The sequence below is a fragment of the Chenopodium quinoa genome, unplaced genomic scaffold (genome assembly GCF_001683475.1).
Source record: "Chenopodium quinoa cultivar QQ74 unplaced genomic scaffold, ASM168347v1, whole genome shotgun sequence".
In the NCBI taxonomy this organism is placed as follows: Eukaryota; Viridiplantae; Streptophyta; class Magnoliopsida; order Caryophyllales; family Amaranthaceae; genus Chenopodium; species Chenopodium quinoa.
This window is the reverse complement of record NW_018745324.1, coordinates 4,705,095-4,777,183: the sequence shown is the minus strand read 5'-3', so window position 1 is coordinate 4,777,183 and position 72,089 is coordinate 4,705,095. Positions and strand designations below refer to the sequence as shown.

The 72,089-nt window shown below is 34.6% G+C and overlaps 1 protein-coding gene across 2 annotated transcripts; it reads right to left on the bottom strand.

Moving 5' to 3' along the window:
* Positions 1–25,405: 25,405 nt before the first annotated feature.
* LOC110712631 (ATP-dependent DNA helicase homolog RECG, chloroplastic-like) lies at positions 25,406–52,509 on the bottom strand. 2 transcript variants are annotated; one of them, XM_021891102.1, is made up of 17 exons: positions 52,224–52,509; positions 52,015–52,144; positions 50,331–50,870; positions 50,076–50,188; positions 49,405–49,636; positions 45,746–45,909; positions 38,780–38,861; positions 37,562–37,651; positions 36,706–36,939; positions 34,499–34,570; positions 33,941–34,090; positions 33,722–33,865; positions 30,860–31,003; positions 29,115–29,198; positions 27,552–27,581; positions 26,019–26,591; positions 25,406–25,757 (listed from the first exon to the last, which is right to left on the bottom strand). In XM_021891102.1, exons 1-17 carry the CDS (start codon positions 52,319–52,321, stop codon positions 25,665–25,667), a joined length of 2,973 nt encoding a protein of 990 aa, XP_021746794.1. In that variant the 5' UTR covers positions 52,322–52,509; the 3' UTR covers positions 25,406–25,664. The 2 variants fall into 2 exon arrangements, with proteins under 2 accessions (XP_021746794.1, XP_021746795.1); XM_021891103.1 differs by lacking the exon at positions 27,552–27,581.
* Positions 52,510–72,089: the final 19,580 nt, after the last annotated feature.

Sequence of the window (72,089 nt, the reverse complement as noted above, 5' to 3'; positions counted from 1 at the left end):
GCTCAAACTCAAAAGGTAAAGTATGTGATACATGTTCCTTCCTCATTCCTAAGAGTTCACCCTTTGGATACTCACTTGAAAGGTTTTGAATACCTGTGTCACTAAGGTATTAGTTCAAACCTTATGGATACTAGTGCTTACGTATCCAACCTTTCATTTTGCTGTTTAAATGTCATGATCTCAAGTCCGTTTGCATTAGTGGGGAATTGTTGGACTTATGACAATACTAATACAAATTGAAAGAAGTTATTATCGGGCTACCTACAAAGCTATCACTCTCTTGGTAACATCAAACGAAAATTAGGCGGATGAGCTATAGCTCGCAGGTGAGAGAGCAATAAATCGGTTGCACACAAAAATTGCGGCAAGACCGAAGCTCTCAGGCAAGTGAGCTATAGCTCGAGTGCATGTGTGTGTGCGGCAAGGCCCATGCTATCCTTCGAGCAATAGCTCGGCTGCTTGTGTGCGCTTGGAGTATGAGACAAGATATTTTTTTTATTTCCTTTTCTTATTTACTCATATATATACCCTCTTTAACCCCCAAATTGAGATATACAATTTTTATTATCTATGAAACCCTAAACACATAAACAAATTTAATAAACCCTTTGAGATCTAAACATTTCTTAAGTAATACCACTATTTTGGTTCAGGTACACGAAGTATTATGAGGTGACATTGGGGGTGTGCTTCATCAGAAAAACTGTACCAATGGTGGCGTATTTCGCTTCTAATGCAACATATTTTGTTCTGCGGCACAACTGTATTATTGAGATCTATCAATAATTTTTTTCCTTTTCATCTTCTTTATTTTGCTATTGGAATCAAAAGGGATTTTTTTTTTACCAACATACACCATTGAAGTTTACAGCATGATGAAAATAATCATGCCTATCTAGGCTCACCTTATTAGTTCATGTTCCAACAGCTACAGATTACACCGCTATACTATTTTCGCTGATTTAAGTCATCAAACATGATCTACCTTTTTTTTATAACTGTTACATTTTTGTTGAAGGAAAAAAGGACTTTGATTTTTATATAACTAGGTTAGGTCCCCTGCCACGCACGGTAATTTATAGTATTATGATCAATTTAGCAATTCTACACTATTTTAGTTATTATAAAAACAAATTAGTGTAAATAAATTGTCTAATAATATTGTGAAATAAACTACCAAAATATTTATTTTACAAAGATCCAATTAGCTTTTATGAATTTGATCGTATAATTATATTTATGTATTTCAGTGTCGTGCCGTTATTTTCTTCTTAATTAATTTTTTTTTAAAAGTTATATATCTATCTCGCGAAATACTTCAATTCCCTTTGAATTCACTATTATTTTATCTCAAATCAAGCCATTTACAATATTAATCCATATTTTCCAAATAATGTACTATTTATTTATTCAACCTTTTCTTGTTATAAACTCTAATTGAATATCGATTTTTTTTTTTTGAAAAACGATTATCGAATATCTTATACAAATATTGAAAAGAATTATTTGCAATCAATCAATATACTGATTAATGTTTATTACTCGTATGTAGTTATTGATTATAAGGGAATTAGCTTGGCAAAATTATTTACAATAATCTTTTATTATTATTATTATTATTATTATTATTATTATTATTATTATTATTATTATTATTATTATATCTCAAAAACAAAAAACATACAACCTACAATAAATTAGTGGGAAGCCGAGATACAATCTGGGCCCCTACTCCTCTAGCTATAGCCAAGCCTACCCTATTAATGATATAATCTACGATGTTTTTCCTAGTGTTGTGATTGATTTTTTAATTCTTTCTAAAACTAGAGATTTAGACAATAATTAATTTTTAACAATTAAGGCAATTAACCTATTAGTCAGTTTTTTTTTTACCTCGGTAAAACTTTACTTAATTAGTGTTAAAAAAAAACCCTTAAAGACATAACCGAAGACGACACTTATCATTGTTGGTGTGTCTTTTAGTATAGAGTTATTGATTGATTATTGATTAATGCTTGAATGACTTTCTTTTAAGAGACTATCTTTTTTAGGAGACTATCTTTTTTAGAGACTATCTTTTTTTCATATATATATAAGGAATTACTCGTATATATGATATGTCCAATTTATATAGTGTTTTACTGATGTGTCCATTTTATATAGTGTTTTACCCCCGTCCCTTGGTCGTTATTAGTAGTGTTTTTGGCTCCTTCATGCCACTTTTATTACTAATTTGTGTGTTCTAGTGTTTTCGTAGTTTTAGTTGTATTTTACAGGAAATTGCACTCTTGGAGCATTTTCCCGGGCTTTATTGGATCGACTACGGAAGCTAGAAGGACACGACCACTTTTAAAGCCCAGGATCGGTGTGAGCCGGTGATTAAGGGCTCGGTAATTGGGATCACGAGGCATTTGGACCATGTATTCGAGACCCGGGAGGAAATATGGATTGGGCCGAGAAATCAAGCCCAATCAAAGTCCAAGCCTCGAAGAAGAAGACCGGGCCCGATCGGGTGAGCGTAGGCTCGATCGGGCGCGGCACATTAGTATAGGCGTTGTGAAAAAGGCGGGCCCGATCGGCCGGCCCTTCGCCCGATCTGGCGCGTGTTTTCTTAGTAGATGATTAACATAGTTTTAATTTGTTTTAGCGTAGGATTTTTGTACGAAATATAAATACTCCTCCGTAATACGTTTTTTATCATTTCTCTTCTTCCCTTATCTCCTCTCTCTTAGACTTTCTCTCTCTACTTAGTTTTCTCTCTCTTAAACTCTCTCTAAACCTTTGTTCTTAATTCTTTCTTTTAATTCCAGATTTATTTTGGTAACGATTTCTCTTTCCTTAATCTTAGTTATTTATTTTATTCCTTTGATCATGAGTTATTTTATTATTTTGATTAGTTTAGTTTTTAATATGTGTGAGTAGTTTAATTTCTAGGGTTTATGGGGATCTAATAAATAATATGAAGGGGTAAATTATTTATATTGATTATCAATGCTAGATTAATTTCCTATTGATTGATTTAATGCTCTGTGACTAGATTAGGCCGATCTTTTATGCATGAGTTTGACAATATTGATTCAAGAATCGAGAGATGAGGATTAATGTTTAGGTCTAGTTTCAATAGGTAAGTTAATTTACAAATGGTTAAGTCAAGATTCGAGAGATGAGATTTAATACCGATAAATTAATTGTGTGATTGTAATAAGTAGCGAGAGCCCTTTACAATCTGGTTAACTGATGCATTGATGATTGACTGTTATTGATTATTTGTATTGCATGATAATTTCTTATTGGATTGTTTTAATGTTTTACAATTGCGGCTTGTAAAAGTATAGAAATATTAAATTGATGAATCGAGCAGATGTTAATTTGATATTAAAGGCTATTTTCAATGAGGACTTAGATCTAGTAAATTGAGAGAGCCTGTTAGATCTATGTTGATTAATAAATTGCGAGAGCCTGTTAATCATGTTATTTATGCAATGTCAATGATTGATTACTATGTTTTACCCTGGAGTATTATTTATTGGTGAACCTATACCCTAGATCCCTTTATATATTGTTTTCTCCCTACTCTTATTCTTTGTAGTTTAGTGTCATACTTAATTATAAATATTGGTTACTTAAATAATTTAGATTATACTAATTAATTGGAAGTAAAAAGACTTGTTTCCCTGTGGAGATCGACCCTACTTTCCTATCTACCTTAGTTAGTGATTTAGGTATTTATTTTTGATTAGGGGATACGACTTTACCCTGTCATTTACCCCGTCCCGTGGTCATAATTAGTAGTGTTTTTGGCTCTTCGGGGCCGCTTTTATTACTAATTTGTGTTTTCTAGTGTTTTCGTAGTTTTAGTTGAGTTTTACAAGAAATTGCACTTTTGGAGAATTTTCCCGGGTTTTCATGGATCAACTACGGAAGCTAGAAGGACACGACCACTCTTGAAGCCCAGGATCGGTGAGAGCCGGTGATTAAGGGCTCGGTATGTGATACCGGGGCTATTTGATAAATTAATCAAGACCAGATGAGGAAATCCAAATTGGGCCGAGAAATCGAGCCCAATCGAAATCCAAGCCTCGAAGAAGAAGTCGGGCCCTATCGGGCAAGCTTACGCCCAATCGGGCGGTTGCGCACAGTAGCAGCCTCAAGGAGGAAGCGCGCCCAATCGGGTGAGCGTAAGCTTGATTGGGCGCGGCGTGCCAAGCAAGGGGCATAGAAAAAGGCGGGCCCGATCGGGCGGTGCCTCGCCCGATCGGGCGCGTGTAATTATTAGGGGTTAATTTCTTCGTTTAAGTTTGTTTTAGTTTAGGATTCATACGGAGTATAAATACTTCTCCGTAAAACGATTTTAGTATCTTTTTTACTCTCTTCTTTACTCTCTTAATTACCTTCTCTTTTAGGTTTTCTCTCTCTACTTAGTTTTTAGATTAATTCTCTCTCTTATACTTTTATTCTTAATCTATTCTTAATTCCAGATTTATTTGGTAACTATTTCTCTTCTCTTAATCTTAGTTGTTTACTTTATTCCTTTGATCATGTCTTGTTTTATTGCTTTGATTAGTTTAGTTTTTATTATGTGTGAGTAGTTCTATTTCTAGGGTTTGTAGGGATCCATAAATAATATGAATGGGTAATTTATTGTTGTTAATTAATTGTCAATGCTAGATTAATTTCCTATTGATTGATTTAATGCTCCGTGACTAGATTAGGCCTGATCTTTTATGCATGAGTTTGACAATATTGATTCGAGATTCGACAGATGAGAATTGATATTTAGGTCTAGTTTCAATAGGCAGGTTAATTTATAAATGGTTAAGTCGAGAATCGAGAGATGAGATTTAATACCGGTAAATTAATTGTGTGATTGTAATACGTAGTGAAAGCCCTTTATGATCTGATTAATGTATGCATTGATGAATGATTATTATATTCTACCCTGGAATATTACTTATTGGTGAACCTATGCCCTAGATCCTTTTATATATTGTTTTCTCCCTATTCTTAATCTTCGTAGTTTAGTTTCATATTCAAATATTTATATTGGTTACTTCATAATCTAGATTATATTAGTTAATTAGGAATAGAAAGACTCGTTTCTCTGTGGATTCCACCCTACTTCCCTATCTACATTAGTTAGAGGATTTAGGTATTACTTTTGATTTGGGGATACGACTTTATCCTGTCAATATATTTAAACTGACATTTTAGGAGACTATGTTTTTTAATCAAGGATCTATATAAAGCTGTAATTTTGGGTAAACGGGTCCGGTTTGGGTCGGGTAAGTGTGGGTCGGGTCAACTCGGATCGAGTTAATTCGGGTTAATATCATAAACTATGCGGGTCGGGTTTGGGTTGGATCATGCTTGAGTCGGGTCATGTCGGATCATACATCTTATCGGGTTTGGGTCGAATTTGGGTCGGGTTAATAACATGTCGTGTTACATTCAGGTCGGTAAATATTATGTCGGGTTAAAATGGGCCGGGTTAGGGTCATTCTAGGGTTTGAGTTGGATTCGGTTCAAGTCAATAATTTGTGAGTTATAATCAAGTCGGGTCATTCTCGAGTTTAAATCGGGTTCGGTTCAAGTTAATAATTTGCGGGTTATATTTTGGTCGGGTCATTCTTGGGTTCAAATTAGGTTCGATTCAAGTCAATAATTTGCGATTTCGGTTCAAGTAAAGACAAAATACTTTCAATATTAACATAGAGTAGTTTTAGCCTTACATAGTTATGAGTTTATGACTTTACAAGTAGATTACTATGTATATAGCATATATCTTTATTTAGCTAGTCAATATCTCCAATAATAAAGATGTATAATATAATAAGTCAAGTTGATTTCGAATCAGGTCAATAACAGAGTGTTAATTTCAGGTCGGGTTTGTAACAGATCGGGTTGAATTTCGAGTCAGGTCACTAACAAGCCGGGTTAAATTCGGGTCGGGTTAGGAACAGGTCGTGTTGAATTTAGGTTGGGTTAAATTCGGGTTTTGGCAGGTTAAAAACGAGTTTGGGTCGATTTCTATTTAGGTCGGTTCGGTTCAGGTCAATAATTTACGAGTTATATTCGAGTCGGGTCATCTCCAGGTGGGTTCATGTTCGGGTCTCAAATACTTGGGTTAACTCGGGTTTAGGGTTGGTTTCAGATCAAGTCAGATCGATTTCGGGTCACCATTTTTTCAGGTTCAAACAGAGCGGTTAATAATCGGGTTCAGGTCGATATCTCGGATCGGGTTAGTTTTTGTCAGCTCTAGATGCATTGAGTATTGTAAAATATAGTATCAATTAATTAATTCATATTAAGGGGAATAGTTTTTGAATCCGGCGGGGGTGTTCGCATAATTGTCTTGGAATCTTTGATCATTTTGGGATTAACATGGGTAATGAAGCCTTCAATAGAGTAACTAAGGAACTTTAGTAAAATAAACAAGTCTATGATTCGTCGCAAAAAGACGCATATAGACCCCCCAAAAAAACTCCTTGGGCCCTTCAAAAGTTCTCTCTCAATTTGTCTCATGCAAATCTCATTACAATTTATTTTGCCCCTTTCCACACTATTATTTTATTTGACTACTCGTATTAAACTACTACTCAATTATTCTCGGTAACAACCTTAAACTTTTGGCAGTGTCATGGGACTTTCACATTAATTTTCCAATCCTATAAAAGGTACTTCAACAAGTTACTTAGTGCAACTAGCAATAATTTATTTCAAACCAAAACTGTTTTACCGCCTAAAATCAACCGTTCCAAATGAGAACCAAACCGATTAAAAGCCAATTTTTTTAAATCGAAAATCGATCCGTATCGTATTTTAGTGAACCCATCGATCCGAATAATATTAAATTGTATAAGAACCACACCTGTTAACGAACTGAATTAGTTCGACACCAAACTGATATAAAACCAAACCGAAAAAGAATCAATCCATTTCTAATCCGAAACCGTTTCCAATCCAAAACTGTTTGAACCGGGTTTAAAATCGTTAACAAACTGCAACCCGTTTGTACCGAATCGTTTATAAACCAAACCACTTACAAATCGAATCGTTTATGAACCGAGTCGTTTACAAACCGCTTACTACAAAGGGAAGGTTAAAATTACGTTAAAAGTAATTTAAATAATGAATTCAAATTAAGCATACATGTTTATTGATGGAGTACATTATTGTTTTCTCTAACTTTTTTTTATGTAATTATGGATTAAGCAAAAATTATATTTGTCTTCTCTTTAAATGACATCATCAAAGTGATTCATATTTTTTTTCCAGAATTATATTGTACCAAAGTTGGCCTAGTCAAATTCTTATGATGTATTATTTTAATTCTCCAAAATTTTTGAAATGACATTGCATACTTTGATCTAGGGATGGCAGTGGGTCGGGTTAAATGGGAGACCCGCCCCATCCCCGCCCAAGTGGAGCGGGAATGGAGGGAGGTTTGGCGGGTGATGGGGCGGGGATGGGTATAAAATGTGTACCCGCCATGGGTGATGGGGCGGGTATGGATTTTAGAGTAGACCCGCCACATATCCGCCCCGCCCCGTACCCACCTTATACCCGCACCATATTTCTTATAGAAGATTTGAGAATTTATGAAACTTGATACCCCCTAAAACCTAATAAACTTGAATAGTGAAAGTCCAATTTTCTTAACCTAATTAATTTAATATAATTGCCATTAATGTGATACAGTAGAGCATCATGGCAAAGGGTTTGGGACTATTTTAGGGCGGGTATGAGGTGGGTATGAATATCCTAGTGAGTGATGGGGCGGGGATGGATCCTATCTTGTACCCGGTGGGGCGGCTATGGATGTGGATATTGTACCTGCCACAGGTGGTGGGACGGGGATGGGTATAAGATTTTTAGGCGGGTATGGGTATAGAGGTACCATCATCTGCATCCGACCCGCCCCAATGTCATCCCTGCTTTGATCTCTCAAAAACAAATTAAAGTCAATACAAAAACTATTAATAAAAAAATATTATTGATCAAATTATCAATTGAAAAAGAAACTCTAAAATTCTAGCTTGAACAAGAAAATATTTGTGTACGTTGTCTTTAACCTCCACAAGTCATTAAATAAGTTCAACCCTAACACTCCTTTGCCAGCTCAATCCGGGTTCAAGGCTATCCTAAGGATGACACAAGGTGTTTGACCGTCATCTTGGATCTCCTATTGACTTTGTGGGGAAGAAAAAGGATTGTTTCCAGTTTCTAATCGATAAAATAGTGGCCCGTATTACGACGCTCAATGCTGCCCGTCTTTCTCAGTCTCAAAAGTTAATTTTCATTAACTCCATCCTAGTGGCTATGGCTTCTCATCTTCTTTATTGCTTTGAGATACCGGCTTCAGTAGCAGGGAAAATTGACTCCATGTTGTTAAAATTCTTCTGGTCTCATTCTGGAAGTCAGGGTATGCACTGGGTTGGTAAACAGGAGATGCATCTTCCCAGGGGTATGGGGAGACTGGGTATTCGCTGTATCTCGACTTTAAATAAATCTATTCTTATGAAGCAAGTTTGGAGAATAGTTCACAACCCCCAGCTGCTCATATCCAGAGTCTTTACAGCCCGTGCTCATTTCCTTTCTCGTACTTCTCCTCCTACTCGACGTTATTCTAGTCGAAGCTCTTACGGCCTTCGTGGTCTTCTTCGAGCGGATGCAATGCTCTCCAAAGGGTGCAGCTGGAAATTTAGTGATGGCCACTCCATACTTGCAGGTCAAGCTAACTGGGTCAATGGCACTATTCCGGAATTCAAACCTGGTATCCTTCTGGTTATGGCGACAGATTGGACGGTCAATTACTTCATTCACCCGCAGACTTTATCCTGGGATGTTGATAAGGTTCAACAGTGTTTCACACCCTTTGATGCTTCTACAATTCTTTCTATGGAAGCGCCTCAGGTAAATGAAGCTGACTTCCAGTACTGGGAGCGCACAATCTCTGGGAATTATTCGGTCAAGACGGGTTACGCATTCCTCATACAACAGGATGCTCCTCAACTTGTTAATCCTTTTTGGAAAACCCTTTGGTCCCTTCATTTACAACCGAAGTGGAAACTCTTCTTATGGAAGTTACTCCACGGCGGGTTGGCGGTGAAAAGCGAGCTCCACCACCGGGGAGTCCCAATTCAGGATGTGACATGTGACCTCTACAGCACACACATTGAGGATTTTAATCATTTGTTTAGGGATTGCAAAATTGCAAGGGCAACATGGAGGGGTGGAAGTTGGACATCCACTCACAACTACATGGACACCTTTCTCTCTCAGATTGGATCCATGATTATATCTGACTTTTCATTAGTCAGGATGGAATTTCGAGTTCTAACATCAGCACCTTTGTTGGCACTCTTTGGGGGCTTTGGTTATTTAGGAATAACAGGGTGTTCAATCCTAATACGCCTATATCGCAACCTGTTGAATTGCACATCTTGAATATCCTACAATCTCACACTATTTTTATGGATACAGATGATGTTGTGCAAGTTTCCCCCTCTTCTTCTATTCAAGGGGGTTTGCCCCCGCCAGGATTTCATGTCGCCCATCTGGGGAGATCTCGTACAGGCTCTAACTTGGTTCAGATCCAGATTAATGGAGCTTGGTACACTGATACAAGACACGCAGGAATGGGGTGGTGCCTTGATAATGTTGATCCTCTTGATGATAGGATTATTGGAGGGAGCAATTTCGGACTTTGTAGTTCACCTCTCCATTCGGAAGCCTTAGCTTGTTTCTATGCCCTACATTGGGCTTCGAAACATCACGTCCAGTCGCCTCTGCTTTTTACAGATTCTTACAATCTTGTCTCTCTTCTGCGAGGCGATGGTAAGGGGGACATATCCTATCTATGGCTTGTACAACGGATACAACGTCTCGGATCCACCTTTCATAATTGTGGTATTTACAAGGCAGACAGACATCGAGTTCACAGGGCACACCAAATTGCAGGAGAGGCTGCAGTTCTTTTTATCTGCTTTAGTAGTAATATGTATTAGGTTTCTTTTCTTTCTTTTATCCCTTGTCAAAAAAAAACAAAAAAAAAAAAAACAAATTGGGACCGAACTGATTCAAAACTGAAAACCAACCTGAATCGTATTTTAGTAAACCCGAAACCGAATCGATCCAAATAAATATTAAACCGTATAAAAACCAAACTCGTTAATGAACCGAACCATTTATTAACCAATGTAAAATAAAACCAAACCAAAAAAATTTGAACCATTGTTAACCCGACCCGTTTCTAACCAAAAACTATTTGAACCTAGTTAAAAACCGTTTACACCGAACCATTTACAAATCGCAACCTATTTCCACCGAAACCGTTTACAAACTGAACCAAATTGAAACCGACCAAAAATATACTGAAACCGAACCAAACCGATTATAATTTTAACCAATCTGAAACAAACTCGTCGGCCAATTAAACTGATTTCAAACTAACCCGTTTTTTTACCCTAACAAATTTCTAACCGAACTAAAAAGGCGAACTGTCAAACCGTTTTGACAGTGGTAACTGCAAGGTTTTAACTTTTATGCATAATCAGCATAATTATTATTAGGGTCTGTTTTGTTCACCTTGTTTTCCCTTATTTCAGCCTATTTTCAAGAGTAATAAGTTTAGATAAGTTCAGTTTAGTAACAATAAGTTATTATAATAAGGGTTACTCAAATACAAATTATAACTAAAATAATTTCAATAAGGTCTAATAAGTTCATATAAGTTAAGGTAAGATTAGAAAAGTTCAGATAATAATAAGTTTAGTAAATTAAAAATCAGGTGAATAAAACACACACTTACTTCAGAAGTCAATGTCTTTAGTATATGAAATTATGCATACATTGAAACAAGTTTAATAGAGTATTACTATAATTTTTTTTTTTAATTTTTAATTTTTTTGGCTTATGATTTTAGACACTACTCCATCCGTTTTTAAATATTTGCTCTACTTTTCATTTATGACCGTTTTTAAATACTTGCTCCATTTTCTTATTTGGAAAGTTTATACAATATTTAATACATTTTTCTCCACTAGTAGACCCAACATAAATCATATTTTATTAATTTCTTATTCTCTTTTTTTCAATTCTCTCAACTACTTTTGTTTTTTAAAAAATTTTATTCTTCCACCTGCTCCACTAACTCTATAGTTTATTACTTTATCAAATTTCTCCTAAAACTTTGCACATAGAGAAATGGAGCAAGTACTAAAAAACAGAGGGTGTAAATTTTAACTAACTTTAAATTTTATTAGGTAGTACTTCCTTTGATCTTTTAAGTTTTCTTTGTCATGTTTATGGATGTATATTTTAAATCATTAACTTCTCTCATTATATTCCAAATGTATTCATCAAAACGACACTTGAATACATTTTTTCATATATATTGGAAAAAAACTAAAAGATTCTTGAATGATGGTGTTAAGATTTCAAATGAAAACATAATTTAAAAAAGAAGGGAATAATTTATAGTGAGATATCTTATAAAATATAATTAATGAGAAAGTTGTCAATATACTTTTGATGAGGTTCGTAATGGGTTTTAAAACTGATGTGGTAGAAAGTATTCTGTAAAGTGATATCAAATTAATTAAAAGAATATTAAAGAAATTATGGTTATATCTCTTTAGTTAAAAGTGTTGCAACTTGCAAATGATTCAAGATAGATGGAATTTTAGTCTTGTATGATCAGAGTTGAAGTATAAATAAAACAATAAGTCAGAACAAGTGCTATATAAGTTTGGTATACCGGATTTGATGGTGAAAACTATTTTATGAATTGTGTTAAAACGGTGTCCTTTTCTACCATCATAAACTAGATTAGCCCCGTGCGATGCATAATTTTGACAAATAAAATTATACTCCGTAGTGTTGAACTCGCATATACTCTACAAATAATCTTCTCGAGTGAGGCGACGTTAGATAACTAATTAATATATTACTTAAAATAGTACTTCGTATTAAGTTTGTAATGCATGACAAAATTAAATCACATATCAATCGGATAATTAATGTTAATTTTACTCTTACATTTCCACATTTTTGCCATAGATAAAATCATAAGCCTATGTTGTTAAGTAATATATTACTAATAATACAATCAACTCTTTCAACATAATTGACCTGTAGTGGCCAACTTAGAAATAAATGAAACAACACCCAAATTATCAAATACAGAAAAATACTACAAAGTTCAATCTATCAATCTTTGAAAGGAAAAAAAAAAATATTATCAACAACATGTTCAATAGTATGTCAAAATATTAAGGTGGATGATTTCTAAAAAAACACTCACACACACAAAAACAAAATTTTGTATTAAGAAAATATTCTGATTCGAAAAGGAAAAAAAAATCAAAATTCTTGTATTAGGAAGCAACTCCAGCAATATGATTAATCAACAACTATCCGTTTATATCCCTAGCTTTTAGGAAAATATTAGTCAATTTATTTTATTACTTGTAATTTAAATTATTGATTTATGTAAAATTTATACTAATTTGGGATTAATACAATAACAACTATACTAATTCATAATTTCAAATCCCATTATTTTAGGAAATAATAGTTTACTGCTGTAACTTTAAATGATAATTTTTTTTAAATTATTTTTTTCTAAAATAAGTCATACAATTGGGCGGGAAAATTTTTCATAATAAGTCGACACGTGTACAGGTTTGGGGGAAAAATGACATCAGCGGTTCCTACTTTAGTTTATTTATAGACTAGGTTACTCTCGTGCAATGCACGATTTAATATTTTTTTTCCTTATTTATTTGTATGTAAGACATATTTTTAAGAAAAACACTAATGAATCGTGTGTCTTCTTATTAGATGAAATTGAGCTATAACAAAATGATGTTAAATATAGAGTATTATAATCACATATTATATTATATGCTTCGTAATTTAAATAAAGTTTAAAACTTATTTATAAGATGTTAGCATGAATTCGCTGTTTTATCTTTCATTAATTTTTTTAAGAACTAATAAGGAATGGAAACACCAAAAACAACACTATAAATGTATAAAGTAGGAGGAGATAAAATGTTTCTAGAAAAATGAAATATTCCAGCCACTAACTTTTAATTTTAATACATGAAAAAATTGTGTAGTTAGTCAATTTTAGCATAAAATATTTTAGGAAATGTGCAATTAATATACTAATTCCAAACATTTTTTTAATTTTGAAAAAAAAAAGATCATGTTACCAAAATTTTGGAGGTAAAATTTTGTATGAGAAGTTGACACTTGTAAATGATGATATCAGCAGTTATTTCTTTAGTTATACTAGTTTTGGTCCCATGCAATGCACGGATTTATATAGTATAATTTATTAATAATAATAGTCAATCGATATAGAGATAATTAACTTAAATAACTTATGTAACTATTTTTTAAAAATTTATTAATGTATATCCTTTAAATTCTTCTGTGTTACAAATATATATAAATAAAATTTATTAAAAAATTTTAATATTTTTTAATAGAATTTTTTGTAAAAAAAAAGAATTTTGAAGGGAAATTTTTTTCTTAAAATTATGCCAAGTATCCCATTCAGTGATTACTTTAGTATATAGTATAGATTTATAGATGGTTCCCCTCAGGAAAAATTCTCACCAAAATATGGCCTTCGACAAGGTAACCCCCTTTCCCCGTACCTTTTTATTTTATGCATGGAAAGTCTCTCGGAGCTCATTAGAGAAGAAGAATACAAAGGTGATATAGTTGGGATTAATGTGGCTCATCGAGCTCCTAAAATAAGTCACCTATTTTTTGCTGATGACTCGGCTTTCTTCTTACAAGGGAAAGAAAGTAATGTGGTTACCTTAAAAAAAGGTACTTGACATATACTGTAGGGCTTCTGGACGGGTGATAAGCACAGAGAAGTCAGTATTATTGGCGAGTCTTAATTCCAGTGAGGAGGAGATAAATAAGCATAGTGATGTTCTAGGCATCTCAAGAAGCAGAAATTTTGGGACTTATTTGGGTATACCTGTGGATTTTGGATCCTCAAAGCAGCAAATTTTTGGCAAATTGGTGGATAAGATGAAGGAAAGATTAACAGCATGGAACTCATTTTTTTTTATCTCATGCTGGCAGATTAACACTAATAAAGTAAGTGCTTTCTAATTTGGGGACTTATGTGCTTTCAGTCTTTAAGTGCCCTGTAACAATCTTAAAACGTATTAAAGCATTGTCGCAAGGTTCTAGTGGCTAGGAAACAAGAGTGGCAAGGGTGTGTACTGGAAAGGTTGGTCACATCTCACTAGATTAAGGAGAATGGGGGTTTAGGCATCCTTGATGCTCGGTTTTCCAGCCAAGATCTCCTTGCCTAGCAAGGATGGCGCATAATCCATGAAAGGGATTCCTTAATTAGCCAAGTTTTTAGAGCTAAATATGGAATTGACAGGCTCTCCCTTTTTGAAGAATCTTGGAGTAGGAAAAGCTTAGGCTCGTGGGGCTGGAATGGTATTAAATGGGGTCTGCTAGTGCTAAAACAAGGAGGTGCTTGGTCCATAGGTGATGGGTGCTATGCAAAAATTCACCATCCCTGGGTCTATGGTGCACCTCCGGAACGGAAGTTTTAAGGCTGCTCCAACAACAGTAGTGTTGCCAAGCTTCGAAAGGAAAATGGGGACTGGGATTAGGAAGCTTGCGGAGAATGGTTTACTGATGATTCAGTTAGGAAAATCTCCACAATCAGACCTATGGATGCAGGATACGAGGACTTGATCATATGGAAAGGTGATAAAAGTGGGAATATTTGGTTAGGAGTGGTTATAGAGCCCTCTATGAAGGAAAACATCTTCATGACATGAACTCAAACAAGAATGCATGTGAGGCACAACATAAATTGGAAACAATATTGGAATGACAAAGGAAGTCCAAAACAAAAGATTTTTTTGTGGAAAATTTTGCAGGGTGCGCTTTCTATGGGCAGTGAGAGGAAAAGAAGAGGATTGGGAGTGAACCACCATTGTAGTTTATGCTCTAGTGAAGATTCCCCAAGCAGCTGCCACCTAGAAACTTTGGAACATTTATTCAGGGACTGCACCTTTGCCAGCCATATATGGAAGGGCTGTAGGTTGGGAATTAATGTCAGCCAACAAGGAAATATTCCTCTAGCTGAGTGGATCTATAATTGGATGAGAATATTAAGTGACAAGGATAGAGAGATGAGTGAGGGCTATCAACTCTTCTTAGAAGCTCTTGATTGCATTTTGGAAGCTAGAAACAACAAAATTTTTATAACATAAACCCGAACCCAGGGACAACAATCACTATTATGGAAAGAAGAGTGATCACTTCTAACAGCAAGAAAGAGGAGTCAAAACTTGAAGTTATGACAAGCTCCGCTAGCACTTAGTCTGGCCCTCCTGGTTTTGGTAAAGAGTAGGACTTAAGCCTTAGTGAGAGTGAACAACAAGTTGATAGCATTCAATTGGTTACAGGGACTAGCATTTGCAAACCAGTGAGCTTAGGAATATTTCATAACAAAAAGAGAGGGAAGAAAGGTAGATGGCATTGGTTATTGAAGTCTGCATGCAGGTGTTACTTTGAAGCAAGGGGAGGATCAGCAGCATCAACAGAATTGTGAAGCTGATATTCTGAATTTGGTACTCTAAGGACTACAAGAGGCACATAGATTACATCTATGGCATTTGAAGATTGAGGCTACAGATAAGAGAATTTTCAAGTGGATGCAAAGTGACTACACTAGCATACAAGGAGATAGGATGCTAAAGAACAAGATTAATGACCTTTTACCTTATTTTCACTGTGTTTCTGTTAATTTTACAAAGTTTAGGGAATAGCTTCCCTTTTCTTTTGCTGTCAAAAAAAAAAAAAAAAAAAAGAGTATTGTATAAGTGTAGGTAATATTTCAAGCATCCCACACTTGAGCCCCACTGTGATTATACAATTTAGCATGGTGGCGTCCAAAGGGAAGAAAGCTACAGTAAAAGAGTCGCCAACATGTTTTAGGAACTTGTAAACCATTCACATGGTGAAGGTTACACCCCTTAACGATCTAGGAGATCGTTAACTCCAAAAAGTTTGGAACCATGACTGGAATTTCAGGGATGAAGGTACAAATCCAACCTAAAAGAGATTGAACTTGCCTTAAAAATAGGCCTCTACTTCTCGGATTCATGTGCGCTTTCTGACTAACATACAATCAATATATTAACCCTAAACTTGTTTAATCTATGTTGGTTGAATATTAACGCACAAATAAATATATTATTGGCGATCACTTGAATTATAATCATATTAACCTAACAAGATTATTAATTATCTTATTAAACATGATTACAAGTACAAATTCCATTTAAACATGCATAAAAGATGTGATCAAGCAATAAAAATAATAATATCAAACAACATAATAATAAATAATCATCATCATGTTAATAATAAAACATAATATTAACAGTAAGATCCTAGGCATGATACTAACAAGATTTATAACAAACCCTATCATGTCACTAAACATTAAAGATCAATTAGCCCTAACATGATAGTAACATGATGTTAAGAAATAGGAAGCATCATAATAATATCATAAATATTAGTTAATACCCTAAACATGATACTAGGAAGATCATATCAAAACATCCTAACATGACACTATGAATCAACAAAATAATCCAAGCATGATTTCTACATCAAAATATCAATAAAGCAATTAAATTACTTACTTCGATGTCTTGTACCACTTTCTAATAACAAAATACACGCGTTAGTAACTTCAAGGAAAATATAAAATCAAACAATTAAAATAATTGAAATAGAGATTTGGGACCAAACCCTAAGAAATATTAAACTTTTCACGTCTAGGGTGAAGGGAACTTCGAACTTGGCTAGGTGTGACTAGAACTAATGTATGTGGAATTTTATAAAAGGGAAGGTTTAGAAAAAGAATAGAGACACAGAAAGCTTAAAGATTTTAGAGAGAGAATAGAGATATGATCGTTGTAAATGATTAAAAAGGGGGAAATACGACCCCTATTTATAGAAAAATAGTCCGGAAACGGTAGAAAAGAGTTCGAGTCCCATTTGGAATAAAAGACCTCCTGTCGTTGGAAAAATAGTCCGGAAACGATAGAAAAGAGTTCGAGTCCCATTCGAAATAAAAGACCTCCTGTCGCCAACGACAGGAGTAAGCGCCAGAAGACAGGAGCAGCACCAAGCGATAGGTATTAGCGCCAGGCGACAGGCCTGTCGTTTGGCGCTGGGACAGTTTTTTGCGGATTTTGTTTTTATCATATCTTTTGATCTATAAGTCCAAATAAGTCATATAATTTTGTCGTTGGAAAGCTATTGAAGTATAATTTCCATCCCAATTAGAATTAGATTAGAATATTTTGTAGATAAAAAGATATGGCCTAAATAGTTGAAGGGTGTCAGATTTGGATAGAGTTTCGTATTCCTTTCATATCTTTTCTGTTATAGCTCGGAATTAATATTAAAATATATCATTGGAAAGATAATTTCAAGATCTATCCAACCATATAATATTTAGATAAATATTATGAGGCACAAAAATAATATCTGAGTGTCTTTGAACATCTTCAAATTCGAATAAAATTAGGACTTGAAAAAAGGAAAGTTTTGTTCAATTTCAAATTCTTTAACTTTACTTTTCAAAAAGGATAATTAAGATCTTTTAGAAACTCATAGAAGCTTCTAATTAATCCTAATTAGTTTAGGAATAGGATTAAACCTTTGGACCATCGACATGATCATTGGGTCATAGGTAAAATCCGATTTGGGCTCAGTTTAGTATTTTGGCCATAACTACTTTCTCATCATTCATCGGAATTGGACTTATAATATATCGTTGGAAAGATCTTTTCAAGCCCCGTCCAACTATACCATTATTGGACCCTTATCATGGACCAAGCTAAATTGGAGTGACTATTTTCATAAATAGAGTGAAAGAAGAAAATTTTCAAAAACAGAAAGAAAGATATTTTAATAAAAACATCCACATTACTAGACTTTTCACACTTTCACTTCATTCGATAATCAAATGACATGAAAAATATTCATCATTGGGTTTGATTTTGGGGAGACACATTTGGGTGTCTACAATAAGGCAGACTTGCGTTACACAATTGGGTGTCTACAATAAGGCAGACTTGCGTTAATTTTATTATAAGATGATCAATTTAAAGATAACTATCCCCCTTAATCAGATAAGTATTGAATTTGATTGATTTTAATATGTAATTTCTAATGAATACATGCAAATAAAGCTAATATGATTACTCTAATACACTATAAGTGTGTTTTAGGGGTAAAATTTATGTTAGAACAATGGTAACTTTTAACCCATCTTACAATGATGTAATGAAAGTCTACCTTATTAGAATTTGTGTAAACGGAATGAAAAACAATATATTGCAATAATAGCTTAAAGAATAAAGTATGTCTAATTTAAAATTCGGTTCCAATTTTTAAGCTTGTATGTATATAATTTGAATTTTCTAAGACAATTAAATTATACAGATTACATAGTAACCTATGAATGCAAAAGAGGCACCTACGTTGGTTTTTTTTTTTTTTTTTTTTTTTTGGTAGGTTGGAACCCGAAAGTATACATTGGTCAATTCGATCCAAGTTAGCAAACGAGATTCTCTTAAAAATAGGGGAAACTATTAGAAAATACTCATTTCAAAGTAACAGGCGCCCAGAGTATCATTTGGAAGTACACATTGGTTCATTTGATCCAAATTAGCAAACGAGATTATCTTAAAATAGGGGAAACAATTAGGAAATTCTCATTTCAAAGTGCCAGGTGACCCGAGTATAATTCGATTCTACAACCTTGCTGCGTTATGCACAACTTTAGGTATACTCTGTATTTGTTTTTTTTTTTTTTTTTTTTAAACCATACTCCGTATTTGTTTATACACAAGAAGAGAGATGATGCACAAATTTTGAATGAACACTTCAATTGTACAACTGAGCAAAAACTCTAGCAATATCAAATTTCATTAATGTTCTATGGAAAAAAATATATTAAAATAAACAACCCTATTTCTATGTATAAAATAAAACATAACAGAGTAAAATTAAAATAAATAAATAAAAAATGAAGACGAAATAAAATACCAATACAAAATAGCAACACCTAATTTTCATATCAATCATATGAGCAAACTTTCAATTGGTCTTGTATGGACCCGGTCTACAATAACCCAAAATTTGACACTTTCAAATAATATAATCGCATTCTGGATGATATAATCACTTTTTTAGATGATATAATTATTTTTTTGTGAGTCATATTTTGATCTCATATTAAACTATTTAATGAGATTATATAATTATCTGTAGGATGATAAAATTTAAAAATCATCTTTTGAATGATGTAATTTACTATTTGATACTTTTTATAATGATAAATTCACTTTTTGAGTGATACATTTACATAATAGTTTCAAGATGATATAATCACTTTTGTAATTTTATAATCAAATTTCGTATGATATAATCACATTCGTATGGTATACTAGAAGGTTGGGTCTACAATAAGTTATTGTAGATCGGGTCTATTCTATTCTTAATAGCAAACTTTATATGACCTTATCATATAACATCAAAAAGAGTAACATAGTGAAGATATTATCTAGTACCTATCCACTAAATATAAAAACAGGGGATTAAACAAAAATAACAACAAAAACAACAATTAACGCCAGAAGAATCTGAACCGTTGATCTTTGAACCGCAGTTAAAGCCATAGATGAAGATGCTGAGTATTGATCGGACGGTCGGTGTGCACCGTTCCTATAATAGTACGGAAAGTAAGGGAGTATAGCATCAGGAGGTGGAGGCATGGTCAAGCTACCACCACCATCACTACCACTAGGAGGGTAGTTTGGGTAATTCCCATATGGTGGAGGGTAGTTTGGTAAATTGCCTGATGGGGGTGGGAGGGTGTATGTTGGTGGTGTTTGTGTGGTTGGGGTTGGTGGTGTTATAGTCCCAGCTATCGGCGGCGGGTTACATGGATAAGGGCATGTATCTTCCGCCATGACAAATACTCGGGATGATAAGTATAGTGCTACCAAAGATAATACTAATAACAAGTGAATGGTATTAGCGGCCATGATTAGGAAGGAAACAAAGAGTGAGGGAAAATGAGTGAAAGAAACAAGTATGTATGTGTAATGAGGTGGGTTTTGGTTTGGATTATTCTTGAAGACAATGACTTAAAAAGAAGGGTCAATGACTATGTAAGAAGAAGAATTGAATGTCTAGGTCATACTTTTTTGTCTACATACACTAATTGTTGGTTAATATAAGTATTTTTCAACAACCCAAGAATCATTCAACATTGTCGTGAGGTTGCTTCCTCACCGGCAAGAGGACTCTATCATTGTTTGTTTTGAGTACCATATGGTATAAATACGAATTAATAGACATTACCTCATAATTATGTACGTACGTAGTACCTTTGTTCTTTAAAATTACAATTTTTCTTGTTGGAATGTTCATAAAAGATTGTCTTATTAGCATTTTTAAAACAAAATTCTCATAATTTCTCTTATTTTATCAAAAATGGTCTCTATTTTTTTTTATTATTTATTTATTTATTTATTTAAAAAACGGATGTATAACGAAATTAGTTTACAATTTAGTTTTTTTAAGGGAAATTATCCATGTAGGCTCACCATGCGAAAATAGTGAGATTTAGGGATAGCTCAAGTGGTTAGAGCTCTCCTCCAGTTTCAGGTGATCGCGGGATCAATTCTCATCACTCGCCCTTGTGGCTCTCTAAACACCAAAATAAAAAATGCGAAAATCGTAAGATTGTAAAGGCTTTCTAAGTACATAACATGAAATTAAGGATAAAAAATTTAATTGAGGGATAAAGAGTAAGTGAAGGATTTTGGCTCGTTTGTTTCCTTTTTTTTTCCCCTTTCGGTTAGTGGTTATCAACATTTTCGTAGTCAAATCATGATGATTCGAATAAATTTGACTTATTTTTGAGTTCTTGAATGAAATCAATCACAAGTTTCCAAAAACAAATAAATCAAATAACTGAAAACCACAATGATATCAAACGAGCCTTAAAGTATTTCATTTAATGTCGTTTGGTTGGTTTGGGGGTATTCATCAAAGGGAATGAGAATCAACTGCGGCCCTTACTCTTGTTGTTGTTGTTGTTGTTGTTGTTGTTGTTTGTGAGGTATTTTTTTCCGTTCGCTTTACCAATCCTTTCAATAAGTTGATTCCCACCTCCCTAGGTTTTCCATTCCCGTTCCTTAGCAACCACTACACCACTATACCACCTCCCTCATGCCTATCCTCACCACCGAAAAACCCACCCACCGCACCACTGCCCCTTCCCCTCCCCAAAAAATCCCTATTCTCCCACGAAACCCTTCTCCCATCCCCGGAACCCTAGGACCTACAGTTTTAGGGATTGTGCGTGGGAGTGCTGGCCAACTGTTTAATAGGTAGGTGTGGGTTTTTTAGGTATTTTTGGAGGTGGGGAAAGGGTTTAGAGGGAGGGGTTTACCGACAATGGGTGGAGACGGTGCTGTGAGGGCTGGAAAGTGGTGGCTAGCTAGGTGGTGGGGTTACTGGAGAAGGTGGGAAAGTGATGAATTGAAATAGGTGGTGCTGGTGTAGCCAAAGAAGTTGCTTGTTTCCCTTTGTGTTTTAAAAACAAGTAACATAATAGATTTAGTAGAAGGTATTGAGTACGGCAAGCCGCACCAAACAATTCATGCGTCAAGTATATATATGATATGTAGTATTTGATCAAGATATGTATTATTTGATAGAGGATATGTACAACTTGTTGGAGAATATGTGTTATTTAATAGAGAATACGTACAATTTTGTTGTATGATATGTATGTTTGTTATATTATATGTGGTATTTGATAGAGGATATGTACAATTTATCTTTGACACAGGATACTATTGTTTATTAGAGGATATCATCATACAACCAATAGAGAATATCGTCCATCCTATAAATGATATCATAGACACAATTATAAATTATATGATATAGCCAATAGAAGATATCGTTCAGCATATAGAGGACATCATATACACAATTGTAAATGATATCATATAGCTAATAGAGGATATCATCCATCCAATAAGGATATAATAGTACAATTATAAATGACATTATATGCCAATAGAGGATATCATCCAGCCAATAGAGATATCAAAAACACGATTATAAACAATATCATGTAGCCAATAGAGGATATCATCCAGTCTATAGATGATACCATATACATAATAGATGATATCATCTAGCTTATATCATGGAACCAATAGAGGATATAATTCAACTTGTAGCAGATATCATAAAAACAATATTGGATATCATCGAACTCAAAGAAGATACTCGTTGTTTACACAAATTTCGAGTCTAAATAAATAAAGACGGGAAATAAAGTAACAAGTGAATTTATATATATTAATATATGAATTTTGGGTACAATCTCTGTATAACACTTTATAAAAAAATAAACTAAGTCCTCTGATTGTCCGCAGCTTGACAATGACACGTGTGTGACACCTGTAGGGAGACGTTTGATGGCATCGACTTGAGTTTGAATGCAGGGTGACGTTGGTGATGTCAACCTGTATTCAAGGGTTTTGTTTGAATACACCTGAACGAGGGCTTATGAAGCTTAATCCCGTTCAAATGTATTTGAGTGTATCTGAACAAGTCGACACGCGTTTGATGTTCTTATTGACTTTTTCCAGAGAGAATTCCATTTGAGGTTTATGAGCTCTTGGAATAATGATTTTTGGATCCCTTCAACCGATGGAGAAATGGTGTATTTATAGGAGATGAAACCACTTGAGTGGACTTAGTAGGTTTGGACTTGGCCCATTTAATAACTTAGAAGTCTTTTAACCTGGTCTATTTGATTTATTTTATAACCAGAATTGTATTTGATTCATTCAATTAGTTATTTGGGTGAGCCAAAAATAATTAAAATGGATCATTAACATGATTTATACCAAATAATTTATTTAATTTAATGTATGACACTTAAAAAATTTCCGTGTCTACACTAGTATCATAAAAACAATAGATGATATAAGAAAAATCAATAGAGGAGATATCGTCCATCGTATAGATAATATTGTAGACACAATACATGATATCATTCAACCTTTAGATGATATCATCTAGACTATGAATGAATAAAATTATACATATTTTGTATTTAGCTAGTAATCTTTATTTTTAAAATAAACAAATACAATAATTGTCTTTCCTACCATTGAAGGTCAACAATGGTAGAATAACCATTGAAGGTCCTCTACTAAGCTTATGGGTATAAGTAACATTCTCATTTCTCACCCAGAATACATGCGTTTGTTATCAAAACGCTCACAATTCAACATACAATCACATAGGACAATCAATTTCAACAATTAAACATCACACAAAAAAGCCCCAAATCGATTTTTTTGGGCATTTTTCAAAATATCCAAGAATGTCAAGCAATTATCAAGCCAATTCAAGCATAAATCATGGACAAATATAATCAACAATCAACGAGTTTCTTGCCGTCGATGATATCATCGCAAATAACAACACTGATGATGGGAGCAATCATTTGGTTTAAAGCAAAAACTCGTTGGACTGATGAAACATTTGGCCAGTTCGGACTGACGCAATAGTTTGTGTAAATTTAGAGGTTTTTCATTTCTATTCCTTTTGTTTATTCCATTTCATTTACACAGTGCAAATCAATCGACCCCATAATATAACATGATACTCTCTCCTTATTTTTTTAAGTGACACATTTTAATTTTTAATTTGCATTATTCACCTAACCTACTTTGACAATAATAGTAATTTACACATAAGAATAAATATAATTTTGTGGTAATTATAAGAATCGTCTAAATGAATAGATTGTTAATATTCAATTGTTATAATTTTTACTGATTAATAATTACAGATATTATTGGGAAAATATTGGCATCAGCATACTTGCATGGAAAAAACATTTCACTGAAAAAAAAAAACAGAGGGAGAAATTACTTGAGGACCAAACATACTAATATGTACAATACTCTATACTTAGTATTTAAAAAAATACAAACCATAAATTTTTCATATGACACATGGCATCACAATTCACAAGTCACTCATCACCCCATATGCCACATATCATTTCCCATAGTATTTATGGAGGAAGTAAAAAGGGAGTGTTGTGAGACAAAGTAAAGTGTCTCACAACTATTAAAAAATTAAAAAGGTACAATGAAGAGAGAGAAATGTGGACAGTGATAGGAGGAGTGAAAAAGGTAGTGTGGGCCCCACTTCATGTGCAAAACGGACAAAAATTTAACGAGACCACTATCACTGAGTCTATATTTTGTTCAACTGAAACTCTAGATGAATCTTTTTGAGTACCACTGAGACTACATTTTATACCACTGAGAGTGTATTTTGTACCACTGAAGTTCCAGTGGTATGATTTAACAACTCAATGAGACATCTCTAAAATGACGTCTGAAATGCCTATATTTCCCTTGTGAGACATAATTTCAGTATCTCGCAACCCTCCGTTTGGAACACCTCGTATTTATGTTTAAGCCTTTATGCATTATACAACTTGCAAATTCAAGTAAGAAAATGAAGTGTTTCATTTCCACTATAATAAAATAATGTTTAATTAATACACATTACATAAACATATAAATTATAATAAAAATTGTCTTTTCAACTCCTAGACTTAAAATATAATATAAAATAATATGTCATTTTATATCCCACAATCTTCACGTGTATATATCTAATAATTAAATTCCTTCATCTTCTTTTACGGTTTAACCATCTCTCTTTTTTTCTTTTAAGTTTTAGAAATGAAACAATCTTCCTACATATGAAAATAATTAACCCAAGTAACAACCCGTGCATTAAACGGGCTAAAAAGCTAGTTATTTGTAATAAAGAGGACCAACCATACCAGCATGATAAAAAATAAAAGAAGGTAGTGAAAAATTTACTAATGTATACATCAAAACTTGAAAGCAAAGCCTATTTGTTGGTGTAAAGAGAGCCAATATAGCAAATGTTGTAGGATTAAGTTGATCCTAGGTTTTAAGTACCACCTGTCAATACTTTAACTAACTTGATCATCTACAAATCAAAGCCTAAATAGATACGGTAGTTACTCTGCTTGCTACATATTGGGTATGTAGTTTTTATCAGCTTTGAAGTGGCTAATCTTCCTCTATCTTCCTTTCAGTTTCAGCTTATAAGCATTTAAATGGATGGTTTTTTCAAAGGAGAGACAAAGAAACTAAATTAGATATCCAGGTTGTTGATGAGGCATACACTACACATTTTTTTGAAGGGATATATAAACTAGATTAGGATGTAATATTTCGTCACATTCTACTTGTTACCTTTAATAAAAATAGTCAGTTACGATATAGATGAACCCTTTGACATCATCATACCTAGGTGGTTTTTGTATATAAAGGTGGTGTTTGCATATAAAACAACTAATGAGCAAAAACTCCATTCAACCTACTTCTGAAGGAGCAAAAAATGTTCTACCTGAAAGATACAGTGGTACATCTGTTTAAACTTTCGAAGATATCATATACATAGATACAAACTAAATTATATGCACCTTAATCACCTAGGATAGAAAGGGGTTGTCTGATACTAAGCTCAGCTTTAAGCTCAGTGTATTGCTCCAGATTATGAGAGGCGCTTAGTATTTTCTGCACAAGGGAAATGGTGAGCTGCATTAAATACTACAATCAAGCTAGTATGTAATCTTTGTATAAATATTAAAGTCAAAATTTTTTTAACACATCACGAATATGTTTGTTATAAACAAAGGTTAGTGCTGGCAGCTTAAAATCTGTTTAAGCCATGCTCACAAATTCATAATAAGAGTGAGGAGACGGATAAGGAGACATGGATGCAAAAACATAAAATAGGTCAGAATTTAAAGAGAGAAAATGATGAGAAATATCTACCAGAGCAGCAACGTGAGCGTCTTGAATTATAGATCCATCAATTTCCAGTCTAGTAATCGGAAAATCAGGAAGATGTCCTGACTGCTTCTTTCCAAGCAAGTCCCCAGGTCCACGTAGAAAAAGGTCAACTTTTGCCAGGTGAAATCCATCTGCCGACTGCTCCAACACCTTCAAGCGACTCAAACTACTTGCAGCTGATGCAACAAGTACACATGTGGATTTCCTAGCACCACGTCCAACTCGACCTCGAAGTTGGTGCAACTGTGCCATTCCAAATCTTTCAGCATTCATGACGACCATCATGGATGCATCTGGCACATCAATCCCTGTCTCTATAACTTGAGTAGAAAGTAGAATCTGTGTATCTCCATCTCTGAAACATCTTAATGCTTTATCCTTTTCATCACACTTCATTCTTCCATGCAGTAACCCACAGCTATAATTAGGGAATTGGGAACATATAGTGTCAAATTCTCCTGAAGCAGCTCGAAGTTGCGGAAGGTTCTCAGACTGATCAATGATTGGGTATACAACATAAACTTTTCCTCCTCCTTCCAGTTCATGGTGCATCATCTACTTGCGGAGAAAAGAGAGAAAAGAATAAATCAACTCGAATATGAAGCTTTTACATCCAACTTGGGAAAAATTAAAGAAAAAAGGTTACAGGTTCACAGTTCATCATGCCATTTAAATTTCTAACCCATACATGTGCCTCTTAGCAGTGGAAAGCCCACTGTCATAGCAACTGATAATATAAATGCTACTCTGTTGCAAAATAGGAGTTATTTCAGAGTGAGTTTTAAAAGAGGGCAAGGAGAACATAATCAAAATAGGGGTTTGCCTTCCTTGGTAAAAAGAGCTAATTACCATGATAGGTTTGGAAGAACGATACAGGGGGGAGGAATAATGTAGATAGTAACAATAAGCGACAGCAAAAACTTGTCACAAGTAAAAAGGTTGTGAGTAAATTTCAAAAAAATTGACAAACAAATAGAATCAACAAAGAGTACCATGTCAAGATTTCCAAATAATAAAAATTATAAAGGTATACACAACAAGTTCTGATGTATTCCTAACAACCACAAGTAATCTAAAAAGCATATCACACCAATTTATATTAATGTGCAGAGGAATCGCTACTCTTGAGGAAAATCAGTGCCTCAAGGGTCCTCAACATCCGGACATTATGATTTGTCAAGAATACTGACAGATTCACAATCCAAACTTAGATAAAGTAGTGTTTCCACATCCTATACAATACCAGTATGCTTCTATGATGTGAATCACATTATCTTTGAGTTGCTTTCTTATGATCAATGTAATTTTGCTTCACGTCTAACGTGGGTATTACAATATGGGTTTTTATTATATTATTATAAGGGCATTAGGGCTTCTGAGTTTAGTTTAGTCATTTGGGATTTTAATAGAGGCTGAAGTCCAACTTGTTGGATTTGAATGCAAGCAGTAATCTGGCTTGGGCAATAAGAAGTCAGCTTATAAGAGGTTAGCTTGGGTGTTATAGTGTAAGTTTACCTTAGTTGTGCGCATACTTGGTGCCCTAGGCTGCAATCCATGCCACAAGTTAAACACAAGACTTTATAAGCATCTTGATCCAGAAATGACTTTATAAGCATCTTGATCCAGAAATTCAAGAGAACCTCAAACCAAGACTTTGCAATCTATTCTACATATTATCCACCAAGAGTAATTGATTAGATTTGTACAATCTATTCACCTTAGTTTACAGTTCATAAATTTCGATATAAACTATCACTAAACCTTTTTTTAATAACTCTCAATTCCAACTAATTTGATTGACACACTTCCTTTAAGGGCATGAACCCATCCATTATAAATTCTCTATTCCCACTATCCAAAGTTAAGATCCCACATATTCTCTCATTCAATTAAATGATTCATCTACCATCTCACATACATCTACTTTTCAATTTATATATACTTTCTCAATTTCTTTTTAGTCAACATGTTTCTTTAGTCATATTTAATTATCGACAAGCAAAAATCATCAAAAGTTGATATTCTGAATATATATATCGTGACGAATCTAACAAGATCCCACATGACAATATTTTTCATTACGTATAAATCACAAAACACTGTCAAAGGGAAGTATGTGAACAATGCTAAAGTTAAAACGTGTCAACTAAAAAAAGCGGAGGTAGTATGAGATAAGCCAATCACATATAACACTGTGCAAACCCTAGGGTAACACTTTATTTGGGACAAAAGGAGTAATATTAATGAATCTCAAAAAAGGCGATGCATAAGGAAGACGAGATGTTCTCACAACAACCCAAAAATAAATAAAATAATTTTGACCAAATCTCTATCCCCTTTGACGCACTTGAAATTCCATCCTCTGTGTCACCCTAGTAATTACGCCTATATTTCAAGGATAAAACGGTAAAAACAGTTCCAACTACAAAAACACTAAAACAAATTTCATATACTACCTCCGTTAAATATTATGTGCAACTTTGAAATATTTTATATCTCACAAATAATACTCCGAAGTTGCACATAATAATTAACTGAGGTAGTAAAATTCCTTTATATCTACCCTAAAGCATGTGGGGAAGCCCTAATTAAAGATTCTAGCAAAGTCTCTTAATTATATAGCAATTTTCCTAGACTCGATATTTTTTTTCTTGTGAATTTCAAGATTATTCACCAGAATAAAAGATTAAATTCATATCACTATTTGTCCCAATCCCTATTTTAAAGACTAATCTCATTTATCTTGCAAATAGGATCCCAAAATTTTTAAGTCTCAATATTTCTATAATAATTTATGTATTAAAAAATGCTATATAAAAATTTACAAGAATTGTAAACAAGAAAATTGGTTAGAACAATAACAGACGTAGGTAGAGACCTATGTCATGCAATAAAATCCATAGTTTGGATAAGTCTATAAAAATTATAAAACGCAACCACCGCCTTACATCTACATAACAACATATAAATCTCTCTCAAAAAAAAAAAAAAAAAAAAAAAACAACATATACATCTTGACTCATGTAACCGGTTAGAACATAAAGCTAAAATTACATAATTACAAAAGAGAGAATATACCTTGTAAACTGTCTCAATACCTTCCTTGTCTCCTTCAACAATACGTGTCTCAATAGGTAATCTTCCAGGAGGCATACCTGTTATCTACCATGAAAAAGTAAGAAGCTATGCTAAAAGTCTTTATTCTAAAGCATTTACACGTAAATTTGAAGATATACTTCCATAATCTGAGTGCAAAGAAATTCTATGTAGTTATGCTTGGAGTTGGGACCAACAGAAGAAAAATTAAAACCAGCCGAGCATATCTATTTGAAGATTACTGCATGCAGAAACATAAATTTTCCAGTAAATCAACTTAAAACACAGTAAAAAATATGGATTGACAGGCCGGACCTCACTAGCTCCTTTATTTTCAAATCATCGTTTCCTATATGACTATATCTAGATCTCCAATAACCATAATATGAGAAGATCATAAATTTTTTCCTCTCAACCCTAACCTAGAAAGGAAAGAAGAGAAGAAAGGAAAAGAGAGAAGACAAAAAGAGCCTGTTGCAGGACAGATACTACCTTTGCATTTGTGATGTAAGTGAAGCTGGTGAGTAGAAGAGGGGCAGGGGAAGAAGAAGACAAGCAGAACGTTTAAAGAGATGACAAAGTGTTGTTAGAGCCTTAGATTAGTAAAACAAGGTAGAGGATGTTCGGCATTTTCCCTTTTGTTTTAGTTCCATTTCAGGTTAATGGGTGGTTAGAGAAGCCTTTTAAGGAGGATGAAGTATATAAAAGGGATCATAATGGATCATAATGGACAGATAAAATGTCAAGACATAAGATTTATATTGTTGTCGAACAAAAGTTTAGGTGTGTCGTGACAACATTTTGTTTCAATATGGCCTTTTTTCATGAGTGTAAGAATCTGATCAAGAGTGATTTGATGGCTTTCTTGGAAGATTTTTCCAGACAATCAGCTTACCAGTACACCCAAGATTATCTAAACACTGAATGAAGAAACCTGGATTTGATTGGCAAGCATTCCCGGGTTGTTCAGATTCTCTAAAAAGATGCTTTAGCAAAATCCCTATATTTCTTCTACTCAATGTCCAGCGTGATATAAATGTGGGATAAAGTAGCTTTGTTAGCATCATCGACTAAGGTTGGCTAGCCTTTCAACTATTAATTTGCGGGGAGGTACAAAGGAATTGGGTTAACGTAAGGTGCATGCTATTCACTTATCCAAACTTAATTGGCATAAGATGAGCAAATAGAAAGCAATGATTAGAACAATCTCACAATTACTTTTATTATTTTATGGAATAACAATGACAATTACTAGTGTCCCTTTTCTGATGCATTTAATAAGTAGAAAATCAGATGGCAGCCTGACACACGCACGCACACGCGCATGCACATAGGGCCCTTTGCGGTGAAACCACAAAATTGCGGTTTGCATAATTTTTTAAACCACACCAAACCGCACCTCAAAATGTGGTTTGGTGTCGTGTGGTTAAGCTAAATTTTATTTTTAAAATCATATTTACAAAAAAATTATTATTTTATTTTGTGATTATTAACTTATAATTCAAATATTAAATTCTTTTTATAACCTTTAATCAGCTAATAGTCAATGATTACACCATATTGGTTTAAGGGTTCAAAGTGCAATTTGCGGTGCAGTTTAGTCTAAATTTTTTTGGAAACCGCAAACCGCAATTTGGTGATTTTTTGCAGTTTGGTTTGCACTTTAGAGCGCACTCTGAACATGCGTGCACTCACACATAAACGAAAACAAAACAAAGTCTAGATACCTGTGTTAGGGACACATCTCCATAGAGAACAAAGGCAAGACTCCTTGGAATTGGGGTAGCCGACATTGCAAGAATATGAGGTGCCATCCGGATCTCACTTTTCTGGGTACCACCAAAAGCTGCTGAGCCAATTCCAGAGCATAACTGCAAGTATAACAGTCACAATCAACCAAAAAAAATTAGAAATTAGCCCAACATCCTGAACGCAAGAAAATGTATGTACAAAAGAATCTATGCCGTTGATGACAGCGCATGCAACAGAAAACAAATTGCAAATCTGCAATGACTATTCATAAATATTCAGAATCTGATTTTTTTAAAAACATGAAAATCATGATATATTGGAGTTATTAGTCTGTTTTTTTAAAAAATACAGTTCCTAAATATGGAGTAAATCAAAATGAGAAAATTAGGAGAGGTATCAAAGGAGATATTATAATTTGTAATTTTTGAAATCCAATTTAGAAGGTGTGAAAAAAAACTTTGCATTAGTTCGGAATATGCCTTCCCTTCAGAGAATATCATGAGGAAGCTAAGGTCGCAGCTACATCATTTCCTGTAGGTTTAAAGCATTGCAGAATCCAGCTTATCTTTGTCAGTCCATAAACATGAAGATGGAACTAGAAATGATAGGCTGATGTCTTATGGCCAAAATTTGGTCTACAGGAGCTAATGCACCTCTTTGAAAGTCGAAAAAAAAGGTGCTTAGAAACTTCTTTAAAGTATTCTCAGCAGCAGCAGATCCGATTTCAATCAGAATAGTGGTTCTATTGATCTGAGTCATCTGACTGCACTTTACAGGTCTGCAGAAACAAAGCGAGCTAGATGAAGCGTGACTGAGACTTTCCTTTCTCAGTAGAATGTCATTTGGACCTCAAGTACATATGTAACAACAACCTACTAAAGCATTCAGGTACTGGGCACAACACTCGGTAGAGACCTGGACGTAACTAAGAGAAGTATATTTGGAGAGAGATATTTTGTCAGTCATTTAATTGTAAATTGTAGTGATATTCATTCAAGGTTTGATGACCCTAACCACCCTTACAGCCTTACATACATCAGAGTAACTCCAAACATTCCAAGTGATCCAATATATGCACCTTTTGTGTTTTGGTTCTGCATTGATGCTTAAATTCAATTTTCCGCTTCAGAAATGTAAGCTGGCAACTTCCGTCCAAAAAAGGAACAAGCAGTTGATTGGTTTCTGTCATATATAATCTGAGCTTCTGACAAACTGTATTTTGTTTCTCCTTTATAGATATATAATAATATCCTAGCTTTTGGATTTTATCAAGGCTTTATAAATAGAACTATTACAATTTTATTTTATTTTTTTTAAAAAAAGTTTCAGACTTAAATACTTTCTGAAAGAACTCTAATTTATCAACATCAATAATAAGAGGAGATTATTGTGGCAGAATCAGGTGTAAGATTGAAGATTATCGGTGAAATCTTTAACCAATCCTAGCTCTTAAAATCAGGATGGATTAAGCAAAGCTCATAATATATTAATTTGTATAATAAGCCAAGTCTTGCCTTAAAGGGCTTCTTCAAAGGTAATGCAGGACCACTTGTAGTTTCTAACTTAACTTGCCACACCGTCATTTTCAGCTAAACCATTTTAAGCTACAAAACGCTATAGCAGTGAGATACAAATACAGCGAATGCAGCTTGAATAACTCCATATGTTAATAAATTGTCTAAATTATGTTTTGCTTCTTTCCTTGAGGCAAGCAAAGAAGCTTTCTCTGGTGATAATTTAATGCAGCTACACACTCTGATGGACAGGCAAGTTCTACCATCTAGCTGATGATTTTCAAGATACAGCAGTATTCCACCATTGGAGTTGCCATAAGAGACACTGATGGTGAGTTTGGTGACATTTATTCATTAATTTTGTTTTACGTATTGATTTGTGTAGTGCCTTTGCTTGTTTACCCCTCGTTTCAGTTGTTAAAAAAGATCAAGGATTTGTTAAAATTTTTTTTTTTTTTTGGAAATTTGTTGTGTCTTGCTTCTATTCTTCGATTCAGTGTCCACTTCAAGTATATAAGCTCTAAATCAAAGACCATATCCAAGAAAGGATATTGTTTGAATGGGCAGATATCAGCATCACATTGCTTCAATTGATATATTATAACAAAAAGAGGAGAGATGGCATTTGAGGTATGGATAACAAAAGGAAGAAAGAATCCATATTATTTGAGGTGAATTCTGAAAAATCTCTCACAAAAAGCAACAAATAGAAGAGAGGATCCTTATGAGGGAGAATTACATGTATACCTAACATAAGAATTAAGAAGAAATTCCAATAATGTGCTATATTTACTCCAAAGATGTACGAAAGACTCATAATCAGGAGCTAGCAGAAATACTAAGAAAGCTAACTCTGTGCTTGACTAAACACCCAACAATAGCAACAAAATTGTAGCCGTTCATCACTCTTGCTATACATCAACATCCATTTTCTCAATTCATTTCTATCTAGTGCTACAACCTCCTGCAATCCACTTTCTCCATGTCATTCTGAACTTCTTTTTATCCAAGTTACCTTTGGCATCCATTGACTACTTTATTTCTCTTACTTTCCAAACATTTCTTTGATTTTGGTGAGAAATGTGAACTGCAACTATTGATTCAGAACAAAGGGGGTAATTTTTAAAAGCCAAACTGCCTAACCAATACAGAAGCTAATTAAGCTATTCTTCCTCAAACCAAGTCACATGGTATAGAGCATACCAAATTACCAAGAATATATGAAATTATCCATACCACGACAATAATTCATCATGAATAAAACTCAATGATATAAAAGCAGTTAAAGTTTTTCAAGTTTGGACATAAAAACAAATACTCAACCTTGCTATTGAACCTTCCTCTCTGAATTACGCCAAATCGATGTTGCTCATCTATCACAGCAAGTCGCAAAGCCAAAAACTCTACACTTTCAGCTATCAAACTATGGGTTCCAATGACCATAGAGATAGTCCCTGCTTGGAGTTCCTGCAAGAAACTAGTGAGGACAGTGGCAAGATTCATAATAGATAAATCAAGATTTAGCTTAATATCAAACAGTACATTGCGTATCATCCGTGCTTGTTTAACTGAAGTTGAACCCGTCAAAAGAGCAATGGAAGGTTTGCGATCAGACTCCATTTTCTCTAATAAATTAGATATATCATCATAATGCTGGATAGCGAGCAACTCAGTTGGAACCATATAAGCTGCCTAAACAATAAGATTAAATGAAGTCATTCATCTAGCTAAATGAAAACTAGATGTCACGAGATGGGCACAATAAAAGCTTGTCAAATATATAGGCACACTTAAATGCATCACAATGGGTATAATGCAGCCACATGTTCCCTTATGTATTTCATGATGATAACCCACAGCACAATAAGTGTCTTCTTGTCAACATATTTTGACTTATATAATTTTAAACTAAATAAGCATACATAAAATTGGTTCAGTTAAGATTAAGTTCAGATAATAAAAGTTTGGATAAAAACATTCAAACAAAATAATTTCTAATAAGTTCAAACATAATCACAACTTCAGACAAAACAAATAAAGATAAGTTTCGATATATCAAAAGAAGTTGAAGAGCGCACAATTGTCTTTTAACACACTAACCTGATATCCTGAGCCAATGACTTCCATGCATGCCAAAAATGCAACAACTGTTTTTCCACAGCCCACGTCACCCTGAAACAAGTATATAGAAGATCATCACACTTTTTCTGTTTCTTGATTGGAAAGGGAAGATGGTTTATAGAAAAACACCTTAAGAAAAGAGAAACAGAAATAGAGACCATAAAAAGATAGAAGTGATGGGAAGGACAAGGAAATTTAGCAAGTTCATTGGCTGGTCAGAGTGCAATCGGATAAAACAAGGATCAATCAGATACAGTTCTCGGACTAGAATACAAGGAACTACTAAAGATATAAAGGAGAACCTACTTGGTAACTAGTTGCAAACTCCAGTATCAAATGACAAGGATCAAGATTTAAGAGTATAGCAATACACAAAGTTTTACTCGGTCACTCTAAAACTCAACTCTTTCAAGCCCATAGAAACAATTTGCAGATCTGCAAAGTGCATACTTCACCAACTTCAAGCAGAATCAAACAACAAACATAGAATATGTTATGTTGAACACCAGCATAACAATCCTCTCAAAAAAAGCAACATCCAAACAAATCAATGATTGGCAAGGAATAACATGCTCTACAAGAAGTTGACAGTCAACAAGGTGACTTAGTATCGTAAATACACTGAATCTTGAACCCAGTAAATGATCCACACACCAGCTCATTTCATATAATTCCACCATTACAACTTCTGCCTGTCTCCTCCACTCCATTATCTGCTTTAAAAAATGCCCCTAAAATTAATTTCCATCATACTAGTTCCACAAGATTGAGCACATAGAGACTTATAATGGGTATGAGGTCCTTCCTCTAGACCACCACTAACCAGCATCCATCACAACACCATATCGAAGTCAAGCTGTCAAATTATTGAATATTTTATTTGACCAATAATCTACACCATATCAGTCGACAACTATTTTCATATGTGATATATCTAGTCACCAACTCAACAATCATATTCTGTTAACAATGGATTATAAGTCTAACTGCCATCAAACTGTCAGTCCTCAACACCTAGAATAGGTTGTCCATGTCTGGTTATTAAATATCACCATTAAAAATACACCCAGAACCAGCAAGAGTATCTAAGATCTTCTGCTTGTCCGTTATTTACAATTCAAAACTGTACAGATAAGTTGTCGCAATCCTAATAACATGACCCTGCTTACTTAAAATGTCTCTATATTCTAATGCTATCACCTCTGTATGAGACAATTAGCAAAAATAAAATTAAAAACAACACAAAACTATTAAAAAAAAAGGCATTTCTTATACACTGCCTTGGGGCTTAGCAGTCAAAGAAAATACCATCAGTTAGAAAAGAGGAATGTTCCAAATATCTAAATTTAACTGCATGAAATCTTGACCAAGAACTTCAAACCTTCTAAAAGTTGCTCAATTTCGAGAGTGAGAACTGAGAAGTCTGACAATACAAGAGTTATGCAATACCCTAAAGGCCTAAACAGACTTCATAATTTAAAAAGTCATAAAAAAATTTCTAATTAGCTCATATCAAGCATAAAACAATCATTAGGTATCCCATGGGAAACTTTAGTTACCTAGGGGGACAGGGAAAGGAATTCTCACCATTTGGTAGGTAATAGAAAAATTCCCACGTGGTTACACAGAACAATTTTCATGGTATTGTCATTGAAACAACTGCATAAATTTCTACTTCCAGGAAGTTCAACTTCCTATTATGATCATGATTCACCCTAAAATCCACCTGTTACAAAAAGAGCTTCCGATAGGGCATCATTTTGTCATGAGAGGATAATCACCACTTTATGAAACTCCAGAACTAGCAAGTCAATTTATAAACATAAAGTGCTCCAAAAATATTACTAGCAAGTCCACTTCGCATGCTCATAACATACCAGCAGGTTGATCCCAAATACAAACCAAGGTTATAAATCTCATACATCAATTCAATCCGGATAATGGCCACGCATACTACTTTCACAGGCAATGCAGATGGTTTGTAAATGCTGTAGCCTAATATCAAGGAATCGATAAGCTTAAAAACCTTTATATTGAGGTTGGTGATACGGCAAGATATAACACCCTGCTCCTAACAAATAGTAACAAACCACTAACTACGCTCCTACTGGTACAAAGATAAAAAGCTTGAATACTGATGACAATTATAAAGAAATTACAAACTGAAACAGAATACAATGCAACACCTGCAACAGCCGGTTCATGGGAACTGCTTGCTTTAGGTCCCAAATAATCTCTGACACTGCACTTAGTTGACTTTTAGTTAGAGAATATGGAAGTGCTTCTATATAACTCTTAGTGAGGTCACACCACTCCTCAGAAAAAATAGAACTTTGCTCTAAATTTCTGTATTTTTCAAGCAGCCCTTCCTTCTCTATTCTTGATCCAAGACCTTCAAGCAATTGGTACATTCGTCCTAGCTGAAATGAAAGATGAATAAAAGTAAGCTAGCCTTTCATGTCTTAATATTCTATGAATGCATGTAGATAACAAATAGCTAAGTCATGAAACAAACAAGGAAAAACATGTTCAAAGCCATCCCAATTTTATTAAAAGCCAAGGTAGTGAGCGAGAACAATCTTCTAAAATAATAAACTTAAATTGTAAAGGTAATTGGGATGGCCTTGGGCTGCTAGATATTGTTCATCAGAGGTCATGAGATCAGGAGTCAAAAAAATATAATGTCAACAAGCAGGAAATAGCAGTCTACAGTGGCAAAGTGAGGTCCTTAGGAGTGAACAATAAATGGCAAAATCATTATTTTGAATGGCACTGTGATAGCAGCGCACTAGACATTTTTCATCATCTAACACTGCAAGTGACCATAAGCCGTTGACAAAACAGTCCACAGTAGTAAAGTGAGACCCTTAGGTGTGAACAAATAAATGAAAAACACATGGATATAATAACAGATTGAGCATCTTCATCAAATGGTATTGTACATGAGAATTAGCCATGACTAAATCATCATTACCATGGTTTTGCCAAAATAAATAAAGTTGGACCAAAACAAAAATAAAAGCATATACAAAGTGGGAGCACCTGAAGGTAGAAGAACTCATCAAATATTAACCTTCTGCGTGCAAGATCAGCATCATTTAAATCCTTAGGCTGGTGAATCGCAATATATGCCTGTATTCCCATTTATAGATTTAGTAGTAAATAACGCAGATACAGAACAGGAAATGTAAATAATAAGGCATCCTTAAATTTAAACATTATAGACAGAGCACATGTATGCATTTTCACTGCCACTTATTAAGGTACACATGGGTGCCACTACCATAAGATCATGAATGCAAATGCAAAATAATTAATCCTAGAGAGCAAGTTAAGGTGAGGAAAAGAACATGTGCTCAAACGATTTTTAGCTTGCCTATCTCAGTACTTCTCTCTTTGATGATCTGAAGCAATAGTCAGGGTACTAGGCCAGGGCTGCATATGTATTTTCCCTGGTAGTTTGGCTTTGAGTATTTCAAGGTGGACTTTCATTTATGCATTTCCTCCAAGTTACAAGAGTGTCCTGATCAATGAACTTTAAGAGGCTAAATGTATACAATAAAAGGGAACTATTGCACCTTGCATGAATGTCTTTCACTCACAACAGAACCATAGAAAAAAAAGGAAGCAATCTTTAAGTTCTGTAAAACATATATGATGCCACGCAAAAAAACACTCAAGGTTCACTAAGGCCTCTAATAATAATTAGAATTAGCATTGAAGACCTTCATATACTTCATATATAAGAAACCTCTTGGTCTGGTAAGTTAAAGTAAAGTTACTAACTAATGCTCATAATATTAAGATAGGTGTTCAGAATGTTGTATCAAGTTTTCTAGAATCAACCCCACTTTTTCTGAGAGCAAGATAGTAAATGGGCCATCCTTCTAATTCATTTTCATGAGAATAACACCTAAGAACTAAAGATATGAAGCATACCCAAAGCTACAGACTTTTATTGCAAAGCTACATATAAGGACTTTGTCACCCCCCCCCCCCCCCAACAATCCAAAATGAAAAATATCAAACAAAAATGGGTGTCATGTAAAATTTCTCTGATTGATTGTCATGAATTTCATGCTTTTGTTAAAAGTTCACAACAGTAATCTCATTTTCAACCCCCCCCCCCCCCACAAAAAAAAAAAAAAAAAAAAAAAAAGAAAAAAGAGGAGGGAAAAGTAGAATATTTTAGCTATTAAACAATTCAGCATATGAATATCGCAAATGGATGCCAGTATAGGCGTAAAGAGCTTTGCTTACATCATGGAGCCCCTGAAGTCCAATGTCTATAGTGATATCTTGAGGAATAGGATCAATATTTGTAGGCAATGACTGCAAGGCCCTGAATATTCAGATGGATTTAAACGGTAAGTGCAAAATAAACATAAACATAATAAACAACTGGGAAAGTACCACACAACCATGGTGGGCCAGGCAATAAATTACTAATTAGTCTATTTGCAGAAGCATGGGATTATCACATTATGATGATGAAACACATTTGAGAGGAAATCAACTACTCTTATAAAATTGGTAGCATAAGGATCACACTTTTGGTTATCCAAATGTAGTATATCTTTTATCAATAAAATAAAAAAAAATAAAAAATATATATAAAATTGTGTATCAAATCATAGTAATACTTATGAGATCATTTTAAGGGTTTGGGTGACGGAATTTAGTTACTTGCACTAAAAGCCTACATCAACAATTAACAATTTAACATTAATCAATTCCTATAAGAGAGGCTCCCACCCTTACAAAGATAAGGTGGGTTAAAATTGCTTATCACTTGGATGTCCACAGCCCTATACAGGCTATACCTACAATAACAAAGAGGATGTTTCCCATAGGCCCTTGATCAAACACAAACAGTTTCATTTGCTATTTTGAGTTAGCCCCATATTCAAAGTCAAGTATAGTGAACTTTAGCTACATTTGAAATGGACGTGATCCCCAGCAGGCTGTAGCTCCCTAGCACAAATTGAATGATACATACTCCCTCTATTCTTAATTAATTGCAAACAATGCTATTTTGGGAAAGTTTCACAATTTTTGCAACAATTCTACTTTAGGATGTGTTCATACTATAAGTTGCACCCTTTCTCCACTCTCAATTATTTACCTCTATTTCTCTCTCTACAGGCTGTAGCTCCCTAGCACAAATTGAATGATACATATCTCCTCTATTCTTAATCAATTGCAACAATGCTATTTTTGGAAGTTTCACAATTTTTGCAACAATTCTTTTTAGGACATGTTCACACCATAAGTTTCACCCTTTCTCAACTCACTTATTTACCTTTATTTCTCCTCTTCTATTTCTATACAAGGATTCTGCCGGTCCAATCTCCCCCATTTACGTTGTTTTCTTTATAAATTTGTGTAACCCCATCCATATGCTATTGCCGCAATTATTTTAAATCGAAGGAAGTACCATTTACTAAATACATTCACATATACTATGTGATCTATTATGATCTGAAGGTGAGAACAACATGATTCAGAGAGTTGCTTTGGCGAAAAAACTCTTTGCAGCTAAGAGGTACACGCTACACGTGTACAATATAAAATTCTTATACTGTACACGCGTAGAGCGGTTTAAAAAAAAACCCAGTTTTATACGATATATATATATATATATATATATATATAGTAAGGTCACGAGGCAGTGACACTTGGCATTTCAACTTTTCGCCAAGTGTCACACTACATTAGATAGATTTAAATAAACTTTATTAGATAAAAAAGTTAGTTTAGAATTTTATTTGGATAGAATCTTAGGATAAAATTGTTAGTTTAGAGTTTTATTTTCAATAAATACCAATATTTCAAATGTACAAATTGAATTATAATTTTATTCAAAAATAAATATATTAGATTATAATTCTCAAAAATTATCATATAAATTTATTTTTTATATCATAATATTACACTTGTCATTTCAACTTTTCGCATAGTGTCACACCACGTTAGATAGATTTAAATAGACTTTATTAGATGGTTCGCTTATCCCCAAACGTGGGATGAAAATGGTTCGTTTGTCCCCGAATGTAGGCTGTAAATGGTTCGCTTGTCTCTGAACGTGGACTGTAGATGGTTTGCTTATCCTCGAACGTGGGCTGTAAATGGTTCGCTTATCCCCGAACGTGAGATGTAGTTGGTTCAACTGTCCCCGAACGTCGGCTGTAAATGGTTCGTTTGTCCCCAAACGAAGGCTGTAGATGAGACTTAAAATTTAAAATTTGTCAAAGGATTCGTATAGACCACAATTGACTTGACTAAGCTTGACTTGACATGACATGACATGTGTATGACTTGTGATTGTGTGTGTATATGTATGATTTGAGTGTGTGAAGATAGCAACCGACAATGCAAAAAGCAAAAAGTTTCCGTTCATGAGTGGAGGGTACCAACCATGGTTCAAAAATGCGGTTTCGGTTACAATCACGGGAACGCTTATGATGCGTTGATCGCGGGCTATGTCACGGTTGAGTCGATGCAAATTTGATTTCAAGATAGTAGAGGATTAGAGCCATTAGTGAGGTGATATGGGGGCATAATAAAAGATTTGAGCCATTAGTGGGGAGATTTGAGGGAATCTTTCACTATATCTTTGAATGGAAAGTAACTTTTGTAAGAACAAAAAAAATGTAACTTTCAATGCGGGGTGATTTAGAGTTGAAATATTTGATTCAGACAAAATCGCGGGGTTTTTTAATACCCCTTGTTGATGCGGACAATCTCGGTTCGGTCAATTGAATTTCCTTTACAAAACGGCCCAACCAAGACGTCGCGGCCTTATTTTTATACCATGGTACCAACTTACTCCCGAAAAAAATACGTGAAAAATGAAGTTTTGTTTTTGAACTTCCCTCGATGAAAAAATTTTGATTTTTTTTTTTAACTTCCTTAAAAGAAAATACATGAAAAAGGGAAGAAGTTTTGAACTTCCTCGTTGAGCAAGACGAAATGCATCGTATGGATTAAATTGTTTGTCTTGAAAATAATGTATGCATAATACATGTTCTTAGGGCATGAGGCTAAGGACAATTACATCATGTGACACGATAGATGAATTAACTTAGGTCATGGGGCTAAACATCATATATGGTGTAAAGAAACGATCTTGCATGTCATTTAAGTCTGGAAGCTAAGCACGTAATGTTGATATTAATACAAACCTTAAAAAAATTGAAAAAACCTAACGTGGGCTAGGATAACCCTTGCATAGGAAAACCTTGAATGGAACCTTAATAACAATAAGACGCAATCAAATTTATATTTTCATTCCTCAAACTCATTTTAGATTTCTTTAATATATTTATTAATTTTTTATTTTCCTTTTAACATATATACTTCCTCCGTTTATTTTTAGTTGACACGTTTCTTTAGTCACGTTTGCCAGTGCACAAATTCATCGACTATTAATATCTTTAATTATCAGTCTTCAAAAAAAATATCTTTAATTACCACTACGAAAAAAATATGAAAAGTTGAAATTAAAACATATATTATGATGAATCTAACAAGATGACTATATTTTTCATTACGTTTAAGCACAAAACACGTCAAAGGCGAGTGAGTGAATAGTACTAAAGTCAAAACATGTCAACTAATAAGAACGAAGGTAGTATATTTTAATATTAAAATTCACATTGGTGTTACAAATTGCTAATCCTATATAGATGTCATAGCCAAAAAATAATAACAAATTAGATTTAGCAGAAAACTAATAGCAAAATAAATCAAGCTAACAAAAATCAATTATAATAGAATTACATGAAATTAGATTATTTAAAAATGCATGAATATTAGGGTTGTTTGCGGTGCGGTTTGGATCCCAAACCGCCAAATTACGATTTGCATTTTATCCAAACCGCACCGCAAAATGCGGTTTGTGGTTTAGCTATTTTTTTACAAAATTATATTTTTAAAAAAAAAAAAAAAAAAAAAAAAAAACTTTTATAAATTTATAATAAAAATAAAACTCTTTTTTTAAACTTTCAATTAGCTAATAGTCAAGATTAAATTATATTTTTAAATTATTTTATATATATTTTTTAATAGAAATAGTATAAGAATGATTTTACGGTTTGACGGTTTAAACCGCAAACCGCATTAAAGTGCGGTTTGCGGTGCAAATTGCTCCAAAAATTTTTGAAAATCGCACCAAACTGCAAAATTGCAATTTGGTCTAGACCACACTCTAAACAGCTCTAATGAAAATTTAAAAATACACATATTGCATTAAAATAGTTTAAATGAATAAAATTGACTAATGAAATAACTTCTTACATTTTGAAGTTTTCGATGATTCTAAAAGTATTGTTATCGATTAGCATAATATAATTTGGAAGGAGACCAACTTGCACTTGGGGTCCATCTCTTTGACTCCTACCTCTATTATATTGTACTTCTGCATTCAATGTTATGTCATTTCTTTCATCCTTGATTATCATATTATGCAATATAATGCATGCTTACATGACATCCCCAACCTTATAAGTATCCCAAAGACGTGCTGGATTAGAAACTATTGCAAATCTTTTCTATAATACCCCAAATCTTTTCTATAAAACCCAAGATATCCAAGCCACCACCCTCACGAAATCCCCCACAAATTCGACAAAAACCACCGCGAATTCCCCACCTATTCGACAAACCCACCACAAATTGAATTTTTTTGATGTTGAAGAAAGAGAAAGAAGATCTCAAATCCATTGAAACTCACCACAAATTTTTTGAAAGTCGAAGAGAGAGAAATAAGATCTAAAAAAATATGGAGAGATAATGAGATTGAAAGAAGAGAGAATATATGGGGAAGATGAAGATGAAGATAAATGAAGATGAATGGAGATGAAGATGAATGAAGATGGAATTTGGTTACTTGAATTGAAGGTGAAGAGTAGATAATTAGATTGGGTTGGTTGGTTAAGGTGAATTAAATTGGATGAGAAGTAGTGATTAATTAAATCTGATTATAGTTAGTAAATTGTGTTTTAATTTTAAAAATAAGGGTAAAATGGTCTTTTGACCACTTTTTTTTACCCAAAAAGGAAAAAAAAAATTTGTTTGCACATAATAAATATCGGCCTAAACAATAAATTTGCACGTAACTATTAAATAAGGTAGTAGTATCTTTTACATATGAATTTAAGAAGTTGTCAATGTATTCGTCAATTATGTTTTGGCCATTAGCGACATTTAACATAATGCACAATTGCTAGGTTGACAAAGATTGTATTAATGGAAGTTAAGAATGTTATAACTATTCAAGAAAAAGAGTGTATGTAAGGAGTGTATGTGAGTAGTGATGGGGAATTAAAATCTTATATATTCTTAGCTTATAGCCATTGTTCAACAACTTTTTAAAAATTAAATACTTGTTCAACAGCTATTTTTTAACAACTATATTTGTAACTACTAAAATCTATACAGAGTTTGATACTTGAAAATTAATTATTATAACACGAGTATCTGTAATGAAGAATTTGCTAAAAGTAGCAATTAACAAGAGCTAAAAGTTTGCTCGTTTTTTTTTTTTTTTTTTACTGAGGCATTACTATATGTATTGCCATGAAAAAAATTATGAACAAAATTTTACTCTTTATATTGCCATGCAGTAGTAAGAAGACAATATATAACAAATTAAAAAACAACGTACATATAATTTTATTTTATTTTTGAAACAACGTACATACAACTTTTTTTTTTTTGAAACAACATACATACAACTTTTTTTTTTGAAACAACGTACGGACATTTTAAACTTTTTTTTAAGAAGACTTGTACATACATTTTTTGTATATAAATCAAATTATTAATGTATTTAAAAAATTAAAAAAAAAAGTTCAATATTTTTTTACTATGTTGCATGGACTCGGGTACGTGTGTCGGACACGGACACGTGTCCGAGTGTCCGATTCGCCAATTTCCAAAATTTTAGGACACGGGGACTCCGTCCTATATTTTGACACGGGTGCGGGGACACGGCATTTTCATTTTTTGCAAAAAATTATACATTGCAAAATATTTAAATATTTCATTAATATTCAAAAAAATTATACGAGTACCATATAATGCTAAAACTATGACAATAACACTTATTATTTGGGTTTTTATATATAGAAAAAAAAAAATACAGATGAAGTACTTAAGTATAAAGTAACTCAGTAACTCAACACAAGAGAAATAAATAAAGGGGTAAAAAAGTGAGGGACATAATTGTCACAACAGTAAAAAGGGATTTTAAAAATAAATAAAAACCAAAAAAAGGGGGGAATACAGCTGTAGAGCACCGACACTGACTTTCTGATTTTTTTTTTGTACTGCCTTTCTTCACCTCCTGCTCACTCAAATTTCTTACTTATCCATAGCCATATTTCTCCTTTACTTGAGAAATTAGGCATTTTTTTTTTAAATTCAGCTCTATTTCTCCCCTTCCCCTCTCTCTGAAGTGTCCGAGTGCACAGTGCCAAATCTGACACGAATTTCGTGTCCGAATCCGCGTCGTGTCGTGTCGACACGGACACTCCGAGATTTCAGCCGAGTCCAGTGAACACAGGTTAAGACCCAACTTCTTAAATGTATAAAAAATGTAGTCTTGTCTTAAGACCAAAATGTTTTAAAATGATGATGTCATCTTAAGTCTTAGGGTTAATCTTACTATAAGCCACATCATATTTTTAGATTATAATCAATTATTATTATTTTTATTTTACAATCATGTTAAAACTCTTTAAGATTCAACCGGATTAATATACAACAAACAATATAAATATTATATTTTAACATGATAAATAGTTAATACTACCTCCGTTTCATATTATTTACAACGATTTGACATAAAGTAGAGAGGAGAAATGTCTAATCGTTGCAAATAATTTGAAACGGAGGTAGTATACAACAAACAATAACAAAAAAAAGGATATCAATATACCATAAACAACATATAGATTAAATTTTTTGTTAAAAATTTAAATCAATTTTTGTTGTGATAAGTTTACTTAACGTTTTTACTAATTTATTCAAAGTTATTTATTTTGAATTTAAAATTTTTTTAAGATTAATATTCAAATTTAGTGTTAAATAATAATTTATACATATACTCATGATACGTACATGATTAAGATTAAATAAAGCAAACAAAACATATATATATTAACCTTGTCTATATTAAGAAGGCAACACACAAGGAACAAATAGCGTAATTAGGAAATGAACCTTGTCATAATATCCCTGAAGAACTGAGGCTTGAGGCCACCCTTTGAAGAATATATAGGATACGGTCTGCCCTCAATTGGAACAGATGGATCATCTTCGTTTTCAATCACATCCAAACTATACTCCCTCATTTCATAGTGGTCTTCCTTAGAGGTGCCTTTCACCTGTAGTAATGATTATTTTAAAAATTCACAAAAAATTCACATCAAACCATGATACTGGATACTAATCTACAAAATACCCAATGCAAAAAATGATACACGACTTCAGGGAAATCAAAACCGGAGCAGAAATGTAATTAAAGTAACTGCAGCAGAACAGTCGGAGGACGTGTTAATAAATTGGTAACAATTTTGATGCTGCTGTTTGCTAGGGTGAGGGAACAGGGGCTATCCTTGCTCTTTTTAGACTATAAGATAACAACTTTCAAGGTGCTCTTCTCTGCCACAAATAAGTTCACCTACAAACTACTGCAAGAGAGCTTGCCAACCTCACGTTATTTCACTTATTGCTTGTTTGGTTCTAGTACAAACAAGAAAAGGAGTGGAATTGGATAAATTGTAGGAAAGGAATCAGAGTTATCAGACTTTAACCCATTCCAATACTAAATTACCTCACTGATATTGCCTGGTGCACTTTTTTTTACAAAATCTCTATCTCCCAACCCAAAGCAGGAAAACTCTTATTCTACCTCTCCCTACCAGCACTCTTCTTCTAAACCTAATAATTCCTCCAAATTCTCTTTCAAATCAACAACAATATCCTCCATGGAAGCTGCTGTTGCAGTACCTTCTTTCTCATCCTCTATTGAGGCTGCCATTCCTTCTCTCACATCCCATAATTTGATTGATGTGCCATCAACCATGCATGGCTAAATTTAGCAGCACCATGTCCAGACCTTAATTATGTTAAATCTGATCCTTTCTTGTCATTTCAATTGGTATGTATATTTTAGTCGTGCATGAATGTTCTTGGTATAGTATATCACTATATCTCGTCCCGAAGTGACTGATCCTTGCTTCTATTTAACTATTATTCAAGGTTTAACGGTCCTTCATAGGCTCCTAATATTAGAGCTTTCCATCATGTGTTCCCTCACAATAATATTAGAAACATTTCCTCCATTGTTTAAAAGAAGAAACATAGGGCTTTGCCATCAATATTGAAAGCCATGTCGCTAAGTGATGAGGAGAGAGATGATAGAAGTAGCCATGAGTAACCCCCAAATTACTAACTAATAATACATAAGAAATAGGAAAAATTAGAAATAATAATCCCAACTTTCATCAATTTTGCTACAATAATCCCAACTTTAATTTATTCTGGAATAATCCGAACTTTAGGGGTTCCTCTTTTTCTTCAATCCCAAAAACCGGTGACCGGTTGAATAGGTTATTTATTTTTTTTAAAAGTGACACGTGTCACAACTGAATTGGCTAAAACAAATTTATAAAAAAGTTAAAAAAAAAAAAAAAAAAAACCAAACCTCAGCCACCAGCAACCCCAAAAACCACCGACCTACCCCAACAACTAGTCTAACCCAAACGGCGGTGCTAACCCCTCCCCGGTTACCTCTTCCCCTTCCCCTTCACCTGCGACGGTTTACCTCTCGCCGTTTTCCCTCTCGCCGCTTTCCCCTTCCCCCCTGCGCAAACCCGAAAACCTCCTTCCTACTTAAAACCTCCTCTCTGAAACCCGAAAACCCCCAAAAACTCCTCCCCACCATCGAAAACCCTAGCTGCTTAGGGTTTTCAGGGTGGTGGGAAAAACGATTGGGGGTTTTTGGCAGTAGGGAGGGGTTTCGTTGGTGGATTTGGGGTTTCGGGGTGGTGGATTCGGGTTTTGTTGGTGGTTTCGTGGGGAATAGGGGTGTTTCGGGGAGGGAGGAAGACGTCGAGGCGGTTGAGGTTGCTTTACACGGATGGTTGGCAACTAACGAGCGACAGGCTGTCAGTGAGGTGGTTGTTAGGGTGGGCCGGTGGGGGAAGATGAGCTGGCTGGTGGTGGTTGGAGATTTTTAGGTTTTTTTTTTTTATAATTTTTAAATGTTATGGACCAATCAGGCTTGACACGTGTCAAGTGACCTGATATAATAGGTCATTGACTTTTGTTGACCGGTTTGGGATTGAAGAAAAAGAGGAATCCCCAACGTTCGGATTATTCCAGAATAATCCAATGTTGGGATTATTGTAGCAAAATTGATAAAAGTTGGGATTATTATTACTAATTTTTCCTAAGAAATAACGGATGGAATATAATAATTGATTCATACTTTTCTTTTTTCATCATAACCATGCCACACCGTCATAAGAACGACTACTGAGACCCAAGTGGCTAAGTGATGAGGAGAGAGATAATAGAAGTAGCTATGAGTAACCCCTAAATTACTATTTAATACATGAAAAATAACGGATGATACAAAACTTTTCTTTCTACTCATAACCATGCCACCCCATCATTTCATAACATCATGATTCAAACTTGTCATTTTTCATCATTGCACATTAGTCACATGGCCTAGAAAAACGAGTATACCAAAAATATATTATAATCTCCAAAGCAATTCAAACAGCTAACAATCAAAATCTAAAGCATCGAATCATGAGTTCACGACCAAAAGTGATCAAATAAACTAACCATCATTTTCTAGAATTGTGAAAAGAGAATAAATGTTTGGCCTAATGGCCATAGCAAAGTCAATCCTGACTTTTACATTTGCGATAGCATAGGAAGGAGAGTGCACTTTATCGTCAATTAAATAACTCATCTCTGGTGCACTACCCTGTCTCAAAACACGTGAACATAGCTCCACGCACTCACAACATTGATCATAACATATTCTAAATGTCCCAAAATAAGGAAACACTCTTCTCCATAGGATGTACCTTATATTGTTGGGCTGCTCATCGACAATGACATCTCAATATTTCCTCTATAGTCCATCTCTAACATATTACTCCATTTTCTGCAACACACATCTATAACCACTTATATCTCCATTTCCATACGACCACACGTTTTAAACTTATTAAAACTCAATAGACTAAAAATATTCATTAAATAAATCTAATAAGATCTAACATTACTAATCTTCTCATAGACTGGTGAGATTTCAGGTTAAATTATTAGAGGGTGACCTAAAAATTTGCAATGGCCCAATCTTTTGGGGAACAGTGGGGAGTACCCATATGTCATGTGTCCTAATAAAGATGTGCGCGTAATATTGTGACATGAGGAAATCATAATTGCGAGGCAAATTGTTCAAGCATAGCTCTCAATAGAAAACTTGAAGTCTTGAAGTGAAGCAAATTGAAAGGTGAGGGACATCTCACTAGAAAAAGCCTCACAGGTATCTCATAAGGTTTAAAAAATGCAGCACACACAATTATACAGAAAAATGATCGTGTTCCGGGCCACCCTTAAGAGAAGGGAGAGAAGGGTTCCCTAAGTCTCTTCATAACGCATTCAAAAAATAAGAAATGAAGAAATGTTCAGAAGTATATTAAGTAACTTCAAAGTAGCTAGGATAATCAGAGTTCAGAGAAACACATAGAAGTATATACTGAAGTGTCCAAAAGAACAGCCAATACGTAAAAGATGTTAGTAATAAGCACATACAAAACCAAACTAAGATTGAAAATGAGAGCACAGTGCCTTACCTTGCCACTAACACACACAATATCACCTTCTCTATGCTTTTTCTTTAGGCACCAAAGAAAACCTTGACTAGTGAAACGAGGGCCACGAAAGAATTTCTTCAGATGCAAATATATGCTCTTCTTTCCTTCATTTTTTGTCTCATCTTGCTCAACTTCATCATTCAGCATATGATCAACCTCACCACGCACAACCACCTCCAAAAAAGAAAGGGAGTAGCTGGCCTTCACAGCCCTACATAACAGAAACAATAATGATCCCATGAAAAAAAAAAAGTTTCTACTGTCCTTTCTATCAATTTCTCATTAACTCTTTGTAATTATGAAGTATAAGTCCATTAATTCTACTATCATTTCTATGATAATGGATGTGAAAGTAACAATTAAGAACACTATATCTATCACTTACACATGTTGGCTAGGTGCAGCAAGCATGGAGAGAGTATTATTGATCTCAAGGAAAACTAATTTTAAAATTAGGCTAGATTAAGAACTAGGGAATCCATACATCACTCCAAACTTAAATGAGCTAGGTCACTTCGTAATATAAGTAATTTATCATTGTATAAAATATTATTATAGGTATTATTCCACAACCTAGAAGCAAATACTGAAGTCTGCCTTAAAACCAACCACAGAACCCATTATGACTGGATTGAGAAAAGTAAACACACCTGGAAGTCATGATCCTCCCAACAAAAATCAAGTACTGGCCATCTTCAATTCCCATGTGTGAGTTCTGAAGATCAGCATAGGTCCGAGGAAAGTGATGTAACAATTTGCGCAACTACATGGAAGAAATGTGAATTATGAAACGTGTTTCAAATGTATATGATATGGTGACTAACATGATTATCCTAAACTAGCAGAACAATTCTTTGAGAAACTAACAGAAAATATTGTCATGTTAAAAACGAATATATGCTCACCGTATGAAAATCACATTCTTCTAGCTGACGTGAGTGCCTCTTGCTCAATCCTTTTATAGAGCTAATAGGTTTGTCAAGAATCGACCAAGACAACTTGTCATTTTCAAGCACAGCAGGAGCTAAAGATTCTATAGGACTTGAGAAAGCTAGTTGCTGATCTTCCAAACCATCAGACTGAGATTGGAATGATGAAGACGAAGAAGTTTCTTCACTTGAGAAACTCTTATCTGGAAGCCTAGAATTTAGAGGTGGGCCCGTTTCTGTCAGAGTTTCTGGAACCATCCACTTCCCATCTGTCAAGAGAGGCTGAAATTCTTCACAACTTAATACAGGAGAGTAAGTCTTCATTTGAGAATCCCAAGCTGAATCGTCATAAAGTTCCACCCGGGGTAAACTTCCAATGCAGATGGATGGAAACTTTTTGCATGTGAAGGAAACGTCAAAGGAATTTGTCTTGTCTTCAAGAACAAAGCCCGATTCCTTGTGAGTTTTTTTATTTACTAAACCATCAAGGTTACTGTACCCTAGCATAACGGAAACCTGTAAAGGGCAAATGGAACGAAATAGATACCCATAAATAACATACACAACCAAAAGTCCAAAATTGTAGGAAAGTAACATATTACATATAAGTAGCACAAGTGATGGCCAACAAGAATAATTATTCCTGAAAGCTCTGCTAACCATTAAGTTGGGCTCCTAAGTACCATGATTCCAATTTCATAACTGGAGAAGAAAAATGCGGGCATCTACTTTGTGAGTCTTTGACCCAAGACTCCCTTCTCACTCCCCCGCCCCAATGACTAGTGACTAGAATGACCACTATTACAGCAGTAAAGCCAATTTTGGATTGTATAAAGGCTTATCCACCAAAACTAAAGATATAATATAGATAGTAATAACAAAATCAAAGAGTTTTTGGAAAGTGCTCACTCCGTTTCAACTCGAAACTAAACATTTGTGTTTTTACATCATCATCATCCAAGTGGAAGCCTACAGTATAAGGGGATTTGGGGGAATATGAATAATATGACCTTCCACGTAAATCAACTCAGAAAGCCTCACAGAGTAGTGGCAGTAGCCATGAAGATAAATCGCTCATTCTACAAAACCTCGAAACAAGAAATCTCGTTTCTGAAAGTTCTACAATTCTTCTCTAGCCACATAAACTAAGAATAGGCAGTCAAATTATCCTAAGAACGAAATTGACCCCTCATATGGTCATACCGCCCTAATCTGACATTAGTAGACATTTAATCATTTGTAAGCCTTGTTTATACATACATCCTTAACAAAATTATACAGCACTTGCAATACCTATTGCTTGAAACACAAAACCCACTCAAGTGAATCTGAGAATGGTAAACACGTGAAAGTCAGAATTAGACTAAAAAATTATCTAACTAAGAGAAGCCAAAGAAGCTCACACATCAATTCTCCTCTTTAGTTGACAAAAACTCGAGCTAATAAGCTAAAGAGGCAAACTCGAAAATTCGGCACACCAAACAACCAACAAGCTTATCACTCTTAATAAACAAACTATTCAACAAAAACAATAATCCCTAAATTGTTCGATTTTAAAATTAATAATAACAAAATGCAGGTGAAATTAAGTTGTATAAGTCCACAAATTAAACATAAAAGAAACAATTAATCGAACAAATGCAAATAATAATTAATTAACCTTATACTTAGGGCAATCTGGAATTCTTCCAACACCATAATTATTTACATCCTCAAATAGCTTTCCCGACACTTTATGCTTTGATCGGTAGCAAAATTTCGATATCTTCGAAACCAAAACCTGATTATACCTGCATAATTTCGGCAATAAATTGATTTCACAAATTACAAAATTTGAAAAATTAAAAAATAAATTCAAAACATAAAAACCTCATTTTTCTTCTCAAAATATTCCGATAACCACTTTCAACTTCAACAACAATTGCAGCTCTCAAACAATTTTCAGCGAAGTTAAAAGTAGACATCATTTTGAAGTTTTTTCAATTGAAAATTGACAAAATTTTGCAATGAAATATGATGAAACAATAAGTTGATTGAAACAGCATTGGAAAATTTTGAATAAATAAGAATATGAATTGAAGTATGAAAGAAGTTTCTGGTGCGAACTTCAGTTGAAGTGTAACTGATGTTCGTTAGATAAAAGGATTTTTTTTGTGTGTGTTTTGAGCATGCGGGAGTAGAGGTGTCAAAACCGAACCGACCCGAAAAAAATTATCCGTTTCGAACTGTAACCGATCCGATTTGATCCGAGAAATTCAAGACCCAAACCCGATCTGTAACCGAATTGAACTCAACCCGAATCCGAACTTGACCCGATCTGAACTTAACCCGGCACCGATTTGATCCGACCTGAACTCAACCCGAATCCAATTTGACCCGACCTGAACTCAAACCGAACCGATTTGACCCGACCCGAGCTCAACCCGATTCGAAATTGACCCAAAAAATAACCGATCTAATCCGATTTGTTTTGACCCGAACTGATATTAACCCGATCCGATTTTAACCCGATTTGATTTTTACCCGATCCGAATTTAACCCGATCATAATTAATTATTTACTTTTTTTATTCAAGTTCTTATACTATATATTTACTAATTATTAATAAGTTAACTTTTTGACTACAAAGAAATAATCCGGAGTCTTAAGTTTACTTCATGTACATATCTATTATATTAATTTACTTTCTAAGCTTTAATAAATGGCACAAGATCTAATAAACCTAAACATTAACCGGGAGTTAAGTGATTTGCTTGTAAAGCTCTAGTTAAATGCTGCCTAAAGCCTATTGTCATTTTTAATGAATTTCCTCCCATTCTGTTATATTTTATTGACCGAATAATAAGGTAAAAACTAAACAATACCTCTAGTTTAAAAATAACCTTATTTGGATATGAATTTGGTCAACTCGACCAAAATCCAGCCAAACACAAAAAGGAATGAACCGAAATTGACCGAACCAAAATCATCCGAACCAAAATCAACCCGACCCAAATTCATCCGACCCGAAGTTACCCGGGTAAACCCGTTTTAAACCCGATCCAAATATATCCGAACCGAAAGTGAATCGATCTGAAGTTGACCCGACCCGTATCCGACCTGCACTCGATAGACCATGACCCGAATTTGACCCGACCCGAATTTGACCCGATCCGACCCGATCCGAGTTAAAAGGATAATTTTGATCCAAACATATCCGAACCGAACAGACCCGACCCGAATAGACCCGACCCAAACTCCATCCGATTATCCGAATTGACACCTCTATGCAGGAGCGGGATATGTAGTATTTGAGGAAGTATAGGCCCACAGACCACGGTGACTCTTTGGGGAAGATACAAGTTTATCAAACTTGTGTGTTTATCGAGGGTTAGACCATCTCCAAATGTGTTGAGACATGAGGGACTTTCTTTAGGAGAAAGAGTATTTTTTACAAAGGATATCAAAAAGTTGATATTTCACAAAAAGTGTAGCTCTTATTAAATGTTTGTATTTAAGATTTAATTTTTTTTTTCCAAAATAAACTTGTAATATGATTTGGTAGGCCATAATTGAAAGTGACATATGTATATTTTAGAGAGTCTCGCCATTGAAAAATTAGACTTTATATGAGTTGCTAATTGAGAAGTGGGTTGAGTATCACCGTTGGAGGTAAAAAAAAAATAACTCATTTTGTATTTGAATATTTAAAGTTGAGTCTCACTAAGATGGTCTTATATTAGTTTTTGTAAGATATTTGATGATGGTAAAATTATCTGCTCCATTTTTCATGTCTACAGTTTTAAGAGAAACTAGTATAGTACCCGTGCAATTGCATGTTTTATAAATTCATTTATTAAATAGAAAATTTTGTCAACAAATACCAATTACAACACGCGTTTTGAAAACAATTACTGTAAACACCTAAAAATGTCTCCCCAAAAACAAACCCGATGATGAACAACGTTTTACTGCCATTATTGGTCGGGTTGAGTATTTAATCTTTGGAGTTCTTAAATCCATATTTAATTCAATACATTTAATAAATCAACCCAATTACTTGCCATTTTGCTTCGTAACCGAGCTAATCTGATTTTATGGCCCTATAATTTCGATCCAATTATTACTTGGTTGGATAGACCTTTCAATAACATTTCCAACGATTCCTTCAAAAAAAAACAAAAAAAAAAAAAAAAAAAAAACCTTTTCAACGATATATCATACGCCCAATTTGTAATTACCATATTTTCAACATAATTAAAGTATATTTATTTATTATTTATACAAATATTTTAATTTTAATTTTGTATTATGAATTATTTTATGTAAAAGTAATAAGATTTTTATTAATAGTAAGCTAAATTATTAAGTTTTAGTCTAAATTATAATCCCCTTTTAAGTTTATGTTAGCCGAGTATTTAAATCTTACTCAAACCCAAACCAATCCTATTCCTACTTGGATTAGGAAAGTTAAGCCCATACCTTTACAAATATAAAACCCCAAAAACCCTTATTTCCCCTCACCTATTCTTCCTCTTTATTTCAAAAAACCTTCAGAGATTGCTGCTAACTGCTGCCGCCGAGAGCAGCCACCGCCCTGCCTGCTGCACCGGCATCCTCCAGCCACCAACCGCATCCACCATTCGCCCTTTTCTTCCCTCCTTTGTTCTTCTTTTTCTTAAATTATTTCAAGTCCTAATCTTTATTGGTTTTTTGTTTTGATTATTATTATTATGAGTTAATAGAGTTTAATTGATACTAAAAACCACAAAGTTATGATCTTTATTGTGTTTAAATTTATGAGTAAAATTTCAGATTTGTTTCATTAAGAAAACAAGGGTTTGAGTATTGATTTTTCATGTTTTAGGGCTTGAAAACTGACAGGGTAAAGTCGTATCCCCTAATAAAAAATAATTACCTAAATCACTAACTAAGGTAGATAGGGAAGTAGGGTCGATCTCCACAGGGAAACAAGTCTTTTTACTTCTAATTAATTATTATAATCTAAATTATTTAAGTGACCAATATTTATAATTAAGTATGAAACTAAACTACAAAGAATAAGAGTAGGGAGAGAACGATAAATAAAGGGATCTAGGGCGTAGGTTCACCAATAAATAATACTCCAGGGTAAAACATAGTAATCAATCATTAACATTGCATAAATAACATGATTAACAGGCTCTCGCAATTTATTAATCAACATAGATCTAACAGGCTCTCGCAATTTACTAGATCTAAGTCCTTATTGAAAATAGCCTTTAATATCAAATTAACATCTGCTCGATTCATCAATTTAATATTGTTATACTTTTACAAGCCGCAATTGTAAAACATTAAAACAATCCAATAAGAAATTATCATGCAATACCAATAATCAATAATAGTCAATCATCAATGCATCAATTAACCAGATTGTAAAGGGCTCTCGCTACTTATTACAATCACACAATTAATTTACCGGTATTAAATCTCATCTCTCGAATCTTGACTTAACCAATTATAAATTAACTTGCCTATTGAAACTAGACCTAAACATTAATTCTCATCTCTCGATTCTTGAATCAATATTGTCAAACTCATACATAAAAGATAGGCCTAATCTAGTCACAGAGCATTAATCCAATCAATAGGAAATTAATCTAGCATTGATAATCAACAACAATAAATTACCCCTTCATATTATTTATTAGATCCCCATAAACCCTATAAATTAAACTACTCACACATATTAAAAATTAAACTAATCAAAGTAATAAAATAAATCATGATGAAAGGAATAAAATAAATAACTAAGATTAAGGGAAGAGAAATCGTTACCAAAATAAATCTGGAATTAATGAAAGAATTAAGAACAAAAGTTTAGAGAGAGAACTAAGTAGAGAGAGAAAGTCTAAGAAAAGAAGGTACTAAAATTGTATTACGGAGGAGTATTTAAACTCCGTACAAAAATCCCAAACTAAAGCAAATTAAAACGACGCTAATCGTCTCCTAAAAATACACGCGCCCGATCGGGTGAGGCACCGCCCGATCGGGCGCGCCTTTTTGTCTCTAATAGCAATCTTGCGCCCGGCCGGACGCGTCACCGGGCGCCAGACTAAGCTTCTCCCGCTCGGCCGGGCGCGCCTCCGGGCGCCAGCCTCTTTGGCCGGGCGGCTCATTTGGGACACTATTTGGACTTCGATTGGGCTCCAATTCTTCGGGCCAATCTGGGTTTCCTCTTTGGGTCTTGAATACTCGGTCCAAATGCCCCGGTATCACCTATACCAGGCCCTTAATCACCGGTTCAATGGCTCTAATCGGCCCTGGGCTATAAACTCTGGTCGTGCTTCTCCAATGCTCGTGATTGTTTTAAAATATCTCGGAAAAATACTCCAAAAGTATAAATCCCTACAAAAGTCAACCAAATCTACGAAAACACTAGAAAACACCAATTAGTAATAAAAGTGGCTCTAAAGAGCCAAAAACACTACTAATTATGACCAAGGGACGGGGGTAAAATAATATATAAAATAGACACATCAAAAACGTGCTAATCAAGTTACCTAATCATACTATGTTTAAATTACGTTAAAGTATAATTATTTTGATTATGTATAAAATTTTAGGTTATTAAAGTTCCAATTTTTATGAACAAGTTGTGTTAATTTCATATTTTTATGCTTCTAATCTTATAAAATAATGTTTGTGGGTATTTCATGATTAAAAAGCCTTGAACTTTAAATTCTAATCTTAAGAATAAATTTTCAGATTTTATACTTTTATTTTGAAGCCTCTAATTACATTGAATTGGTATATTTTTGGGTTTTTTAACACACTAGCCTACTATATAATGATTATTTCAATTAATTATGTTTATGGGGTTATTTTATATACTTAAACCAAAATTTCAGATTATTCACTTACTTTAAAAGTTGCTAGAATTTTATATTATAAGCTATATTTTTATGATTTTAGCACATAAACTTATAGTGAACGAATGAATTATTAACTTTGACTATTGAGAGTAATTTAAAAGCATTATTTTGATGGTTTAAGAGGTTTTAAACTAGTTTGGTATTGCTGTAAATTTACTTGCTTAGGTGTTGATTTAATTCTTGTTGTATGGTTTAGAAGAGGACTTTGTAGAAGGCGACTTCTAATTCCTAAAGTAGCCAACCGAATCGTTTATACAAGGTACGTACGAGTTATGAAACCTTGCCTTTAGATGCATGTTTAGGGATGTATCGAGAACTTAGTATCATGTATAGAGAAGACATGGCTAAATTGTTTGGTTAAACATTGTGATTTCCGTATGTTGTGCACTATTCTATATTGCAAGTATTATTTATGCTTTAATTATGCAAGATGCGCTTAGAGGCAAAGATATGTGATTTGGTGAAATGCCGATTCATTTATTACTCGTTCATGATCATGGAGATAGAATGAGTAAAGGAAGAATTAAGTCTTATAAGACGAGGTTAAGATTGTGGGGTGCTTTATGCACTCAAGGTGTTTATACACCGAGGTAGTTAAATAAATAAATAATAAATGTTGTTTGTCACTAATAAGTCAAGAATTGAAATTGGAAACTTTCCTTACTTGATTGAATTGGTATTGGATTGATTGTATTGTTTTTCATATGAGTCATCACCAAGTCTAAACTTGTAAATCGCGTAAAGTGCAAGATGGATGAGCAATAAAACTCTGGATTTGTGCACATTTGGAGTAATGACAATCAGGGGTTGGGGTACACGGGGTATTGGCCGTGCACTTTTCTAGAGTCCGTCTGACCTACGAGTCTCTTATTTCAAATACTTTTCAAAAACTAGGAGTTAGATGAGATCTCATACTAGCTATGGTCACGGAGTCGCGCCCGTGGTCGTTGGATGTTTTATTGATGTTTTCGAAAGGAGGCATGGGGTTTTTCTTTTATTGGTGTTCCAAATGAAGCATGGGATGGACAACCTTGTCTATTGCTTAATCCAATGAATAAAATAAAATGAGTTAACTACTATTAACTAGTAAAGTCTTAGTAAACTTATAGTTGAGTCGTGTGTTGAGTCTATAATTTGACGATGTGTGATGATTGATTATTAGTAGCATGCTAGAGATTTCTTATTATGTTTCGCATCTTTTATGTACTTAGCTTTGCTGACTCCGTGCTTTGTGTGTCTTTCTTTGGTCATGGCTTTCGCCCTTGAATGACCCTCTGACGATCCAATTTATACACTTGTAGTATTGGGGAGTAGATTCACCATAGGTTCTTACACATGCAACATTCGTATCTAGGTGGTGGGATCTTGAGTGGAGTGTTGGTTGTTTTTCTCAATTTATTTGCTATTTACTTTTGAAGTTATTTAAACTCAATTTCATTTTTATACTACTTCTACTGGTTTAAGTTTTGAATAAGGGCCTTAATGGTTCCAAGTTGTAAGACTTAATTTGGTTTTGTTTGTTTGTTTTGAGACTTATTTTTAACTCATTTAGTTTTTCTGCTGCTAATTTCTTATATATCCTTAACGTTTGAACATGTGGCGGTAGCACGTCAATAATTCTCTTGGACATTATTCAGTGTACTCACAGGTTTAATTAAAGAGAGAATTATTGGGTTGTTACACAATTTCAATTTAAAACGAAAAAGATATGAGCAAAACACTAAACTCGTCCCAAAATCGACACCCTTTCACTAAAACGACCATATCTTAAAATATACAAAAGATTTTGACCTGATTCAATTGGGTTGGAAAGTATACTTCATAAATGATATATTATATGCCTTATTCTGAGTTACAGATCAAAAGTTGTCATAATTAAAAAATGCGTAAAAGTTATTCAAGGCAAAACGTCGCGGCCGGCATATGCTGATGTGTCACGGTGCTTTGTACTGTGACACGGTGTTTTCACACGTTTTCTCCAATACATGTTTTTAAGTAAAATAGTACACCGTGTCACGCTAGACAGTAACGCGTCACGGTACCCAATACCGTGTCATGGTGCACACACCGTGACGCGTTGCTCAATTAGGGTTTTTCCGCGATGCTTATCCCTTCTACGGTTCCGTGCATCGCCCTGTTCATTTCATCTATAAATACGAACTAGATTCTCCAGTTTTGGGGGCACCAAACATCATTCTCTCTTCCTCTCTTATACACCAAAAAAAATATTCTCTGTTCTCTCTCATATTCTAAGCCTTAAAACTATTCTTCTAATTACACAATACTTTCCCTAAGCACTCTAAGGAGTCCATACTTGACCCGAGGTTCTATCCTTAAAACCAAGGCGTGAAAGGTAGAATTGATTGAGGGTTTGGACCAAATCAACTCTCTTTTTATATAATTAAATTTCAATTTGATTTATTATTTATTGAAGTTACTCACATTTTATTCATGATGTAGCAATTCAAGGAAACGCGGAAACTGAGTAACTAATCACTGTAGGGAATATTTCAAGCCATCCCATACTTGAGCCCCACTGTGATTATACTTAAGCATGGTGGCGTTCAAAGGGAAGGAAGCTAGAGTAAAAGAGTCGCCAACAAGTTTTAGGAACTTGTAAACCGTTCACATGGTGAAGGTTAGACCCTTTAATGATCTAGGAGATCATTAACTCCAATAGGTCTGGAACCATGACTGGAAGTTTGGGGATGAAGGTACAAATCCAACCTAAAAGAGACTGAACCTGCCCTAATAATAGGCCTCTACTTTATTTTTCTCGTATTCATGCGCGCTTTCTGACTAACATGCAATCAATAGGTTTACCCTAAACCTGTTTAATCTATGTTGGTTGAATATTAATGCACAAACAAATCTATTATTGGCGATCACTTGAATTATAATCAAATTAACCTAAACAAGATTATTAAGTGTGATTACAAGTACAAATTCCCTTTAAACATGCATAAAAGGCGTGATCAATTAATAAAAATAATAATATCAAGCAACATGATATTAATCATCATCAAAATAATAATAATAATAATCATCATCATCATAATCATAATAACAATATAATCAAAATAATTATGTTAAAGCATAATATTATCAGCAAGATCCTAGGCATGATAATAACAAGATTAATAACAAACCCTAGCATGTCACTAAACATTAAAGATTAAAGCTTTAGCCCTAACATGATATTAGGAAAGAAATAGGAAGCATCATAATAATGATTCTTGATATTAGAAATATTAATTATTACCCTAAATATGATACTAGGAAGCAATAAAACATCCGAACATGATACAGGAATCAATAAAATAATCTAAGCATGATTTCTATATCAAAAGATCAATAAAACAATTAAATTACTTATTTCGATGCCTCGTACATCTTTCTAATAACAAAATACACGCGTTAGTTACTTTAAGGAAAATAATAAATCAAGACAATTAAATTAAATAATTAAAATAGGGATTTGGGACCAAACCCTCAGAAATTATCCATCTTTCACGTCTAGGGCAAAGACAACTTTGAACTTGGCTAGGTGTTTCTAAAGCTAATGAGTGAGGAATATTGAGAGAGGGAAGGTTTAGAAAAAGAATAGAGGGAGAAAGCTTCTAGCTTTGAGAGAGAGGATAGAGAGATACGATCACTGATTGTGAATGATTAAAAACGGGGAGATACGACCCCTGTTTATAGGAAAAATAGCCAAGATCGAAGAAAATCATATTCGGAATGAAATACCTCCTGTCGCAAACGACAGGAGCCAGCGCCAGACAACAAGCTCGTCGCCAGACGACAAAAGCCAATGCCAGGCGACAAAGGTCAACGCCTGGCGACGACTTTGTCGTCTCGCACTGGTTTAAAAGTCAACGCGCTTTTCCACGCGTAATTATCTTACAAACCAGTTGTAGGTAATTATGCGTCCAAGCAGTTTCAAAATCAAATTTAATATATTTTATTCCAAATAAAAACATCTTTTAAAAATATAATTATCAATCCTAACCTCATTAGAATTAAAAAGAACCTTCTAGATATTCCTAGAAGATTAAAATCAATCCTAATCACTTTAGGAATAATAATTAATAGGCCCCCCTCTAGATCATTGGGCTTAATTTAACTTAATCCATAACTTCCTCATAATTCATCGGAATTGGGCTTATAATATATCATTGAAAAGCTCTTTTCGAGCCCAATCCAATTACACTATTATTGGACCCTTATTATGGACCAAACCAAAGTGGACTGGCTATTCATAAATAAGGTAAGAAAAGAAATGTTTTTGAAAACAAAAAGAGAAATATTTTAATAAAAACATCCTCATTATTAGAATTTCCATGCTTTCACTTCGTTCGATATACAAATGATATGAAAGGTATTCATCACTGGGTTTGGTTTTTGGGGAGACACAATTGGGTGTCTACAGAAGCCCCCACTTTGATTGAGTTTGGAGAAAAGCAAGTTTCAAAAACACAAGTTAAAGTAGCGATAGGGATGGAGATTGATTCATAACCTTCTGCAATCCTAAATCATTCTTGTAACACAGATACCTGCAAAGTAGCATTAGTTAAACAGATAAAAGAGTTAAGAAACGCGTATCTTGCACCGTCGAGCACACACCTTTAGAGTAACCGATTTGTTTGATGATCTTCCTCAAGCTAGGGGATACCGCTCGAATACTACCACGCTTGCAGTTGCCTCCAATTTCCGCCGTTTTATGACTATCTTCCGCAAGCTAGGGAACACGATTGAAGATAACTTCGCTTAAAATCAGCTCCTGCGTTTGACAACCTTCCACATCCTAGGGAACGCCGTCGAAGACCACTTCGCTTGAAGCCATCCTCAGTTTTCTGACAACTTTCCACATCCTAGAGAACGATGTCGAAGATAACTTCGCTTGAAGTCATCCTCAATTGTTTGTGACAACTCTCCACAAGCTAGGGAATACCGTCGATTAATGCTGCTACTTCTCGAGCTTTTTTCATGGATCATGATGACAACTTTTCTAATCATAGTGAATGTCGTCGAAGATCGCCTCATCACAAACCGTTCTTCTCAAATATAGGTGACAACCTCCACAATCTTAGTGAATGTTGTCGAAGACCACCTATCTCGTGTTATCTTCTCAAATCTAGGTGACAACCTCCTCAATCTTAGAGAACGTCGTCGAAGACTGCCCATCTCGTGCTATCTTCTCAAATCTAGGTGACAAACTCCTCAATCTTAGTGAACTTCGTCGAAGATAACTTCTCTTGAAGCCATCCTCAGTTTTCGTGACAACCCTCCGCAAGCTAGGGAATGTCATCGAAGATAACTTCGCTTTAAGTCATCCTCAGTCGTTGCGATAATATTCCGAAGAAAATTACCAAAGACCAACGCTTGTCAATCCTTAAAGCTCGCTTGAACTTTGCTGTTGTGATATTTGCTGAAATTTTTGCGGTGCCAATACATCGGCGCATTTTTTCTGCTTGTGAACCATTTGAAGGAATTATGTCTTCGATAAGTGCAATTACTAGATATATCAAGGATCATTATTATGGAGATAATAAGTTCGTTTTTTTGGGTTGTCATTATCTGTTACTAGACTATGATCATTGATCTTTTGGCTAGTTAAATAGTCCACAACCCACTAGAATGGATCCTATGAGGTCACACAACAAAGGTATTGGGTTAAGCAAGTTAGAGGCCCATTTATGGGCCTCATGAACAAGTAACCAATCATGAATTGGATTGGGCTAGCATAGTTCAATTAGAGTTAGGATTTGGGCTTTGTCATGGACTCTTATTTAAAGATGAGATCTATAAATAAGGTCCATTCCTAGGGTTGTAGGACACAACACAATTAACAGTTAATTCTGCACCAAGCAACCAGTAATCCCAAAAAATCTCTCTCTCTCTCTCTCTCTTTGTCACACGCCTATCCCCTCCCCTCGTGGTGGTTCGTGATTTGTTCGTTGCTCGTTCTTCTCCATAGAAGGTCAATTGAACTGTTCGATTGCAACTAATTAACTAGCATTAGTGGAGGCCTTAATCTGAGCCTATGGACCAAGTAGAGAATCACGCTTGAGGTTCTTTATCTCCCTGTTCTTGTTCGATCGCACGTGGAATCACGCTTCAAAGGTATTAATTCTAATTCTTTATGTGTTATGCAAGATCTTGGGATTAGGTGCTTTAAGAATATGATTCATGTTTTCCGCATTTGTACCTATAAACTCCTACACCATTACTCGGTGCCTCTACTGCTTATGAACCATTATGTCGGTGTCTTCTGATGCTTGTGAACCATTATGCCGGTGCCTTTGCGATGAGCCAATGTTTAGGCGCTTTAAGCTAAGTGAGACGATCTTTTATCAGGTCGATCACTTATTGTGATTGTAATCGAGCCGATTACTTAATCATGTCAATTTGCTTATAGGGGCTAATTGGCGTACCAAGGAACCCAAAATGCTGCATAAGATCAACATAGTCATTTATGAGAGCCACGCTTTCTGTCGCCGCACTGGCGCACGCTGTAAATTACTTTCACCGGTCGAAAGATGTTTTCGCCAGGGACATCCTTGTCGTCTAGCGCTGGAGTCGGGTCTTCCCTATTTTGCCCTTGCTGCTGCTGTTCGTGTTTGTGCTCAATTGCGCTCTGAATCTTCAACTTGGTCGTTTCCTTTCAACCAAATCTTGCTCAAATCTTTTGCAAATTAAAGCTCTTCATCTTTAATTCACTAATCCATGTAAGTCTTACTCAAACTCCTCATATCTCGGAAGAATTTCATGCGTTTATATTCGCGGTTTTTCGAAAAAATCCGGGAATGTCCTTGCTCACTTGATCTTTGGAAGTGATAGCTTCCTATGCCTTGAAACTCTGTCAAAAATCCATTTCAAACGAGGTGCTTGATCAAAATCTAAAAGTGCTCAATTAAGCATGCTTTTCGTCAATAATCTAATTACGATCGGGCCGACTCTAGTTGATTTGCTAAGCCATTTGCGTCCTTTTGCTTCAAATCTTTTGTACCTGCATTTATCTTTTGGACTATAGGACCTTGCTCATATTTTCATTAGAGGTTGACCTAAGGCTCAGTGTTGCTTGACTCATTGCATACTACTCAATATATTTTTAACACATATGACTTGTCATGACTCGACTCAAAGAGTTTTGACACACATGGCTTGACATGATTCAAGGTGTAAACTTGACTTAACACAATTGACCGACTCAAGGTCGACTCAACTCGATTTTGACTTGTGTGTGAAAAGTATTGACTCATGAGACTGGATATGTAAATGACTTATGTGTGCAATCAAATCGAAAACGGAGAAAAACAAAAAAAATTCCGTCATTTTTGTGGAGGGTATCAACTTTCTCCCGAAAAAGAAAGACGCAAAAAGACAGGAAGTGAAGTTTTTGAAGGTGCACGTTGAATGAGCTTTAACAAATGTATGGATCAACGTCGAATCTTCGGGCGCAAAGATTATAACATCCTAGGCTATCTCCATTGTTAATTTTGGATGAAAGTATTTAGGTAACTTAGGCACGGAGGCTAAGCACTTCATACTTCGTGACATAATGACAAGTATGATCTTAATATGACAAGGCATGCTTCAACATTATATTAAGATTTTATGACAAAGGGTTCCTAAAGGAAGTACTATTTGGTCATGTATCTGTGCAGTGTGTGAAAGTGACACTAAAGCTAGGCTGCAAAGGCCAAGTGTAAGGGAAAGTATTATGAGAAGAGCCAAATAATGGTGACTCTTTAGGCTAGGTAAGGTAATGATGTAGGTATCCAGCCCCCAATTCTAGCTCTACATGAATAAGGATAAGCATTGGATATCCCTTGATATAATCAATTATGCATTTTTTATTTCGGCCGCTCCCTAATGTGAGGTTGCCTACGTATCCGTTAGGAATCAGGCCGAATGTAGCTCTAGCCGAACCTCGCACAAGTATGTGTATAACTCAAATAGGTCTTTTAAGGGTTTTAACGTAGTTAGGCTAAAGGTTGAAGAAGAAAGGGATAAAGGCTCAAGACCCTAGATAAGCCCCAAAGGTGTGCAACCTTGCTTTTGAATCTTTGTATTATTATGCTTGAGGTTTCTCACTTTTGAGCTCTTTCCTTTTTTTATTTTTGCTCTCTTTTTTTTCTTTTGCATTTTCTTTTATTTTGAACCTTTTTTTGATAAATGTGGGCAATCCCGATCATGCGGTCCATCACTCACTTGGCATTCATGTTTCGTAGGCACGGTATCGAGCACTCGATAAGAGACGCAATCTGAGACGTGTTCATATCAAAGACATGTTCATATCAATGACATTGGAACACTTGCCCTTTTACACACTTTTATTGTTATTTTATTCTTTTGAAATTTTTATAAAATCACTCAAGATTTTATTCTTTGAAAATTGCATAAATTGCACACTATCCCATCCCAAGGTTAGGTAGATGTGGGTTGAAAAAAGAAAGACATATCGTTAGGTGAGGCTCAAAGTGGTTTATCAAAAAAACATTGTATATTTGAAAAGGTGAAGATGATATATGATAGGCTACAAAGGGTGCCTCAAATCATTGGTGTACCTTGTGCTTAATGCAATGTAATGAAATGATCATATGCAAGAAAATAAATGCTCATTTTAATACAAGAGAAAAAGAAAAAAAATCTACAAAGTAAATCTAAGGAAAATGCACGGTGCCTTTGCTACACCTATTGGGGAAAGAATGAATAAAAGAAATAGAAAAAAGAGGTCACAAAATCTTATCATTGAAGCTCGCCTCTTGTCTTATGCCTTATTATCACTCAGTCTTCTTGCTAGCTGGAGGTATGGGAAGCTTGTTTTTATCGATCAAGTATTGGATGACCTCTTTTAGCTTCCAACAGCTCTCAGTAGTATGACCCCTCCCTTGATGGTACTTGTAATGTGCATCTGGGTTCCAACTAGACAATCTCTTCTCAAGTGCGGGATCTTGAATAGGTCCAATGGGAGTAATGAGTCCCTTCGCATGGAGTCAATCGAAGGCAGTATCATAGTTCGTTCATCCCAATAGGAGTGAAATCTTTCTTTAGTTGCTTTTTAGACCCTTGATTATCCATGGCTAAGACTTCATTGAGATCAAAGGTACTAACATTGTTAATAGAGTGGGCATTTTCGGAAGAAGAAGGATTATCGTTCTTCTTTCCTTTCCAGCCAGCCACTAGTGTTGCTATTGTTAGTAGCTTTTTGTTTTGCAAGGTCATCTTCTATTTCAATTCCTATGTCATAGACGGTTTTGAAAGTATTCAAGTAGTGTTGATATTTCAAATGCTTCGAATACTTGTCTTAAAGGTTCTTGATGAACATCCTTACAGATTTTTTTTTCGGTGGGCACCTCAATCATCTTAGCGGAAGTTTCCCTCCACTTATTAAAAAAAGAAGTAAAGCCTTCATTCTCTTTTTGTCTTAGCATCTCAAGTTGTCTATAGTCGATTTAACTTGAATATTACATTTATATCTATCAATGAAAATGTTTACAATATCATCCCAAGTAGAGGTTTTCTCATCATCAAGAGAAAAGAACCATTGTTGACAAACGGTTTCAAGTGATAAAGAAAACAATGTAAGATAAATTTTCTTATCTATCCCCTTAATATATATTCATTATTGTCTTGAATGCTCTGAAGTGGAGGTAAGGATTATCTGTTGCCTTGAATTTAGGGATGTCACTGGCACTGAACTTCTGCGGAAGAAGTTCCTTGTCGACTAAGACCCCTTGTGAGCTAATGCCCTGAAATCTATAGTCATTGGATATTTTGCTCAAGCTTTCTTGCATGAGCTCCATTTGTTGTTGCCTTACAGGGTCATTGACTTGAAGAGCTATACTCTTCATCAATTCAGTTAGGTTGGCCACATCCTTCTTGAGTTCATTAACTTCTTCTTGAGACGCCATGATATTCTTAGATTTTCTTTTCCGACTAATGGGTTTGTCAAAAATTAGCACTTGAACAAAGGTATTGTCCTTGATTAATCGTCATTCCCTCCTTGACCAAGTGATGGAATATAAAATGGAAAAATGATATATATAGGAAAGAGATCATGAAAGTAAAGTGACGGAAAGAGCGACTCATGCACGAGCCTAAGACATGGTCATGGTGTGAAAAGAGTATGTACCAAATGTGTGTGAATATTTGTGAGTGTAAGTGATATGTTTAAGACTCGTTTCATGACCATGCGACTAGACTATGTGACTAGATTCGAACAAAGACTAAGTTAAGACCTCATGTATGTGCACTATACTGAACAGGTTGTAGTATTTTAGTCATAACTTTTTATCTGTGACTCCGATTGGGACGTGTAGACACACAAATGTGTCTCCCCAAAACCAAACCCAGTGACGAGTACCTTTCGCGTCGAATCATAATCGAATGAAGCGAAAGTGTGGAGAGTTTAGTGTTGCGGATTGTTTTAATTTCTTTTCTCTTCTCTCTGTTTTCGAAAATTTATTTTAAGAAAACAGCCAATCCAGTTTGGTTGGTCCATGATATGGGTCCAATAGTAGTGTAGTTGGATGGGGCTTGCAAAGACCTTTCCAACGATATATTATAAGCCCAATTCCAATGAATATTGAGGAAGTTATGGCCAATTTACTAAACTGGGCCCGGTTTGAGCCTTATATGCGGCCCAATGATCTAGGGGAGGGCCTAATACGATTTATCATTCCTAATGCAATTACGAATGGTTTTAGTCTTCTAGATTCCTCTAGAAGGTTCTTTTCATTCCTAATTCAATTAGCATTGATAAATTGACTTTTATTGACTTTTCAGAGTTTTAATTAAAATCAAAGAGCATTTTCGAGGAAAAGATACGATTTTATCCTCCAGTACAGCAAACGTATCTGATTTTTGAAAACGCGTCAAAAACAGGCCTGGAGCCTGACTCCAGGCATTGGCGCCGAGTGCTAGCCATTGGCGCCTGGCGCCAATAAGCTGGTGCTGGCGCCAGCTCTGTTTTGCGTGCGCCAATCACGTTTTACGTACGCCAAGTACTCTGTTTTGATATTTTATCTTTTTGGCTGATTTCTCTATAAATAACGTATTAAAAACTCCATATTCATTCACCGATTCTCATCAACATTCATCTATATTCACCTACAATCAGTTTTCATTCGCAATCATTAATCCTCTAATTCTCTTTTAATCATTCACCAATTCTCATCAAGTTTTCTTGATTATTTCATCTCTCTCTCTTTATTTCTCAAACCTTGCTTTTCAAATACAAAATTCCGCATTCGCAAGATCTAGAAACACCTAGCCATATTCGAAGTTGCCTTCGCCCTAGACGTGAAAGGTTTAATTTCTGAGGGTTTGGTCCCAAATCTCTCTTTCAATTATTTGATTTAATTGTTTGTTTATTATTTTCCTTGAAGTTACTAACGTGTGTATTTTGTAATTAAAAAGAGATACGAGGCATCAAAGTAAGTACTTTAATGGTTTTTAATTGATGTTATGATGTAGAAATCATGTTTACATTGTTATTATGATATTCCTAGTATCATGTCTAGGGTAATTTTAATATTTAATATGATTATTACGATGCTTCCTATGTTAGGGCTAAAGATTTGATCTTGATTGCTTAGTGACATGCTAGGGTTTGTTATTAATCTTGTTAGTATCATGCCTAGGATCTTGCTAGTATTATGCTATAACGTTGATATAATTATTTTAATTATGATTAACATGATTATTATTATGATTAATATGATTGTTATTATGATGATTATTGTTATGATTATGATTATAATTATTATTTTGATGATTGTTATTATCATGATATTTTGATTATGATTATGTTGCTTGATATTTATTATTTATTGCTTGATCACGCCTTTTATTGCATGTTTAAAGGGAATTTGGTGCTTGTAATCACGCTTAATAAGATAATTAATAATCTTGTTAGGGTTAATTTGATTATAATTCAAGTGATCGCCAATAATAGATTTATTTGTGCAATAAAATTCAACCAACATAGATAAACATGTTTAGGGTTAATCCTATTGATTGCATGTTAATTAAAAAGCGCACGTGAATACGATCTGAATAAAGTAGAGGCCTAGTATTAGGGCAGGTTCAATCTCTTTTAGATTGGATTTGTACCTTCATCCCCGAACCCTTATTTGGTTCTAGACCTTATGGAGTTGACGATCTCTTGGATCGTTAAGGGGTGTAACCTTCACCCTGTGAACGGTTTACAAGTTCCTAAAACTTGTTGGCGGCTCTTTTGCTCTATCTTCTTCCCTTTTGGACACCACCGTACTTTAGTGTATGATCACAGTGGGGTTCAAGCTAGGGGGTTAACGCTTGAAATTTATTCCCTACAGTTTTTGGCGACTCCACTGGGGAGGATTTCTATTTTAATTCCTGAATTTGTTTCGGCAATGATTTAGAATGAGTGGATGAGACTCGAAACGTTCTAAGTATTTCATGTGCGTAATTTTGATTAACATTATTGTCATATGCATAAAAAAAATCTCATTGGAAAGACCATCCGTAATGAGTGAAAAACATAGGATTTTACACGTAGGAAATTTGAGAAATATCTTTCACAACTAGGACCGAAATAACACCGCGCAAAACTGGAAAATTTTATCGAGCACAGTAAGCTGCTGAGGCATGTGGGAAGTAGCGTCAGGGGCTAGAGTTTGGCGCCAGCATTTTAGTCGTAGCGCCAGACACCAGTATTGGCGTCAGGCGCTACAATTAAAAGCTGGCGCCAGTCTCTGATTGCTGGCGCCAATTTCCCCCAATACCCAGCCAGAAATATGCGTTCTAATTTCGACCGGTCTTTCGTATTGTTTGCTCAATCCTACTTCCTGATTGAATTTTTTCTCACTTTTCTGAAACCCATATGTGTTCTACATATGGACATAACCCTCTGGAAATTCATGCTCCATCTACCTGATTGAACGCTCCGTGCAACAAAGGGTACATCCGAGATGTTGAATTCACCAAACCATGGAAGCGAGTTTTTTTTTCTAAAGCTCGCGGTGTCCCATCCACTCGCGCCAACCCATCACGGTTAGGCTTCCGCGCGGTGCTTCCGGACAATTAACCATGGACCCTCTATTGACTAAACCATATCCCGAACTTTAGAAAACTAGAGCCATGGTTAGGTTGCGAACTCATTGCATCATATTGTGCCTACTTGACTAATTGTGCATTATTTGTTGTGCGTATATTCTATGTTTTCTTAACCATTTGTTTGACTTGTGTTAAGACTAAATAAACTAATTAATGACTAAAGGACTTTGTTTAATTAATTAATTAATTAATTTGAGCTAATAAATAAATATAAAATCGAGTCATAGTTCCTTTAAGTCAACCCGGATTTTTATTCCCACATACTGCACAAATATCAACTTGTTTTGGTCATAGCCGGAGTTCTAGGAAGAACTCCGAGTCTTACAACATATGGATCTTTGGCCCCGAGTTTTATCTTTAATTTGGCGTTGGTTTCATCCAAATCAAAGTCACAGATAAAAAGGTATGACTAAAATACCACAGTCTGTCCAGTTTAATGCATATACGTGAAGTCTTAACTAAGTCATTAATTGAGTCTAGTCACATAGTCTAGCCACATGGTCATGACACGAGTCTTAACATACCACCTACACTCACTAGTCTTAGCACACACTTTGAGTACACATCACTATGACCATGTCTTAGGTTCATGCATGAGTCGGTTTTTTTTCCGTCATTTGAGTTGGGGGGTACATTCTATTCCTAATTCTTCATATCCCTCCACCTCCATCATCTTTTTCTTTTTTCACATTCTATTCCAATCTTTCTTCACTTCCTCCATCCATTGCATGTTGAATGAAGTTTGAGTCAAATAATTAACAATAAATATCCCCAATTTCTTTTTCCACAGTACTTGGTCGAGGAGAGAAGGGCGATTAATCAAGGACAACCTCTTTATTCAAGTCTCACTTTTTGATAAACCGATTCGTCAAAAGAGGAAGGCTAAGAAGATAATGGCAACACAAAAATAAGTCAATGAACTTAGGAACCAATTGGTTACCGTGACTGAGACACTGAATCTACTCACACTCAAGATCGATGATCCCATGAAGCAACAACAAATGAACCTTATGCAAGAAAGTTTGAGCAAGCTATCTAGTGACTATAAATTTCAGGACTTTAGCTCACAAGGGGTCTCGCTGGACAAGAAACTTCTTCCACATAAGTTCAACGCCACTGAAATCCCTAAATTCAAGGCAACAGATAACTCTTACTTTCATCTAAGAGCTTTTGAAACCATAATGAGCATTAAGGGTATCGATAAGAAGGTTTTCCCCTCTCTGTTCCCACTATCTCTCGAAACCGTTTGTCAACAATGGTTCTTTTCTCTCGAGAAAGAAAAGACCTCTTCTTGGGAGTCGATAACAAACGCTTTCATAGATAGATATAAGTGCAACATCCAAGACAAGACAGACCATAGACAACTCGAGATGTTAAAACAAAAAGAAAACGAAGGGTTCACTTCTTTCTTTAACAAATGGAGGGAAACTTCCGCTAATATGGTCAAGGCTCCTACCGAAAAAGAATCTGTGAGGATGTTTATCAAGAATCTCCAAGGGAAGTATTCAAAGCACTTAAAATACCAACACAACTTGAATACTTTCAAGGCTGTGTATAATATAGGCATTGACATTGAAGATGACCTTCTGAAAGATAATGGTGCGAGAGGAAAGAAGAACGACCATCCTTCTTCTTCCTCTCCCATTAATGAAGTACATGCCACGAACGCCTCTAAACCACGAATCCAAAGATCAAAGAGGGTGTTCACTCCACTTGGTATGAATTATGAAACGAC

Excerpts from the sequence above, each read along its gene's own strand:
- LOC110712631 (XM_021891102.1), bottom strand. The coding sequence starts at position 52,321 with ATGATGTCTACTTTTAACTTCGCTGAAAATTGTTTGAGAGCTGCAATT. Across the intron at positions 52,145-52,223 it reads ATTTTGAGAAGAAAAATGAG|GTATAATCAGGTTTTGGTTT; the intron begins GTTTTTATGTTT and ends GAAATTATGCAG. Across the intron at positions 34,091-34,498 it reads TCATTGGCTCAGGATATCAG|GCAGCTTATATGGTTCCAAC; the intron begins GTTAGTGTGTTA and ends CTTATTGTTTAG.